This window comes from Procambarus clarkii, chromosome 63 (genome assembly GCF_040958095.1).
Source record: "Procambarus clarkii isolate CNS0578487 chromosome 63, FALCON_Pclarkii_2.0, whole genome shotgun sequence".
In the NCBI taxonomy this organism is placed as follows: domain Eukaryota; kingdom Metazoa; phylum Arthropoda; class Malacostraca; order Decapoda; family Cambaridae; genus Procambarus; species Procambarus clarkii.
Genome location: NC_091212.1, coordinates 28,914,874 through 28,986,962, shown reverse-complemented (window position 1 = coordinate 28,986,962; position 72,089 = coordinate 28,914,874). Strand labels below are relative to the sequence as shown.

General features: G+C 44.5%; 1 protein-coding gene across 1 annotated transcript; it reads right to left on the bottom strand.

Moving 5' to 3' along the window:
- Window positions 1-22,148: 22,148 nt before the first annotated feature.
- Window positions 22,149-42,222, bottom strand: LOC138354586 (alkylglycerol monooxygenase-like). Its single transcript, XM_069308960.1, has 7 exons — window positions 42,022-42,222; window positions 26,485-26,609; window positions 26,195-26,343; window positions 25,090-25,359; window positions 24,796-24,947; window positions 24,292-24,543; window positions 22,149-23,070 (listed from the first exon to the last, which is right to left on the bottom strand). Exons 1-7 carry the CDS (start codon window positions 42,220-42,222, stop codon window positions 22,780-22,782), a joined length of 1,440 nt encoding a protein of 479 aa, XP_069165061.1. The 3' UTR covers window positions 22,149-22,779.
- Between the last annotated feature and the right edge of the window lie 29,867 nt (window positions 42,223-72,089).

The window sequence follows — 72,089 nt, the reverse complement described above, 5'->3', positions numbered from 1 at the left end:
TTGAGTAGTGCGGTGCTCAGTGATTCAGTGCAATATTGTAGAGCGAAGGGTTCGCTGTGATTAAGTGCGATATTGCGTAGTGCGGTGCCCGAAGTGATTACGTGCAATATTGGCAAGTGCAGTGTTTGGTGCGATAAAGTGCCATATTGACGTAGAACAGTGCTCGGTGCGTTAAGTGCTAACGTGTAAGCGGTGTGTTAAGTGCTAGTTAAGTGTTCCATCTGTGACAATGGCAGAAAAAGCTACCATCGATGATCTGGACGATGTTCAGGCTTTTCTGAACAGAGAGGACTGTCTTGCCAGATTAAAGTATCTGAGCAAACCGGAACTTGTACTAGTGAGCGCCTACCTGGAGATCAAGATCCGTGCCAGTGATTCCCGTGTGGAGATCTTGTCCAAGGTTCACCGGCACTTGAAGGCAGAAGAGAAACAGGAAGGCGAGGCTCCTAGTACAAAGGAAGGTAAGGAAATAGCTTCCACGGAAAAGGAAGATAAGGGCAGCGACATTGACAGTGATGCAGGTGAGCTTAATATCAGCTTCCTAACGGTCAAAATGCGTGCCCTAGAGATCAATCGCGAGATAGAGTGGAAGAAATTAGAATTAGAACGAGAATTAAAAGATAAAGAATTGGCGATGAGGCGTTTAGAATTAGAAAGAGAAGAGAAACGAGAGAGAGAAGAGAAAGAGAAGAAAGAAGAGAAGAACGAGAAAGAGAAGAGAGACGAGAAAGAGAAGAGCGAGAAAGGGATGAAAAAGAAAGACAGAGACAACATGAACTAGAAGTATTGCGATTAGGCGGTGGTCGGAGGCCAACAACGGACACCAGCGGTTTCGATCCGGTAAGGAATATCAAAATGGTCCCCAAATTCAATGAGAGGGAAGTTTCGAAGTTCTTTGCAGCCTTCGAGAAAGTCGCTGCCTCTTTGGTGTGGCCAAGGGAGAATTGGGCCATCATGATACAGTCAGTCTTGACTGGGAAGGCCCAAATCGCCTACTCTACGTTATCCCTTGACGACTCCGGCGATTATGATAAAGTGAAGAAGGTTGTGCTCATGGCGTACCAATTGGTACCGGAGGCATACAGGCAGAAGTTCCGAAACCTGAAGAAGACCTCAGAGCACACTTTCACCGAATTCGCCACCATCAAGAAGCGACTTTTTCAGGAATGGTGTACCTCTCGGAAGGTGGAGACCAAGGAAGACCTCGAGCAGCTGATTCTGCTCGAGGACTTCAAGGATTGTTTGTCTGGAGACCTGAAGACGTACCTAGAGGAACAGCAGGTAGAGACCTTGAGTGCGGCAGCCACCATGGCTGAAGAGTACATCCTGACTCATAGGCCGTCTGCTAAGTACGTCCCAAGGAATTACCAACGCCGTTTTGACAGACCTCATGACGAAGAAGAAGAGACTCCCGTCCCACGAAGTGCTAAGAAGACGCCCCCAAGTAGCCCCCGAAGAACAAGTCCTAGCAGTCCGAAACACCGGAGTCCGAGGAGGAATATGGTGTGCTGGACTTGTGGGCAGAAAGGGCATGTAGCTGCAAGGTGCCGAGGCAGAAGAGGTGGCGGCGCACGTAGGGAGGTGATGTTGATGAGCTGTGGAACATCACCAGCAGGAAGCCAGTCGACGACGACACAGGAAGGATCAAGTTTGTTCGCCCTTCACACTTCAAGCGGGTATGTAACGAGTGTTCATACTGGTAGATCTGTAGTAGTGCTCAGAGATAGTGGAGCAGCCCAGTCCCTGATCGTGAAGAGCTCGTTACCCGAGGGAGTAAGTGTGGACGGGAGACAACAGGTTGTCCTGGTTGGGTTTCCTAGGACGCAGTATATCGCCCCCTTAGTGCCGGTACATCTCGACTCGCCTTACTTCAGCGGCACATGTGCGTTGGCAGTAGTCGATACCCTCCCTGTGGCTGGGATTGACGTGGTACTAGCCAACGACTTGGTATCGGATTGGAGCACCAATCATCCCAAGGTCGTGGACGAGTCAGCCAGAACAGCAAGGTCTGAGGTAACAGGCAGTGGTAATGTCCAGGTAAAGACAGATCCGGATGTAAGTATGTTTAATCCTTCCTCTCACCCGCAGATCGACAGTATTCTAACAGTGTCTCTTGATTCTTCTCCCGGCAAGGAACATGAGGTTACGGTGGCAGAAGTACCTGAGCTAGAAGAGAGGCCTTGTGTGCAGGCACCCACGGATACCAACGGGTCTGGAGCGAAGGCGGAGGTGTACTTGCAGTATGGCAAGGTACAGCGTTCATGGAACTGGCCAGAGATTCCCCAGACGTCGGAGGTATGTGCAAAGGTTCTAGAGCCCTCTTCGGTCCAAACCAGGCTAATGGATGTAGCCGGCTATGGACATTACAGGCTCAGGAAGCTTATCCCTCAGGTGACCAAATGTTTCCTAGCCGTATTTTGTTTTATTCTCGTGTGTGGTCTCGGTAAGGATCAGTGGACGACCCGAAGGATGATGGCTCCCTTGAACATCGTGAAGAGATCCCAGGGATTAGAGACGTGTACTGCGAATGTTGCAGTCGACGAAGGAGCCTGGAAGGTGATAGTAGATACAGGAGGTACGAGAAATGATAATATGAGTGACTGTTTCCGACAGGTTGACACCCCCCGCGTGATTGCTGAGCCTCAATACAGCGTTATACGGAACGTTGGCCGACCTGACGTGGGCAGAGCGAATGCCATCTGCGACGTTCGAACAGCTCTGTTGGGACTAGGTGTGGACCTAGTAGAGGAGTCCGCTGTAAGTATTGACTTACCCACTGTCGCTATCACTCTGAATTATCAGACCCCTATATTCCAGGTTCCTGTCTCCTTGAAGGACCATCGGACCGGTACTAGAAATGCCGTCTGTGATCAGCCATCATCGGTGCCACGACACAGGGAAGTGTCGAGTCGCCCCAGATCGTGTCCACACCGATCCTTACTTGAGAGATGTGAGATGATGCCCCTGCTTGACATCGCAGTGGAGACGTGGAAAATTACGCCAGGCAGGACATTGCCTTACATCTGCAAGTTTCCTTTGTGCGAGAGTTCCCCAGTGGTACGGTTCTGTGGACAAGACAGCCTCGCCATTCCAGTTTTCAGTATAAGTGAGTCCATTTGGAGTTGTGTTGCCGTACTAATTTGGTTTGTGTTTCTTTTTATAGAACCCCAAACCAAATTCCTTTTGGTGGGGAGGTGTTACGAACCCAGATCCAGCGTCCGAGCCCGGAGCAGTGACGACCGCGCCATCTGTGGGTCAGCTCCCGAAACCCCCTCCAAACGGACGACGACACCTGGTGAGGACGACGTGTACTGGCCTCGAGGGCCAGTTTCCAGTCCTGTTCAGCGCTCAACACAGCCGCTGCTGACCTCTGGTGAGGTGGTGCTCAGACACCAGCGCCATCTATGGAGTGGATAGGTGGGCGTTTGTGTCTGAGCCTGTAAGTGAGGTGCCTTAGTGTGTCCCAGTTATTGATGACGTGTCTGCTTACAGAGTCGACCTGGGACTGCTGTGATGGAAGTTGAGTCAGTCTACCCAAGGCAGCCGTCTCCATACCTTGTGCTTTGCTGCAGCAGCTGTGAAGTCGTCCCCCGGAAGAACACTGTGGTGTTACCCTGCCAGTGGAGTGGCAGTAGAAGGATTACCCGGGACCGACTGCTGGAGACGTTCATCCACTGGGGTATTGAGGACAGGAGAGTGATTTGTGGTGTCACACGAGGCTCCTGTCTAGGGTGTTCCCCTTATATCGTTCGTGGAGTGGCCTGACCAGCCTTGCTGAACCGGAACCTGCCAGCAGACCAGCTGGACGTGTGGTTGATGGCCTCCACGGCGGTGCCCCCAGTGGACCTGTGTTTTGGCTGACCTGTGGCCAGGGTAGGCTCAACTTCTCAGAGGATTCGTTGTGTGGCCACGAAAGCACCGAGGACTCAGCACCGAGAGAGTTGAACCAGAGTCTTCAGGAGAAGACGATTGTGCGATTCTTCAGTACGAAGACAATTCCCTTGTACAGTGTTAATACCCCTCCCCCTGTGCATTATTTTATATATTATTTATTTGGTGATGGTGAAAATTATAGTCTCAAGTTCTTAACTTTCTTTCCCTTCCCCTGTTAAGTTTATTGCATCATGGATCTCATTCCTTGAAAGCCACTACTGGCTTGGGGTCGGATATAACTCTAACAACATCAGAGTAAGAACCCCGTTGCGTCCCGAGAGGGCCGTAACAACTGGGCAAAGTATTAGCTGCGGACAGCGGGACACTTGGGGCCCGGCGCTGCACCCCCCTTCCCACATGCAGTGGGAAGAAAAGGGGACAACTGTGCAAAGCATGACGGGGGTACAAAGACAGCCGCTTGCAAAGGGGAGGTGGGTGGGCTTTGCGAGGGCAGCGGCGGGGGCAGGCGGAGTGAGGGCAGAGCCCCTCTGTGCACCCGTATTTATACGGCCCCAGACTGCCTGTGCAACGCCGCGGGACGCGCTGCGCAAATGTTTCTCTCTCCCCCATCAGAAATATCCCCGCTTGCGATCAAGCAGTGACCATTTTCTGATCAGGGGGAGAAAGATACTGGCAGTATGGGGCTTTAAATTTATTGAAGATTAAATTCTGCAGAACATGTAAATATATAAAGTTTCAAATATATAAAGTAAGTAAATATATAAAGTTTATATTAAACACGGTTTATATTATAGACTTATAACAAGCCCGAAACGCTTTGCGTAATAGTGGCTTTAGGCATTGTATGTACTAGCTCTACCTATAAGTCTACCAATCCTTGTAAAAATTTATTGTATGTATGTACCTTACCTAAATAAAATTGTATTGTATTGTAAGTTTATATTATATTAAACTTAATATTGAACATGTAAATATATAAAGTTTCAAATATATAAAGTAAGTAAATATATAACGTTTATATTAAAATATATAAAGTAAATATATAAAGTAAGAATTAACAGTAACAATTCCAAGTCCGAGGACTAGATTTAACTTAAAAGGTACACCCGTAGTAAGTATGAGACCTTCTCCTATATATAGTGACATGGAAACTAATTCTGCAGAAACCTAAAGGTTAACTGGTACTAGAATTAAGGCCGAGTGCAAATGTGTAGTAATTATATAACACTAGGATATAACAGGCAGGACACAAAGAATAACTAATAAGTGAGAGACCACATAACACGTAATGTACCCGGCCAAGAGGCCGTAAAAGACCTAATGAATAAGGAGAAGGGGGTGTGACTACAAGTAGGGCTTACTAGCACCTAGACTGGGCAAAGTATTAGCTGCGGACAGCGGGACACTTGGGGACCGGCGCTGCACCCCCACCGCAGGCCAGCGGCCGGACCCCCCCCCCCCCCCCCCCGAAGGGCGAGTGCCAGCTGGCCGCGTGAGGCACTCAAAGTGGCAGAGCAACAACGTCCCGTCTAACGTAGGATGTGAGAGCACTACTCTTCCGCCTGCCGTCTGCCATTATTTCTGATTGTGGCGAGCCCGTCCCGAGACAGCTGGGTGCGGGGCGTAGTCATCTGGAGGCAAGCCTAGCGCCGAGAGGGCAGCGCGTAGGATCCTGGAGAAATCTCGCCTGGTGACAGGAGCGCTTGTAGGATCTGTGCTTGTAGGATCCGAAGAGTGTTGATTCCTGACCATGTAAGCGATACCTGGTCCAGTCGGAGCGTGTGTCGATTTTTTGTCGCGTAGCTCACCTCCCCTGGGCTGAAAGATATAAGGCAGTAAGGGTGGGCAGAAGCGGCATGCAGTGTTATAGTGACAGGCAAGAGCACAGACGAGAGGGAAACCCTAGCTGAATCAATACGGAGACGAAAAACGGGGGGAGGGAGCCCGGCGGCAGTAATTAAGAGAATCCTTAATTAACAATCCTGGATGAATAAAGAGTTTTCCGAATAATTATACTGTAGCAATGAAGGGGGCTAACAATTCTAAGAATCTTCCAGCAAACGGAAGGGGGAAGTACCTTTGCTAAGAGCAAAGGTGGGAGAAAGCCAGTAGGAAAACAGCAAGGAAGCACAAAGCAACTATAACAGGGGTAATACGAAACACTATAAATCTTGAATATAAACAATACATATACCAAGAACGGGTATATACAACTAAGCAACATATACATAAACAATAAAATGGAATAAGAACCAATTCTTAAAGCCAAATCTATAACATGCTTGTGTCCTAAGCGGATGTAGAATGTGAGCGGGGAACATTACCCTTGGTCTCTATCCCATCTCTGCCTCCAGACGGGTGATTGGGCTGGATAGAAGCCAAGGAGTCTGCCTTAAGTGGCCGCTGAGTGTAGTCTTGTGTTGTCAATGAGCGTCTGCGAGCCGCAGCTAGTGCGCCGTGAACTTCGGCTACATCTTTAGAACAGGAGCAAAGTGAAATCGACGGCAGGGAACTGCCATTCAGTAACTGTAATAAGGATAATAATAAGAATACAATGTCGTAAATAATTGTACAATGAAGAATACAATGTAATATCGTAAATAACCGATGACGGCAAGTGCCGCAGAATGGAAGAAATGGTCACTGCTTGATCGCAAGCGGGGATGTTTCTGGCGGGGGAGAAAGAAACAATTGCGCAGCGCGTCCCGCAGCGTTGCGCGGGCAGTTTGGGGCCGTATAAATACGGGCGCACAATGGGGCTCTGCCCTCACTCCGCCGGCCCTCGCCGCTGCCCTCGCAACCACTCCCCGGCCGCCCGACTTCGCACGAGATGGACAACACACCAGCTGCCTCGGTACCTGACCTCTCTCTCACGGACATCCTGGGGCCCTCGACACCCCAGACTGTTCCGGCAGGGCCCTCCTGCCCTACACTTTTAAACCCAAGGTGAGGTTTTCTGTTCAATTCTAGTCAGGTCCTCCCCAGTGCGGCGTGTGCCATGCGCCATCCCCTCGCGGTACGTGTGTGCCGCCTTAGTTAGTCCTTTGGGCTCTCTGCTGTTAGTTCCCGGAGAGCTGGGGCGCCCTCCTTGGGCCTGTGCCGGGCGCCCCCGTGCCGTGCTGGTCGCGTGGCTGGCTTAGGGTCGGCGTGCCCCGGGCCGCGTCCCTAGTGGCCTGCGTTCGGTCTCCTCTCTTGTGGGGCCCCGTCCAGCCGTGCCCGTCCGTGTCCAAGGGGCCCCGCAGCGCGGCGTGCCCAGGCGCGCGCCCTGCCCGGGGCCCCGTCGGCGGCCAGGCGTGCCCTTGCCGGCGTCGCCATGTGGCCAGGCGTGGTGGGCCCTACGCACTTTGTGCTCTGCCTTGGGGCCCTTCCCTCGCCGCCATCGACCACGTGTCTGGTCGTCTGGGCGTCCTTCCCGCCTTTCCTTCGGGGCTCCCTGTTGCCGGCCCGCCGGGTTTCCCTGGGTGTCTCAGGGGGCCAGGTTTCGCCTTGTCCGAGGACATGTGTCGCCGTCGGTGACGGATTGTGGCCAGGTTCGGTCCCACGCCCGGGGCGCATGTTCTCGGCGGCGGCGACACGTGGCCAGGCGTGGGCGGCCCTATGGCGGGCCCCGCCTTGGGGCCCATGCATGCCTTGCCGGGTCGTCACGTGTCTGGCCGGCAGGGCGTGCTTCTGCGTCTTTCCTGTTTTTCCCTCGGGTGTTCCCTGTTGCCGGTCTGCCGGCTTCCCTGGGATGTCCCCAGGGGTCGGGTCTCCCTGAGCGGACAAGCGTCGCCCCTGGCGACGACTCGTGGCCAGGTCCAGCCCTCCGCCCGGGCCTGCTACGGGGCACACGCCTGGTCGTGCTGCCACGTGGCACGGTGTTCCGTGGCGCGCACGGTTGGGCTGTGTCCCGCCCTTCCTGTTCCCTTTTGGGTGCTAATCCACGTGGCTTTGCGCCACGGCTTCCCTCGTCGGGGCTCGGGCTGCCTTGCGCCCCTACGGCCGCGCCTGTGTGCGGCCCCCCCCTCCCCTTTTCGTCTAGGCCCTGAGCATGCCGTGTGGCAGCGCGTGGTTGGTAGGCCACGGGGTCCTTGCCGTGTGTGGTGTGTTCTCTGCTAGGCACGTCGCCCTCGGACGTCTCGCCCGGCCGTGTTGCCCGGGGTGTTAGCCCCAGGCCCTACAGTGTCCCGGAGTCCCCAGGTACGTCTTCCCCAGAGTGGCGCCGATCAAGATGTCCCCAGACGTCCGTCGGCTGGTGTAAGTCCAGCATGTAGTCCCCAGACGTACGTCTGGCCGGTGTTGCCCGGTGTGTTATTTCAAGCTTTCCGCCGTCCAGGCCCTCAGGCACGTGCCCTGCTTGCCTGGGGGGTAGCCAGGACCGTTACTCCATGTCCTCCGTCTGGCCGGTGTTGCCGGCAGGTTGGTTCCCAGGCGCTCCCGCCTGGCCAGTGTAGCCTGGTGTGTTTGTCTTAAGCGCCCTGCACGTCCGTTGTAGCAGGGATTCCTCCTACGTCGTAAGTTCAGCGTTCGTCCGCCTGTGTCGTCTGTTGTTCTTCTTCGTCGGAGGGAGACGCCGGCGTTGGAGCAAGGACCCGAGATCAGCTCGACGACGACGGCAGGTTTACGTCTAACGGTAGGCACCACAGGCCCTGGGTTCGGCGTTGCCGCCGGCAATCCAGGATGACTTCGTTATGTCCGTTAAGTCCTCGGCGTCCAGTTCCAGGGGCCGTGCCTGTCATGTTCACAGAAAATGGTACCATCCGTTTTCTATGTGCGGCGGCTGGGACGCCAGAGAGAAACAGAAGGTAAGAGAGCGTACAGGACGCCCGCCAAGCTTGGTAGCTACTAGTCATGTAATCATATTAAGTATTAAAGTCAGTAACCAAGTCATGACTTTACATCAACCCTACAACCAAGACTTCCTCAGTAACACACAAACACCACATTGGCGACGAGGATGAACTGTGAACGCAGGTATTTGTTCAGTTTCAAACACAAGGGAGAAGCATGCTGCCTGGAGGAGGAAGAGAAGCTGTGAGCGCCATACCCGATGCTGTATGCTAACCGATGCTGTGTGCTAACCAATGCTGTGTGCTAAACGATGCTGTGTGCTAACCAATGCTGTGTGCTAACCAATGCTGTGTGCTACCCAAGCTGTGTGCTACCCAAGCTGTGCTGAAGAAACTGTACTGAGGAATCTGCCGACGTTGTGTACGAAACGACGCTTTGATGTGTACAAAACCTGATGTTTTGGTTACGAAACAACGCTTCGTGCTACAAAATTCATCACACTGAACTGACTGCTGTACCAACTGCTGCTGTACCAACTGCTGCTGTACCAACTACTGCTGTACCAACTGCTGTGCCAACTGCTGTACTGCTGCTGTGAGTAGGAACAACACATGTACACAAGGGCTAGGTAAGAAGTCAGTTGCTGCTATATTGTGCACTGTTGTGAACTTTTGCATTAAAATGCTTGTGTGCTTTGCAAAATTAAAGTAATTACAGTGAATTCTTGACTAACATATACAGTGCAGTAAGTGTTTAATATTCTGAGGAACATTTAAGTGATAAGTTACATTTATTCAGTAAAAATGGCAAATATACCTCAGTTTCCTGCATTTGATCCTGACTGTGACCAGACAAACCTGTCACAGAGGTGGGTCAAATGGCTTAAAAGGTTTGAAAATTTGTTGATAGTTTCTGACATCAAAAGTGCTGAAAGAAAGCGTGCCTTTCTACTTCATTATGCAGGTGATAGAGTTTGTGACATCTTTGACACACTGAAAGACACTGGTGGTGCCAAAGATTATGACACTGCCAAAGCCAAACTAACAGAGCATTTCAAACCAAGGCAAAATACTGCTATGGAAATTATGCATTTCAGGAGAGCAAAACAACTCTCTAATGAAACTGTGGATCAATACCACACACGTCTGCAGGGTTTAGCAGCCCATTGTGAGTTTGCTGATGTTGACAAAGAAATCAAACAGCAAATAATTGAATCATGCACATCTACACGTCTTCGTCGAAGAGCTCTAGAACTTGTTGATGATGACAGTTCTCTTACCAAGATACTGGATATGGCTCGTCGAATGGAAGATGCTGCACGTGATGCTCGTGTCATGGAGTGCAGTGCTAATAACGGTTCTGCCACTGTTACTAACAGTGATGAGGTACGTAAGGTTCAGGGAGGACACCGTGATCAAAGAAGATATCATGGTAAACCTAACAGTAAATTTAGCCGAGAACCACGTCACAACTGGGGTCAAGGAACAAGGCTCAAGCAGTCACAGCGACCCACATCAGAGGGTGTCAACAATAAATGTTACAATTGTGGAGGAGACTACCCACACCAAGATAATGTTTGTCCTGCTCAAGGTAAGAAGTGCTATGAGTGTGGAAAACTAGGTCATTTTGGTGCTATGTGTCGTTCCGCACTAAAGAAACCACAGTCAATGAATAAAAGCACTGTACGAGGATCAGGTCATAGGGGTCGAGGTGGTAAACACAATATTGCACCTCATATCCAGAATGTTAATAATGTACAAGACAACATTTCATTACAACCAGTCTCAGATGACAGTGAATGTGATTATACTTATGGAGTACAAGCAATCACAGAATGGAATGATCTTCCAAACAACCCAGAGACACGTGTATATATTGCTGGTATTTGTCTCAAAGTTCTTATTGACACTGGATCAAACATTGACACCATGGCTGAGTGCCACTATGAAAAATTTAGAAAACAGTTCCCAAAACTAGAAAAATACAATGGTAAAGCCACTGCCTATGCTTCGAAGTTAGCCTTGCCAGTGATTGGAACTTTCACTGCAGAGATTAAGTCAAAGAATGCAATGCTCATTACTACATTCCATGTTGTTAGGAATGCAAAGGAGTCTTTACTCAGTTACAAGACTTCAACCAAATTGGGGCTACTTCAGCTTTCTAATGCTGTAGCAGTGGAATCTGCAAACAATGTTGATGGTATTGTTGCTGAATTTTCGGATCGATTTAAATCCATAGGTTGTTATACTGATAGCAAAGTACATCTGCATATCAACCCAGATGTAATTCCAGTTGCCCAACCACATCGCCGACAACCATTCCATACTCGCAAGAAAGTCGATGCCGAACTGGATAGGCTGATGGAACTAGATATCATTGAACCAGTAACAGGCCCAACACCATGGGTAAGCCCAATTGTCACTCCACCAAAGCCGAAGAATCCAGATGAGATACGCATTTGTGTGGACATGCGTGTTCCCAACAAGGCAATAATACGTGAACGCCATCCTACACCGACTGTAGATGATATGATCTACCGCTTGAATGGTGCAACTGTATTCAGCAAGTTAGATTTAAACAAGGGCTATCATCAGCTTGAACTTGATGATGAGAGTCGCTTCATCACAACGTTTACGACACATCGAGGTCTGTATAGGTACAAGCGCCTGAGTTTTGGTATTAACAGTGCTGCCGAGGTATTCCAGCACATCATCAGCCAGGTATTGCATGATATACCTAATGCTGACAACATGTCTGATGACATCATTGTTTATGGCCGTACCCAAGCTGAACACGACAAAGCTCTTCGTGCAACATTGCAACGCTTACGAGAAAAGAATTTGACGCTAAGCCGAGCAAAGTGTGAGTTCAATCAACATAAAATTGAATTCTTTGGACATGTACTTAGTGACAAAGGTCTGTCTCCAGATCCTAAGAAAGTTGCAGATATCAAGAATGCTGCACCTCCTTCAGCGTCCACTGAAGTACATAGTTTTCTGGGAATGGCAAACTACTGTTCTCGCTTCATTCCAGATTTTGCTACCATTACGAAGCCTCTACGTGAGCTCCTGAAGAAAAATGCATCATGGTACTGGAGCGATATCGAGCAAAATGCATTTGATGCTGTGAAAGATGCACTAGTAGAGAATGCGACTGCTGCATACTTTGATCCATCAATGGACACTGAGTTAACGGTGGATGCTAGTCCTGTTGGTTTAGGTGCTGTTTTAGCCCAACACAAACCTGGTCAACCAGATTCCCGAGTAGTAATTGCCTACGCCAGCCGTTCTCTCACAGATGTTGAGCAACGATACAGTCAGACAGAGAAGGAAGCTCTTGCTCTTGTATGGGGCTGTGAACACTTCAATGTGTATCTGCTTGGTGCGCCCTTCACCACGATGGTCACTGACCACAAACCGTTGGAGACCATCTTCAATAATCCAAAGTCCAAACCACCAGCTCGCATTGAGAGATGGGCTCTTCGTCTGCAACCATACAACTTTACGGTGAAATACAAGCCGGGTGCAGGCAATCCCGCTGATTACATCAGTCGACATCCTGCCAACAGTTTCACCATCACCAAGCATCAGCAAGTTGCCGAGGAATATGTACACTCTGTAACCTGTGATGCAGTCCCTAAGCTAGGCTCTTACTCTTGATGAAATCCGTACTGCAACCCTAGAGGACCCAACTCTGCAAGCAACAGTGGATGCATTGACTAAGAAAAAGTTTCCACGCATCCCACCCTCAGGAGTTGACCAAGATGCATTCAAAGCACTTGAACGCATCCAGACAGAATTAAGTGTTACGCAACAACGCGACACTGTGCTGCGAGGTACTCGTATCGTGATTCCAGCTGTTCTCCAGCAACGTGCTCTGAAGCTTGCACATCAAGGACACCAAGGTCTTGTTAGGACGAAACAGCTGCTACGAGAAAAGGTGTGGTTTCCTGGCATTGATCGTCAAGCAAAGGATATGCATGATGCCTGTGTCCCTTGCCAAGCTGCAGTGGATACTTCAAGACCAACACCTCTACAACCTTCACCACTACCTGCTGCACCATGGACGGAAGTATCAATGGACTTCTGCGGACCACTACCAACTGGAGAGTACTTGATGGTAGTCAGTGATGATCACTCACGTTATCCAGAAGTAGAAATCATCAATTCCACATCTGCAAAGGCCGTCATCCCGAAACTTGACAAGATCTTTTCAAACTTTGGCATTCCTGAAGTTGTCAAGACGGACAATGGACCGCCATTCAATGGACAAGACTTTGTCAACTTTGCTGAGCATATTGGATTCAAACACCGCCGTGTGATGCCACTACATCCTCAAGCAAATGGAGAAGTTGAGAGATTCATGCAACCTCTCATGAAAGCGGTACGCTGTGCTCATGCCGAAGGACGATCCTGGAAACAAGCTATGTATGCTTTTCTCAGGAACTACCGTGCAACACAACATGGAACACTGGGCAAGTCGCCTGGCGAACTTTTATTTGGACGTCCTATGAGAATCGCACTACCCGTCATGCCAGCCGAGGTAACGGATAAACGTCTCGCTCAGAAGGATGCACTAGCCAAGGGCAAAATGAAAATTGCTCATGATCAACGTGCAAAGGAACAGTTCATAAAGGTTGGTGACACTGTTCTCTTTAAAAAGAAAAAAGAGGGAAAGTTAGATATGCCGTATGATACAAAACCATATAAAGTGATTAGTGTAAAAGGAACTATGGTAACAGCTAGTAATAGAGATCATAGCATAACACGTAATATGGCTTATTTCAAAGTGATTCCAACTAGTGTAGAAAATGATGAAGTGCAAAGTCGTGCAAAAGAAAAAGAAAAAAATAGTTATAACCCGACAAACAATTCATCAAGGGATGTTATTGCATTTAAGGACTCTCGTCCTAAACGTCATGTTAAACGCCCTACACGATTTGATGATTAATTGCGTTCCTATGTAATGAAAAGTATTTACTTATTGTGCTAAACTAAATTTAATATTGTTTGAATAATGCAGATATCTCATTCAATATTTTGTAACTTTGTATTACAGTTTCTTTCATGTTTAACATTGCATATGTATTTTTAACATTGAAATCCTTTGTGGAAAAGATTAAGTTGTTTAAATTCTTTGTGTGCTTAATTAATGTTAAATGTATGCAGTATCTCTTGATATGGTAATAACTTACTTTGTGTCAATAACTTTGCTTTGTGCTACAAGCATGGTAGACATCCTGTATTCATTCTTTTTAAAGAAAAGGAGGGATGTCATGTTCACAGAAAATGGTACCATCCGTTTTCTATGTGCGGCGGCTGGGACGCCAGAGAGAGACAGAAGGTAAGAGAGCGTACAGGACGCCCGCCAAGCTTGGTAGCTACTAGTCATGTAATCATATTAAGTATTAAAGTCAGTAACCAAGTCATGACTTTACATCAACCCTACAACCAAGACTTCCTCAGTAACACACAAACACCACAGTGCCCTGGACAGGGGGGGTGGCCCCCATGTTGCCTGGGGCACGGTATCCTCCAGCAGATGGCGGCGTCGAAGCGTCGTCGGGAACGTCGTATATTTAATGATTCCCATTCTTTGCCTTCCTAAGACACTGTAAATTAAGACTTTCTCACACTTGGTGGGAGAAAATATGGAAGGTCTCTTATTTTGTACTAGCAGACATCTCGCGACATGCCTTGCCCTTATTCATATTTATGTTCTACATTTCAGCACTGACATGCCTCTGCTTTCAGATCACCTCGGATTCACTTTGCCACCAGCCTAACTTTTTACTCAGGCATTCGTAGCCTTGTGCATGTCGCACGTTCAAATCTTCGCGTTCGCTGTGTTACAGTATGCTTGTTCACTTTTCCTTGTCTTACGTCATTAAGTAAAGTCAGCCAGGATGTCCTATTTGCAGAGTTATAAGTAATTTATTAAGTAAAGTCAGCCAGGAGGTGCTATTTGCAGTATTTGCGGGCCCTTAATTTGCTTTACGTTCCCTGGCCCTGCATTTTGCCTAGTTTCCTCAGTAGTTACAGTACTTTCGCTTGGCTCTTGCAGCTTATTCACGTCGCTTATTTGGTTATATTTATGTTATGCATCTCCTCCGTTCTCTTAATGTAAAATGGCTATATATCCACGCCGATTGTATACCCTTATTTTGTACTTGCAGATACCACGTGCCATGCCTTGCCCTATTCATAATTATGTTCTACATCTCAGCGCTAACATGCCTCCTGTTTCAGGTTACCTCGGACTCTCTTTCCCAAACAGCCTCCTTAATTTACTCCGACAGTTGATGCGTTGCTCATGTCGCATGTTTAATTTTGCGTTGCTGTGTTCAGTATGCTTGCCCACTTTTACCCTGCCTTACGTCATTAAGTAAAGACAGCCAGGATGTGCTATTTGCAGAGTTACCAAGTAATTTATTAAGTAAAGTCAGACAGGCAGTGCTAGTTGCAGAGTTACTAAGTAAATTATTAAGTAAAGTCAGCCAGGATGTGCTATTTGCAGAGTTCCTAAGAATTATTAAGTAAAGTCAGACAGGATGTGCTATTTGCAGTATTCGCGGGCCCTTATTTTAGCTTCACGTCTCCTGGCCCTGCATTTTTGCCTAGTTTCATCGGTAGTTACAGTAGTTTATGCTTAGCTTTGCAGTTTAGTTTCCTCAGTGGTTACAGTATTTACGCTTGGCTCTTGCAGTTTATTCACGTTACTTATTTGGTTATATTTATGTTATGCTTCACCTCCGTTCTCTTAATGTAAAAATGGTTATATATGCACGCCGATTGTATACCCTTATTTTGTACCTGCAGATATCACGTGCCATGCCTTGCCCCTATTCAGGTGACCTGGACAGGGGGGTGGCCCCCACGTTGCCTGGGGCACGGTACACTCCAGCAGATGGCGGCGTCGAAGCGTCGTCGGGAACGTCGTATATTTAATGATATCCCGTTCTTTGCCTTCCTAAGACAATGTAAATTAAGATTTTCACACACTTTATATGGAAGGTTTCTTATTTTGTACTTGTAGAAGAATGGGTGGTCAAATATAATGCATAATATTCAGAATATATAATGAGGGAAACGAGTGTAATAGGACGAAATAACCGGAGGAAAAAAAAAATGTGGGGGGGGGGCCCCACCCGAATGCACTGCAACTAGCGTACCCTAGCTGAAAATAACTTAAAGGCACAGAGGCAAAGCAATAGATTAATACAAATCCTAATTGATAGTCCCTTAATATAACAAATTGAACGTGAAACTTAAACAAAGAGTAAATTGCGGGAGAAAAATTTGCCGTAATAAATACAAATCAAATTGCGAGTCCAACAATAACAAATTTAACAGATACGCAGACGTAGGAGGAACCAAGGGGACGTTTCCCACAGGCGAGCCCGCACTCCTGGGGGGGAGGGGGGGCGGAAATGACAGAGAGCCGAAGAGAAGATAACGTCGCCGAGGCGCGCTGGACGGCACACAACCCGGTCTGAGAAAGGACATAGGCCCAAAAGCGAGAGGCGATAACGTAGAATGGGATGGAAGAATGCGGAAGTAAGCGGGCGAGACCGAGTATACAGGGAACCAGGGGGGGGGGGCAACCGATAAGCCGCGGCTCGCGCACCGCTAGCCATACCTAAACATACCTAGACAGGAAGGGGAGAAGCATAAAGGTAACCCAGCAAAAGACTAGTAATTAGTAATTAGTAACTCTGCAAATAGCACATCTTGGCTGACTTTACTTAATAATTTACTTAGTAACTCTGCAAATAGCACATCCTGGCTGACTTTACTTAATAATTTACTTAGTAACTCTGCAAATAGCACATCCTGGCTGACTTTACTTAATAATTTACTTAGTAACTCTGCAAATAGCACATCCTGGCTGACTTTACTTAATAATTTACTTAGTAACTCTGCAAATAGCACATCCTGGCTGACTTTACTTAATTTACTTAGGAACTCTGCAAATAGCACATCCTGGCTGACTCTACTTAATAATTACTTAGTAACTCTGCAAATAGCACATCCTGGCTGACTTTACTTAATAATTTAATTAGTAACTCTGCAAATAGCACATCCTGGCTGACTTTACTTAATGACGTATGGCAAGGAAAAATGAACAAACATACTGAACACAGCAACGCAAAATTAAACATGCGACATGAGCAAAGCATCAACTGTCGGAGTAAATTAAGGTAGGCTGTTTGGGAAAAGGAATCCGTGGTAATCTGAAAGCAGGAGGCATGTTAGTGCTGAAATGTAGAACGTAATTAAGAGGAAGGGCAAGGCATGTCGCGAGATGTCTGCAAGTACAAAATAAGAAACCTTCCATATAAAGTGTGTGAAAATCTTAATTTACATTGTCTTAGGAAGGCAAAGAACGGGATATCATTAAATATACGACGTTCCCGACGACGCTTCGACGCCGCCATCTGCTGGAGTGTACCGTGCCCCAGGCAACGTGGGGGCCACCCCCCTGTCCAGGTCACCTGAATAGGGGCAAGGCATGGCACGTGATATCTGCAGGTACAAAATAAGGGTATACAATCGGCGTGCATATATAACCATTTTTACATTAAGAGAACGGAGGTGAAGCATAACATAAATATAACCAAATAAGTAACGTGAATAAACTGCAAGAGCCAAGCGTAAATACTGTAACCACTGAGGAAACTAAACTGCAATAGCTAAGCATAAACTACTGTAACTACCGATGAAACTAGGCAAAAATGCAGGGCCAGGAGACGTGAAGCTAAAATAAGGGCCCGCGAATACTGCAAATAGCACATCCTGTCTGACTTTACTTAATAATTCTTAGGAACTCTGCAAATAGCACATCCTGGCTGACTTTACTTAATAATTTACTTAGTAACTCTGCAACTAGCACTGCCTGGCTGACTTTACTTAATAATTTACTTGGTAACTCTGCAAATAGCACATCCTGGCTGTCTTTACTTAATGACGTAAGGCAGGGTAAAAGTGGGCAAGCATACTGAACACAGCAACGCAAAATTAAACATGCGACATGAGCAACGCATCAACTGTCGGAGTAAATTAAGGAGGCTGTTTGGGAAAGAGAGTCCGAGGTAACCTGAAACAGGAGGCATGTTAGCGCTGAGATGTAGAACATAATTATGAATAGGGCAAGGCATGGCACGTGGTATCTGCAAGTACAAAATAAGGGTATACAATCGGCGTGGATATATAGCCATTTTACATTAAGAGAACGGAGGAGATGCATAACATAAATATAACCAAATAAGCGACGTGAATAAGCTGCAAGAGCCAAGCGAAAGTACTGTAACTACTGAGGAAACTAGGCAAAATGCAGGGCCAGGGAACGTAAAGCAAATTAAGGGCCCGCAAATACTGCAAATAGCACCTCCTGGCTGACTTTACTTAATAAATTACTTATAACTCTGCAAATAGGACATCCTGGCTGACTTTACTTAATGACGTAAGACAAGGAAAAGTGAACAAGCATACTGTAACACAGCGAACGCGAGGATTTGAACGTGCGACATGCACAAGGCTACGAATGCCTGAGTAAAATAAGTTAGGCTGGTGACAAAATGAATCCGAGGTGATCTGAAAGCAGAGGCATGTCAGTGCTGAAATGTAGAACATAAATATGAATAAGGGCAAGGCATGTCGCGAGATGTCTGCTAGTACAAAATAAGAAACCTTCCATATAAAGTGTGAGAAAGTCTTAATTTACAGTGTCTTAGGAAGGCAAAGAATGGGAATCATTAAATATACGACGGTCCCGACGACGCTTCGACGCCGCCATCTGCTGGAGGATACCGTGCCCCAGGCAACATGGGGGCCACCCCCCTGTCCAGGGCACGGCCCCTGGAACTGGACGCCGAGGACTTAACGGACATAACGAAGTCATCCTGGATTGCCAGCGGCAACGCCGAACCCAGGGCCTGTGGTGCATACCGTTAGACGTAAACCTGCCGGCGTCGTCGAGCTGATCTCGGGTCCGTGCTCCAACGCCGGCGTCTCCCTCCGACGAAGAAGAACAATAGACGACCCAGGCGGACGAACGCTGAACTTACGACGTAGGAGGAATCCCTGCTACAACGGACGTGCAGGGCGCTTAAGACAAACACACCAGGCTACACCGGCCAGGCGGGAGCACCTGGGAACCAACCTGCCGGCAACACCGGCCAGACGGAGGACATGGAGTAACGGTCCTGGCTACCCCCCAGGCAAGCAGGGCACATGCCTGAGGGCCTGGACGGCGGAAAGCTTGAAACAACACACCGGGCAACACCGGCCAGACGTACGTCTGGGGACTACATGCCGGACTTACACCGGCCGACGGACGTCTGGGGACATCTTGATCGGCGCCACTCTGGGGAAGACGTACCTGGGGACTCCGGGACACCGAAGGGCCTGGGGCTAACACCCCGGGCAACACGGCCGGGCGAGACGTCCGAGGGCGACGTGCCTAGCAGAGAGCACACCACACACGGCAAGGACCCCGTGGCCTACCAACCACGCGCTGCCACACGGCATGCTCAGGGCCTAGACGAAAAGGGGAGGGGGGGGGGCCGCACACAGGCGCGGCCGTACGGGCGCAAGGCAGCCCGAGCCCCGACGTGGGAAGCCGTGGCGCAAAGCCACGTGGATTAGCACCCAAAAGGGAACAGGAAGGGCGGGACACAGCCCAACCGTGCGCGCCACGGAACGCCGTGCCACGTGGCAGCACGACCAGGCGTGTGCCCCGTAGCAGGCCCGGGCGGAGGGCCGGACCTGGCCACGAGTCGTCGCCAGGGGCGACGCTTGTCCGCTCAGGGAGACCCGACCCCTGGGGACATCCCAGGGAAGCCGGCAGACCGGCAACAGGGAACACCCGAGGGAAAAACAGGAAAGACGCAGAAGCACGCCCTGCCGGCCAGGCACGTGACGACCCGGCAAGGCATGCATGGGCCCCAAGGCGGGGCCCGCCATAGGGCCGCCCACGCCTGGCCACGTGTCGCCGCCGCCGAGAACATGCGCCCCGGGCGTAGGACCGAACCTGGCCTCAATCCGTCGCCGACGGCGACACATGTCCTCGGACAAGGCGAAACCTGGCCCTGGGACACCCAGGGAACCCGGCGGGCCGGTGACAGGGAGCCCCGAAGGAAAGGCGGGAAGGACGCCGAGGCACGCCCAGACGACCAGACACGTGGTCGATGGCGGCGAGGGAAGGGCCCCAAGGCAGAGCACAAAGGGCGTAGGGCCCACCACGCCTGGCCACATGGCGACGCCGGCAAGGGCACGCCTGGCCGCCGACGGGGGCCCCGGGCAGGGCGCGCGCCTGGGCACGCCGAGCCGTTTGGAGAGCCGGTCGGCCGAGCGGACAGCACACTGGACTTGTGATCCTGTGGTCCCGGGTTCGATCCCGGGCGCCGGCGAGAAACAATGGGCAGAGTTTCTTTCACCCTATGCCCCTGTTACCTAGCAGTAAAATAGGTACCTGGGTGTTAGTCAGCTGTCACGGGCTGCTTCCTGGGGGTGGAGGCCTGGTCGAGGACCGGGCCGCGGGGACACTAAAGCCCCGAAATCATCTCAAGATAACCTCAAGATAACGCCGCGCTGCGGGGCCCCTTGGACACGGACGGGCACGGCAGGACGGGGACCCACATGAGACGCGGCCCGGGGCACGCCGACCCTAAGCCAGCCACGCGACCAGCACGGCACGGGGGCGCCCGGCACAGGCCCAAGGAGGGCGCCCCAGCTCTCCGGGAACTAACAGCAGAGAGCCCAAAGGACTAACTAAGGCGGCACACACGTACCGCGAGGGGATGGCGCTTGGCACACGCCGCACTGGGGAGGACCTGACTAGAATTGAACAGAAAACCTCACCTTGGGTTTAAAAGTGTAGGGCAGGAGGGCCCTGCCGGAACAGTCTGGGGTGTCGAGGGCCCCAGGATGTCCGTGAGAGAGAGGTCAGGTACCGAGGCAGCTGGCGTGTTGTCCATCTCGTGCGAAGTCGGGCGGCCGGGGAGTGGTTGCGAGGGCAGCGGCGGGGGCAGGCGGAGTGATGGCAGAGCCCCTCTGTGCGCACGTATTTATACGGCCCTAGACTGCCCGCGCAACGCCGCGGGACGCGCTGCGTAAATGTTTCTTTCTCCCCCATCAGAAATATCCCCGCTTGCGATCAAGCAGTGACCATTTTCATTTTCCATGAATCTGTTTCCCATTTTCAACCTCTGAATATTATCCTTTACCTGCAATTTGTTGTTTATGAATTTTTAGAATAGGCCTGGTTCTCTTTTACATTTGTCCGCTATCCTTTTTTCAAAATTTCTTTCTACCACTTTCCTCACTGCAGTGTAGTAGTTTCTCACATCTTTGTATTGCTGGTATGTTTGGGGGTTTGGCCTCTTCCAATACAGTATTTGTTCCATTTTTGCGTCTTTTGTGTCTCTGGCCCTCTCGCAATTTCTATTGAACCAATCCTATTTCCTAGTTCTGCAACTCTGTTTTGGTATAAATTTTGTTGTGCCTTTATTATATAGTTCACAAAACTTGACATACATCTCATTTACTTCATGTCCTAACAACAAGTCTTTTCAATCAGATTCCTCTCTTGAAATCAAGTTTTTCAACTACTTCAACCTCCTTATTTCCTTCCAGATTATAATGCATTGCATACAGTACTTTATTCCCAAACAGACATGGTGTTTTTTACCAATGGGAGAAAGGTACTGAATGTCAAATTTCTCTTCCTCTTTCCTGGTAAATATCAAATCCAGCATGGAGGGAACATCCCCTTCCCTCATCCTTGTAGCATGTTTAACATGTTGAATGAGATTTACGAATCTACAAATCCAAAAATTCTGTTCTAGATTTATATACCTCCCAGTCTATGGATTTCAAGTTGAATAGTAACTGGAAACTTTATTTGAACGAAAAGTCAGTACCAATTTGTTTAGATGTTTTTCAACAGATCAACAGTAAGGAATCTTATTCATTATGGACAAATTAAAAAAAAACTATAATTTTCATTGAGGACCATACATTAGAGCATACTTTGTCACTTATATATTAAAAGTATTGGGTTTTTTGAACCATTGGGGTTGTAAACAAACAGAACGGCCTACCCGAAAGGTGTAACATAAATAGTTGTATATGTTTGCTAATTTATTATTTGATAAATGATTATTATTAATTTACGACGACTATAGAGGTTTCCCATTAGTTAAATTACTGTGAGCGCTGGTTATTACTGGATGATTGAGCGTGGTGAGGTTGAGTGTATGTTGGGGTTATGCGAGCTTGTTGAGGTTGAGTGTGTTCTGGCTGAATGTTGACATTGTGTGTCATTTATTTATACATAACTTTAATAACTGTTAGGCTGCAGGACAAAATCGAAATTCAAGTAAGACTGGGCTCAAGACAATTTGCTTCCTGAGAAATAATGAACGTAAGTTGTAGTTGTAAGTTTGATATTGTTATAATTGGGTGGGAAGAGAAACAAACTGGTGATCCACATGGCTTTTATTTACCGAATTATACCACACCGGGTTATCGGTGACATTTACACTGTATTCACCTAATCTAAGTAGTAATTTACAATGAACCATTTACTAAGTACCATTTACGAAAGAGCATCCGCTCGAAATATTATTCACCTAACCTAAGTAATAATTAATCCAACAAAATAACTTAATCCTAACAGATATTAAAGTCATCAGCTGGAGAATTAAAATCAAACTGTCATACATGAGGCCATCAGGTAGGCTTCTAGTTAACCGGCAGATGACCATTCAAACTTAGGGTGTTTATGAAATTTCCTAGACAATTAAGTACTAATTCAGACAGTAAATGTTTCAGTTTACCTCAGTTTGTATTATATAATTTGAATTCACAATTACAACTTCTGTTCTGAATTATTACTCCCGAATGTGGAATTGTGTGAAAGAATTAAATTGCCTGTATTCCATTCAGGTACAAAACTATACTGTTATCAGCAAATGTGAGATAATGAAGGCAAAATTTAAATGGTACCAGTTTGATATTGTAGATTCATTAAAGAGAATACAAGAACAATTTAGCATTTCGATTTGTATGGAAATCATTTCGATCTGCATGGAAAGGCTCCTAATTCGAGATTTTATAATTTCGGTATGTTCTGCATGGTCTTATTGGTTAGGTTAGTGCCTAGGACTATGGCTAGTGCTTTTGAGATCCAGAGGGTAAAGGAAGCAGTAAAGTAGAGCAAGAGGGCAGTGTCCACATCTGGGATGGCAGTAATGGATGTGGTGGAGGAGTAGGCTATCACAGCAGCACAGCGCACAGCCTCTACCACTGGCGCCCAAAACCACCAATCATACATGGCTGACATCACACCCACTGTCACGAATATGAAGATCTGGCACGTCACAACCGCCTCCAAGGATAATATCTGGGGGACACAAATAATATATATTACTACATTACCCGACACTAATTACATAAATAACTTTGATTTACGATAAATCTAAACTAATTCTGCAAATATTCTTGTAGGGCCTCATAATGTACTTACATTATGCATCCAGCATTTCTTCGACCCATAATTTCGTTGATTATTTAAAAATATCAGAAAGCTAAAAATGGGTTGAACTTGTGGGATTAATATAATTTGCTGTAAATTCTGAATTAATTTGCTCGCCTCCCTAAGTGAAGATTGGACGGTAGTCGTATCAGACTTAGGTGCCAGGCGGATGTGTCGTGGAGTGCTCTTGAGAATGTGTGACCACATGCTAAGCAAACTGAGTAAGATCAAATAATATCACATTGCCTGTCAGAATATGGAGAAGGCGGTTTGCCTCAGCAACAGGAGAACCTCTGGGAACTCTTCTCTTACAAAGAACATCGTATGCATAATAAAAACCAAGAAAATGGAAGAAAGCTCGTGGGGAAGCACTGTCCCGTTTTCTGATTTGGTTCCTTTGGTTAGGAGAGGACACGTTAAATTAACAGTTTTCTTGGGAAACCTTAGGAGAGGCTGCTGGGAGAACCAATGGGAGACTGCTATGCGTGCAGGCCTTTTCAGGTGAGCGAGGACCAATAAAAAGAAATTATCATACAGGTAAAAAGTGAAACCGAGAGTGGGATGAGAAACGAATTGTAATGATCAATGACGGGACCGGGTCATTTGAGGTCTCAAAAGGAAAACGTCACCAGACAGATGTAGGGTGTTCCTCGGTCATACATACATAACAGATGGAACCGACGTGGCAGTGGGAAGTATTAAATTATCAGTGGGCAGTGGGAAGTAATAAATTTACTTGAACTTTATGAGCATAGTGGAACCATAGTTGAAGTAAATACACACAGAAATCACAATAACGTAATACATCAAACGAACAAATCTTCAAGGACGTGATGAGGATTAGACCCAGCGCATGGGATGTTTCCAAATTCGCCTTAGTCAACTGAACATGGTCAAAAGAATTGCAACCGGGAGTGCTACTGCTACACTAGGATCCCAAATTGGGGTTTCACACAATTCCCCATGCCTCTATCACGGACTTTGTTCGTTTAAATGTCAATAATTAGCAAACAAGGTGCGTAATGAAGACAAAAACTCTGAATGGAGTTCAGAGTCTCAAATGGAGACAAGAAACTGTAAAGGCCTTACCTGGAAGTTGAAGCACATCAGCTGTTGAGCGATGAACGACAGCGCCATGTGAGTGGAGACATACATAAATTGCCACAGTGGCAGTTGGGGGTCGTACTTGGGCCTGGGAGCCTGGACGTCGGTGAAGGTGAGAGGGTCCCCTAGACGAGGTGTCCCCGGGGCCCAGCCGGGGCCGTAGAACACAGACCTCAGTGAGTCTCCCCAACTGCTCATGCTTCTTGCCTTCCGGTAAACTTCAGCGAAGTAGAAGAACTGTGCAGATAAATTTCTAATATGTAAAACAGATTTACAAAGGCCGCTTACCACAACTCCAAGCACGGTATACATAAGAGCTATATTTATATCAGATGGATAAATTGTTATGAATTTCTGATCACCTAAAACAAAAGTGTACAGAAAAAATATTTAGAGTACTTATTTAAGTCCACTAGTGAAAAGATATTCCTCTATTGTACATAATTATGCATGTGTTCGGCAAAATGAGTAAAATAGTTGATAACATACTTGATGCCAGAGAACGTTATGGGTCTGGGGCTGCTGTGTCAAGCCGTAGACTATCTCCTCCTGGTCTCTCTCTCCCTCAAAGGTGCCAAAGATGCGGTCCCAGATGATTAACACACTGGCGTAGTTTTTATCCAGGCACCACTTGTTAGCTCCTGGATATAAACAATTAGTCTGTTAAAGTATTATGCTAAACATAAATCTTTCAGATAAAATGATTCTACTAATATCTCATTAGTTACAAACGAACAAAAGGTTTGGAGGCATAAAAAAGTAGACGCATTGCACCAGACCTACCATGATGGACGCGGTGATGGGAAGGTGTCATGAAAATCCAGCCTATTGGTCCGAGGCTGCCAATGTACTCTGTATGCACCCAAATCTGGAACACATAATTTAAAGCAATGTGGACAACGACAGAGGGTAGCGGAAATCCTAGTAGAGCCAGAGGTTGGTAGCAACACATATTGGCGGGTCGCTGGAACATTGATATGCGTGTCGCCGTGGCAAAGTCGAAGTCTTCAGAAGAGTGGTGGACCTGATGTATTGCCCAAAGGACATTCAGTTCTGAAAGTGGAGAAACAAATTCATACTATCTTTACATAGATATAGCATAGAAAGAGCACACTATCTTTACATAGATAATTGACCAAGATAAGAACACTGTTTCCCAAAAACGGTGGGTTTTCTGAGTGGAAGAAAACGTATGTCTGGAAGCTGACTTTAACCGCCCCAAGCTGCGCGCGCATTGACCCGAGGTTATATAAACCGGGACGGAGAAGGCGTGGGCCCCTTTCCCAAGCCAGCAGCTGCTCTTACATACTTACCTACTCTTACGCTGCCCACCCTCCTCCCGGGATCATCTGCATCCCCTGTTTTAATTTTGAAAGGGACGGCCCACAGACGTGCTCAAGGGGCACTTGCTCTAGCATGCTAAGCATTTGCTGTATCTTTAGGGGTGCTCCGCCGGAACCCCCAAAGTGATAAGCCTGCAGATAGCTAAGAAATATTCCCATGAATTGTAATTAGTCTAATTAATGCAACTTTCATTTACTACCTATGGATGTAGTTATTAATTGTAATTGTTCTCTACTTTATCATTAAGGATTATTCATTATAATTATTCCTTAATACTTTATTGTTATGCACTAGTCAATAATTATTTATCATTCATCCTAATTAGCTATTTGATTAATTAAAAATAATTGCTTATCATTATACTATTTATTATTATTATTTATTATATAATAATAATTTTATTTATTGATTTATTATTTACTAATTTATATAAGAAATTAATTTATTATATATTAATTTATTATTTACCATTATAAAATAAACAAGTCTCCAATCTGAGCACGTTTTCTTCCAACCTCAGAAAAACAGTTAACATTTTACATACCATGGTTAGCTCTGTGGATCCAATAGTAGCAGAAGTCAACGAATATGAAGGCGCCAAACCAGGTATAAGGCGAGTCCCAGGGTAGTTCCCACAGGCGGTACTGGTAGAGCATCTGGTAGCTTGCCACACCAAACGATGCAGTCACTAATCTGAAAGCACAGACGTGAAATTAATTTTCTTCGAAGTTAAGTACTCATGTACTTAACAGTACATGTTAAACATACATATTATTACTATTTAGAACCTTTAAGCCTCCCTCCGAACGCAACACAGTGCGTTCCCTCCCTTACCCTGCAGACTCGTGAAGGATGCCAATTCCAAAAGACGAGAAAACTTGGTTGACTCTGGCAGGGCGGCCTATCAGGTAGCGCGCTATCACCTCCGCAAAGACAATCGTTACGACCAGTGGAACTGCCTGAAATACACAGATTTATTATAGCTGTCTTATGTTAATATACTAAACTCACATCTTAGCTGACATTTAGATGCGAACTTACATGAAGAAATATTTCCTAATTATTTAATATAATAGAGGACACGATTATGTAGTTGATTTAGTCAATATGATGCAAATGTTAACAATAAAGGTACCTCTTGAACGTATTCGGGGACTTCTTCAATATGCCTGAAGGTTGACCTGCTCGGGTGGACCAAGTACAGCATCCTAGCCATTCGCTCAATCAGGAACCACCCCATCGCTGTTGCACACAAAAGCGAAACGTTAACTCGGAAATTGTGAAACGTTATTAAATATATAATATATACATAAATAATACTAATTCTGTTAATACACATTTTTTTAAATATATTTTTCAAAAGATAAAATGTGTTAAGCCTATACAAAGGAAAAAGTTGGATATGTTCAAGATGAAAATTGAGATAATATTAACATATAACAGTGTGTAAAAAGTGTGCATTTAAAATAAACAAATAAAAGGTCGAATAATTAATTGTGGTGCTTACTGGTGAAGTTGTGTGCCGCCATGGGCCACTGTGGAGGACACTGGTGCTTCTACACTCAGCAGTTGGTCATTAACTGAGACAACGACGTTGTGTGCTGCTTTAGATTTAGCTACTCAGAACGAAGTGTCCATGTAGCACGGGCTATGGTGAGCCTTTGTGAGAGAGACGCCAGTTTCTCCTTACTTTAAACACACTAGGTCAGGTGGGTGGTGGTTTGACACCGATTTCATTGTCTGGACTAGGAAGCCTATTAAGCTTAACACAAGAATCAAGGAAAGTGCAGAGGGCCTATTAGCCCATACGTGGCAGCTCCTATATATATCTACACAAACTCATTAGAGTACTAATTTAACAATGAAAGAATGATTGAAATTTTAGGCCTATTGGTTCATTCGATGAATTGAAAGAATTTCATCAGGCAATGGGATGTAGTCATTGCGCAAATTCGCCTTGGCTATAGACACATCTGGCAGGTTAGTGAGGCTGAGCCACTACCAGAATACTCAAATTATAAACTCTGTGATAAACCTTTAATGCATTCACTAGAACACTATGTTGCTGAAAGCGAAACCGTAAAAGACTTTAGACCTCATGGCCTATTGTACCACCAACTGTGTAAATGTTTCATTGACTCAGGTGTTTTGGACGACATGCTAACATTTTATACAAAACTTGCTTATCCATTTTATAGAATGAAGAACAATTTTATATATATTACTTCTAAGCTGCATCACGTATGAACCCATCCCTGTCCTTGTGTGGCAGTGCATAATAGAAAGCTGTTTTCACATATTCATACATTAATTAAAACATTGATTGTAACCATGATATGTGCTTCAGAATACAGTTTAGATTTATTGTCTTGCGTATGACCCTCTGTCCTGCGTGACAGTGAATACCAGCATTATCCTCACTTTAATAAGAATTAATTGAAGTCCTCAGTTTAGGCAAAATTGTAATTCATTTTGTAAAAAAAAAATGTTAATAATAATCAATCCAAAATGTATGTATGTATGTATGTATGTATAAGAACTTAAGAACAAAGGTAACTGCAGAAGGCCTATTGGCCCATACGAGGCAGCTCCTATTTATAACAATCCAATCCCACTGACATACAAGTCCAACTCACGTTTAAAACAACCGAGGGACCCCACCTCCTCCATGTTACGCGATAATTGATTCCACAAATCAACAACCCTGTTACTAAATCAGTATTTACCCAAGTCTTTCCTAAATCGTTGTTGTTGTTGTTGTTAAAGATTTTGCTATTCAGGACGGAGTGTCCATGTAGCACGGGCTATGGTGAGCCCGTAATTGAGTTTGGTTATACATGATAACCTTTTTCCTGTGATATTTAGGTCTAAGTTTAAAATGGAGGAGAGGACTTCTCCATTCTCCCTGCTTATTTATCGCTTCTGTTTTAGTGCACTGGTTTTAATCTTGTTTTATTAACATTATCTTGGTGGCGGATGTAGATGCAGAATGCTCACTAATGAGTCCCAAACCTCAACAGCTTTTCTAATCATTGTAGTCGCGGTGGAATGTGCATCTAATGCAGCTGCTGTCGTTGGATTAATGTTGAGTTTGATGCGCAGGGGTTCAGTACCTTCACATTCCAGTAAGTAGTGCAATAGTGGCGTCTCTGCCTAAGTTTCACAGGTGTTAACTATTGGGTTCATTACCTCCCAGCAGCACTTGTACCCAAGTCTGAGTCTGTGTATGGCTACTGCAATGTCTCTGGATATTTTTTTGCCAAGCTTGAAAGAGGAGTAACCAGTGGCTTGTTCATATCATATCGCAGTGGATCTTCCTTCCGCTACTTTGGCTCTGTGGCGACTTTTGATATTTTTTTTATATTTTGATAATTCCTAAATCTAAACTTATCCAATTTATACCCATTGTTTCGTGTTCTGTCTTGTGTTCATACTTTTAATACCATAAGAACAAGGCAACTGCAGAAGGCCTTTTGGCCCTTACGAGGCAGGTACTATTTATAACCAGCCAATCCCACTCATATACATGTCCAACCCAAGTTTGACACAATCGTTTTGGTCCCAATCGAGGGACCAAAACTCCACCACGTTACGTGGTAATTGGTTCCACAAATCAACAACCCTGTTACCGAACCAGTATTTACTCAAGTCTTTCCTAAATCTAAATTTATCCAATTTACACCCATTGTTTTGTGTTCTGTCTTGTGTTAATTCTTTTAATACCCTATTAATATTCCCTTTGTTATGTCCATTCATCCACTGGTAAATCTCTATAATGTCACCCCTAACTCTTCGCCTTCCAAGCGAATACAATTTAAGCTTTGTTAATCTTTCTTCATATAAAAGATTTCTAAATTGGAGAATTAACTTTGTCATCGTATGTTGGACACTTTCATAAAAGCATAAGAACATAAGAACAAAGGTAACTGCAGAAGGCCTATTGGCCCATACGAGGCAGCTCCTATTTATAACCACCCAATCCCATTCATATACTTGTCCAACCCGCGCTTGAGACAATCGAGGGACCCCACCTTCACCACGTTACGCGGCAATTGGTTCCACAAATCAACAACCCTGTTACTGAACCAGTATTTACCCAAGTCTTTCCTAAATCTAAACTTATCCAATTTATACCCATTGTTTCGTGTTCTGTCTTGTGTTGATACTTTTAATACCCTATTAATATCCCCTTTGTTATGTCCATTCATCCACTTGTAAACCTCTATCATGTCACCCCTAACTCTTCAACTTTCCAGTGAATGCAACTTAAGCTTTGTTAATCTTTCTTCATATGAAAGATTTCTAATTTGGGGAATTAACTTAGTCATCCTACGTTGGACACGTTCAAGTGAATTTATATCCATTCTATAATACGGCGACCAAAACTGAACTGCATAATCTAAATGGGGCCTAACCAGAGCAAGATATAGCTTAAGAACCACACCGGGAGTCTTGTTACTAACGCTTCGATTAATAAATCCCAGTGTCATATTCGCTTTATTACGAACATTCATGCATTGATCCTTTGGTTTTAAATTCTTACTAATCATAACTCCCAGATCCCTTTCGCAATCCGACTTCGCAATCTCAACACCATCTAGCTCGTATCTTGTAACTCTATCATCATTACCTATCCTCAGAACTTTATATTTATCAGCATTAAACTGCATTTGCCAATCCTTTGACCATTTCAAAACCCTATCTAGATCAACTTGAAGTGATAGTGAGTCCTCCTCCAAATTAATTTCCCTACCGATTTTCAAGTCAGTCAAGTGCTGTCACCGTGAGAGGTTGTGTTAGCTGGAGCTCTGGAGTAACATTATTATTGCAATAATGGAAAGATTAGTGAAGGATTTGGTGAGTCTGGTTGGAGCTCTGAGAGCAGAGATGGATTCCCTGCGGGAGGAGGTACGACGGCTGAGACTTCGGGAGGAAACGAAGGAGGAGACCAGTGTTGACGAGACCTCATCGTGGAGAGTCGTGAAGGACAGGGGTCTTAAGAAGACCTTGACAAGGCCGCCTACAGACGCCCTAAGGACAGCAAATTCATTTGCCGTGTTGGAGGACGAGTGCTGTGGTGAGCCTGCAGGGAGGAAATCAGCGAGGAGCGGCGGAGCGCAGGCCCCTCAGGCTGCTCAGAAAGTTAAGGAGGTACCGAAGCGAATCTTGGTTGTGGGAGATTCCCAGGTGAGGTATTTAGACAGAACGTTTTGTGCCAGAGATAGGGGGAACAGATTAAGGGTTTGCTATCCGGGAGCTGGAATTGGTGATATTGTTGGAAACATGAATGATATTATGACGGGAAATGGGAACAAACCCATTATTTGTATTAGAGCACGGGGTAATGATGTTGGGCGAGTTAGGAGTGAGGAAGTAATACTGAGATTCAGGACAGCCATTGAATTAGTTAGGAGCAAGGGAGGAATCCCGAGCATATGTGGCATTCTTCCAAGAAAGGGAGTGGGAAATGAATGGATGTCGAAGGCACTTGGTGTCAATTGCCGGCTGGAAAGGTATTGCAAATCAAATGCAATATCTTTCATAGACAACTGGGAACACTTCTATGGAAGAAATGAAATGTATGCTCGGGATGGGGTGCATCTATCGAGGGCTGGGGTTGTTGCTGTTGCGAACTCGTTGGAACCAGTGGTTAGAGGCGTTTGTTTGGGTTTAAACAGTTAGTAGATAGTGGTATGGGAATTGATTTGGAGGAAGGAGATAATAAAAGTATGTGTTCGTGGGAGAAAAGAATTGGTAAAATGATCAGGGAAAGAAAAGGGCCTCAAAATAACAATTCACTTAGAATATATTACACTAACAGTAGAAGTCTAAGAAATAAAATTAATGAATTAAATGCTCTTGTCTGCACAGAAAAAAATAGATATTATTGCACTTACCGAAACGTGGATGAATGTAGAAAATAGAGAACTATTAGCTAAATATCAGATAAATGGATTTAAACTATTTCACACAGATAGATATATTAGACGAGAAGGGGGAGTAGCCATATATGTTTGGGACAATTTGAAATGTAGTCTCAAAGAGGGAATCAAAACTGAGCCACACACAGAAACTATTTGGATAGAATTAAACGAAAAAGCAAATAATATTATAATAGGAGTTATATATAGGCCACCAAATTTAGACAGAATGGAAGCAAAGCATCTATGGGATGAAATATCTAGAGCATCTAGATCTAACAGTGTTTATGTCATGGGTGACTTTAATTTTAGTGGAATAAACTGGGTGAATAAAACAGGGAATAGTGAAGCAGAAGATTTTCTAGAATTAATTGACGATTGATTTCTTACGTAACACATTAAGGAACCAACGCGGGAAAATAATATTTTAGATTTAGTGTTAACTAACAGGGAAACACAAATTAATGACATCGAAATAGGGAGTGAGCTAGGGAACAGTGATCACAAAGTAATCAGATTTAGCATAGAATGGAATAGACCTGTAGGAGAAAATTCTGTTAAAGTGCTAGATTTTCGAAAAGCTGATTTTAATAGCCAAAGAAATTTTTTGGGTCAAATTGATTGGAAAGTCTTGGGTATGGGGTGTGGGCCGGTCTTAGAGCGAGACATGAACCCAGCGATAGTTGACGTAAAAGGGGATTTCGATGTGGATTTAATATATAACTTATTTAAGAATATTCTAAACAAAGCACAGGAACGTAGTATACCATACAAATTGAATAGATCGAATACTAATGACCCAAAGTGGATAACAGATAATTTAAAGAACCTTATAGGTAATATGGCTTCAAACCCCCCCAAAAAAGCACTAACGATGCACTTATTAGTATGCTTAACTCGATTCACACAGCTCTTGATAAAAATGAGTTCCCTGTTGGGTTATTTGTGGACCTGCGTAAGGCTTTTGACACTGTCAACCACCAAAACCTTCTTCTTAAATTACATCATTATGGAGTCAGAGGACACTCCCTGCAATACCTCAAATCCTACCTTACTGACAGGCTCCAGTATGTTTCTGTGAATAATTCAATTTCTCCCACCCTACCCATCAACATTGATGTTCCTCAGGGCAGCATACTTGGCCCTCTCCTCTTTCTCATCTACATTAATGACCTTCCAAATGCCTCCCAACACCTCAAACCAATTCTATTTGCTGACGACACAACCTTCATTTACTCCAGTCCTGACCCTCTTGCTCTAAATGCCACAGTAAACACTGAGCTAAATAAAGTCCATCTTTGGCTAACTGCCAACAAACTCACCCTTAACATTGACAAAACTTTCTATATTCTGTTTGGCAATAAATCCTCTAATCAAATAAATCTCAAAATAAACAATACCCAAATTTGTAACAAATTAGATGGCAAATTCCTTGGCATTCTCATTGACCACAAGCTGAATTTCCAGGGACACATTCTAAATATATCAAAAAAAGTTTCAAAAACTGTTTGCAAACTAAGATCAGATATTATGTACCCCGCCCTGCCCTGGTGACTCTCTATTACTCCCTCATCTATCCATATCTCAACTATGGTATTTGTGCTTGGGGTTCTACTACCCCAAGGTGCTATATTAAGCTGGATTAGGGCATGGCTATACCAAAAGAAACAGAGAGTTAGTATAAATGGAGTCAAGTCAGAGTGGGAAAATGTTGTAAGTGGAGTGCCTCAAGGCTCTGTCCTGGGACCTCTGTTGTTTATAATATATATAATTGATTTAGATTCAGGTTTGAGTAGCAACATTTGCAAATTTGCCGATGATACGAAAATCGGTAGGGAAATTAATTCGGAGGAGGACTCACTATCACTTCAAGTTGATCAAGATAGGGTTTTGAAATGGTCAAAGGATTGGCAGATGCAGTTTAATGCTGATAAATGTAAAGTTCTGAGGTTAGGTAATGATGATAGAGTTACAAGATACGAGCTAGATGGTGTTGAGATTGCGAAGTCGGATTGCGAAAGGGATCTGGGAGTTATAAGAACATAAGAACAAAGGTAACTGCAGAAGGCCTATTGGCCCATACGAGGCAGCTCCTATTCTATTACCACCCAATCCCACTCATATACTTGTCCAACCCGCGCTTGAAACAATCGAGGGACACCACCTCCGCCACGTTACGCGGCAATTGGTTCCACAAATCAACAACCCTGTTACTGAACCAGTATTTACCCAAATCTTTCCTAAATCTAAACTTATCCAATTTATACCCATTGTTTCGTGTTCTGTCTTGTGTTGATATTTTTAATACCCTATTAATATCCCCCTGTTATGTCCATTCATCCACTTGTAAACATCTCATGTCACCCCTAACTCTTCGCCTTTCCAGTGAATGCAACTTAAACTTTGTTAATCTTTCTTCATATGAAAGATTTCTAATTTGGGGAATTAGCTTAGTCATCCTACGTTGGACACGTTCAAGTGAATTTATATCCATTCTATGGACAGGGGTCAAAAGACAGGGGTCTTTTTAAGACCCCTGTCTTTCACTACTCTCCACGGTGAGGTCTCGTCAACACTGGTCTCCTCCTTCGTTTCCTCTCGAAGTCTCAGCCGTCGTACCTCCTCTCGCAGGGAATCCATCTCTGCTCTCAGAGCTCCAACCAAACTCACCAAATCATTAACTAATCCTTCCATTATTAAATAGGAGCTGCCTCGTATGGGCCAATAGGCCTTCTGCAGTTGCCTTTGTTCTTATGTTCTTATGTACCCAAAATCATTTACGTCCTCTAATTACTCAGCACAAAGCTGCTATTAGGACAATATCCAACTCTGGCCCCAGACATCACTCGGTACCCCTACTCAAATCTCTGAATATGTTAGATATTAAGAACATAAGAACATAAGAACAAAGGTAACTGCAGAAGGCCTATTGGCCCATACGAGGCAGCTCCTATTCTATAACCACCCAATCCCACTCATATACTTGTCCAACCCGTGCTTGAAACAATCGAGGGACCCCACCTCCACAATGTTACGCGGCAATTGGTTCCACAAATCAACAACCCTGTTACTGAACCAGTATTTACCCAAGTCTTTCCTAAATCTAAACTTATCCAATTTATATCCATTGTTTCGTGTTCTGTCCTGTGTTGATACTTTTAATACCCTATTAATATCCCCCCGGTTATGTCCATTCATCCACTTGTAAACCTCTATCATGTCACCCCTAACTCTTCGCCTTTCCAGTGAATGCAACTTAAGCTTTGTTAATCTTTCTTCATATGAAAGATTTCTAATTTGGGGAATTAACTTAGTCATCCTACGCTGGACACGTTCAAGTGAATTTATATCCATTCTATAATATGGCGACCAAAACTGAACTGCATAATCTAAATGGGGCCTAACTAGAGCAAGATATAGCTTGAGAACCACACCAGGTGTCTTGTTACTAACGCTGCGATTAATAAATCCAAGTGTCCGATTTGCCTTATTACGAACATTTATGCATTGATCCTTTTGTTTTAAATTCTTACTAATCATAACTCCCAGATCCCTTTCGCAATCCGACTTCGCAATCACAACACCATCTAGCTCGTATCTTGTAACTCTATCATCATTACCTAACCTCAGAACTTTACATTTATCAGCATTAAACTGCATCTGCCAATCCTTTGACCATTTCAAAACCCTATCTAGATCAACTTGAAGTGATAGTGAGTCCTCCTCCGAATTAATTTCCCTACCGATTTTCGTATCATCGGCAAATTTGCAAATGTTGCTACTCAAACCTGAATCTAAATCATTTATATATATTATAAACAACAGAGGTCCCAGGACAGAGCCTTGAGGCACTCCACTTACAACATTTTCCCACTCTGACTTGATTCCATTTATACTAACTCTCTGTTTCCTTTGGTATAGCCATGCCCTAATCCAGCTTAATATAGCACCCCCAATACCATGAGACTCTATTTTTTTAATCAGTCTTTCATGTGGCACTGTATCAAAAGCTTTGCTAAAGTCAAGGTATACAACATCGCAATCCTTACCACTATCAACTGCCTCAACAATGCTAGAATAAAAAGATAACAAATTTGTTAAACATGAACGGCCATTTATAAAACCATGTTGCGACTCAATTATTAATTTATGTTTTTCAAGATGAAGACGAATTTTATTTGCTATTATAGATTCGAGTAACTTTCCCACAATAGACGTTAGGCTAATTGGTCGATAGTTAGACGCAAGTGATCTATCTCCTTTCTTAAAAACTGGTATCACATTAGCAACTTTCCAAAACTCTGGCACTCTGCCTGACTCTATTGATTTATTAAATATGGTTGACAGTGGGTCACAAAGCTCCTCTTTGCATTCTTTAAGCACCCTAGCAAACACTTCATCCGGCCCTGGGGATTTGTTTGGTTTGAGTTTTACTATTTGTTTAAGAACATCCTCCCTGGTAACTGCTAAACTCGTCAACCTGTCCTCGTCCCCACCCACATAGACTTGTTCGGCTGAAGGCATATTGTTAAGTTCCTCTTTAGTAAATACAGATACAAAATATTTATTAAAAATACTACTCATCTCTTCATCACTATCTGTTATTTGACCTGTCTCAGTTTTTAATGGACCTATCCTTTCCCTAGTCTTAGTACGATATAACTGAAAAAACCCTTTAGGATTTGTCTTTGCTTGCCCTGCTATGCGAACTTCATAGTTTCTTTTTGCTTTCCTTATCTCTTTTTTAACGTTTCTAACCAGTTGTACGAATTCCTGTTCTAAAGTGACCTCCCCATTTTTAATCCTTTTGTACCAAGCTCTCTTTTTACCTATAAGGTTCTTCAAATTCTTTGTTATCCACTTTGGGTCATTAGTATACGATCTTTTCAATTTGTATGGTATACTACGTTCCTGTGCTTTGTTTAGAATATTCTTAAATAAGTTATATATTGAATCCACATCGAAATCCCCATTTAAGTCACCTATCGCTGGGTTCATGTCTCGCTCCAAGACCGGCCCACACCCCATACCCAAGCCTTTCCAATCAATTAGACCCAAAAAATTTCTTAGGCTATTAAAATCAGCTTTTCGAAAATCTGGCACTTTAACAGAATTTTCTCCTACTGGTCTATTCCATTCTATGCTAAATCTGATTTCTTTGTGATCACTGCTCCCTAGCTCACTCCCTATTTCGATGTCATTAATTTGCGTTTCCCTGTTAGTTAACACTAAATCTAAAATATTATTTTCCCGTGTTGGTTCCTTAATGTGTTGCGTAAGAAAGCAATCGTCAATTAATTCTAGAAAATCTTCTGCTTCACTATTCCCTGTTTTGTTCAACCAGTTTATTCCGCTAAAATTAAAGTCACCCATGACATAAATACTGTTAGATCTAGATGCTCTAGATATTTCATCCCATAGATGCTTTGCTTCCATTCTGTCTAAATTTGGTGGCCTATATATTACTCCTATTATAATATTATTAGCTTTTTCGTTTAATTCAATCCAAATAGTTTCTGTGTGTGGCTCTGTTTTGATTCCCTCTTTGAGACTACATTTCAAATTGTCCCTAACATATATGGCTACTCCACCTCCTCGTCTAATATATCTATCTGTGTGAAATAGTTTAAATCCATATATTTGATATTCAGCTAATAGTTCTCTATTTTCTACATTCATCCACGTTTCGGTAAGTGCAATAATATCTATTTTTTCTGTGCAGACAAGAGCATTTAATTCGTTAATTTTATTTCTTAGACTTCTACTGTTAGTGTAATATACCCTAAGTGAATTGTTATTTTGCGGACCTTCTCTTTCCCTGATCGTTTTGCCAATTCCTTTCTCCCACAAACACATACTTTTATTACCTCCTTCCTCCAAATCAATTCCCATACCTCTATCTACTAACAGTTTAAACCCAAACAAACACCTCTAACCACTTCTTCTAGCGAGTTCGCAACAGCAACAACCCCAGCTCTCGATAGATGCACCCCATCACGAGCATACATTTCATTTCTTCCATAGAAGTGTTCCCAGTTGTCTATGAAAGATATTGCATTTGATTTGCAATATCTTTCCAGCCGGCAATTGACACCAAGTGCCCTCGATATCCATTCATTTCCCACTCCCTTTCTTGGAAGAATGCCACATATGATCGGGATTCCTCCCTTGCTCCTAACTAACTCTATGGCTGTTTTATACCTCTGAATCAGTTCCTCACTCCTGACTCGACCAACATCATTTCCTCCCACGCTAATGCAAATAATGGGATTGTTCCCATTACCAGCCATAATATCATTCATGTTGTTTATAATATCACCAATGCCAGCTCCGGGATAGCAAACCCTTAACCTGTTCCCCCTATCTCTAGCACAAAACGTTCTATCCAAATACCTTATCTGGGAATCTCCCACAACTAATGTTTGCTTAGGTACTTCCTTTACTTTCTGAGGGGCCTGCGCTTCCTTTCTCTTCGTTGCTTTCCCTTACCTTAAGTCACTGCACATTCTCTCATGTGTATTATACATATATAAAACGCTAAACTGTAATGCCAATCCTGACCTCAAAAGCTTCATAGAAGGTTGTAACAGAACCCATGAGCACCACACCAGAAATAAATACAGTTTTGATATTCCTAGAGTACGACTTAATCAAACTAGAAATGCTCTACAAATCAAGGGACCCAGATTGTGGAATGACCTTCCCAACCATGTTAAAGACTGTACCTCTCTCAACCAGTTTAAGATAAAAACGAAGCTATACCTAATAAATTCCTTGTAACCTACCTTACCCCTCTAGTGTCAACCAATGTCTGTTTTTTTTAAAGAGCGCTGTTTGTCGACAGAATTGTATTTGTGCTGCTTTTTCAGCTATGTTTTCATTCCATGTTTTCATTTTACTCTTTATGCTCAATTAGTATTAAGCTTTAGTCATTTAATTTTTTCATGCCCGAAACGCTTTGCGTAATAGTGGCTTTAGGCATAATATGTACTAGCCCTAACTATGAATCCATCACTCTTTGTAAAATCTCTTGTATGTATGTACCTTACCTAAATAAACACTTGATTTGATTTGTTCTCAAGCTATATCTTGCTCTAGTTAGGCACCATTTAGATTATGCAGTTCAGTTTTGGTCGCCATATTATAGAATGGATATAAATTCACTTGAACGTGTCCAGCGTAGGATGACTAAGTTAGAAATTTTTAAATTAGAAAATTTAAAATTAAAATTCACTTCCCCAAATTAGAAATCCTTCATATGAAGAAAGATTAAAAAAGCTTAAGCAATTAAATTAAAATTTTAAAATTAATTAAATTTTAAGCAATTAAAAAAGCAATTTAAGCTTTGTTAATCTTTATTCATATGAAAGATTTCTAATTTGGGGAATTAACTTAGTCATCCTACCCTGGACACGTTTAAGTGAATTTATATCCATTCTATAATACGGCGACCAAAACTGAACTGCATAATCTAAATGGGGCCTAACCAGAGCAAGATATAGCTGAAGAACCACACCAGGTGTCTTGTTACTAACGCTTCGATTAATAAATCCCAGTGTCCTATTTGCCTTATTACGAACATTAATGCATTGATCCTTTTGTTTTAAATTCTTAAGAACATTAGAACAAAGGTAACTGCAGAAGGCCTATTGGCCCATACGAGGCAGCTCCTATTTATAATCACCCAATCCCACTCATATACGTGTCCAACCCGCGCTTGAAACAATCGAGGGACCCTACCTCCACCACGCCACGCGGCAACCGGCTCCACAAATGAACAACCCTGCCATCGAACCAGTACCCACCCAAGTCCCTCCCAAATCGAAACCAATCCAATTAATACCCATTGTTTCATAAGAACATAAGAATATAAGAACAAAGGTAACTGCAGAAGGCCCACCGGCCCACACGAGGCAGCTCCCATCCACAACCACCCAATCCCACTCATACACATGTCCAACCCGCGCCCGAAACAATCGAGGGGCCCCACCTCCACCACGCCACGCGGCAACCGGCTCCACAAATGAACAACCCTGCCACCGAACCAACACCCACCCAAGTCTCTCCCAAATCCAAACCCCATCCAATCCACACCCACTGTTTCGTGCTCCGTCCTGAGTTGACACTTCCAACACCCTATCAACATCCTCCTTGTTACGTCCACTCATCCACCCGCAAACCTCCACCATGAAACCCCCAACCCCTCGCCCCCCCAGCGAACGCAACCCGAGCTCTATCAATCCCTCCTCACACGAAAGACCTCCAATTTGGGGGAACTAACTTTGTCATCCCACGCTGGACACGTTCAAGTGAACCCACATCCATTCTGAACCAAAACGGAACCAAAAACTGAACTGCACAATCTAAATGGGGCCCAACCAGAGCAAGACACAGCTGAAGAACCACACCAGGCGCCCCGTCACCAACGCCTCGACTAACAAATCCTAGTGTCCGACTCGCCCCACCACGAACATTCACACATTGATCCCCCTGTTTCAAATTCCCAATAATCACAACTCCCAGATCCCCCTCGCAATCCGACCTCGCAACCTCAACACCATCCAGCTCGCATCCTGCAACTCCACAATCATCAGCATTAAAGTGCACCCGCCAATCCCTCGACCACTCTAAAACCCTACCCAGATCAACCTGAAATGACAGCGAGCCCCCCCCCCCCGTGTTCACTTCTCCACCAATCCCCGCATCATCCGCAAACCTGCAGATGTCGCCACTCAAACCCGAATCCAAATCACTTATACATACCACAAACAACAGAGGTCCCAGGACAGAGCCCTGAGGCACTCCACCAACAACACCATCCCACTCTGACCCAACCCCACCCACACCAACTCTCTGTCTCCAACATAGCACCCCCAATACCATGAGCTTCCATTTTCCCAACCAGCCCCCCATGCGGCACCGCATCAAAAGCCTTGCCAAAGTCAAGGCACACAACACCACAATCCCCACCACCATCAACTGCCTCAACCACGCTGGAACAAAAAGTTAGCAAACCTGCCAAACATGAACGGCCACCCGCAAAACCACGCTGCGACTCACCTACCAATTCACGTTTTTCAAGATGGAGACGAACCGCACCTGCAACTATTGATTCAAGCAACCCTCCCACAACAGACGCCAGGCCAATTGGCCGACAGCCCGACGCAAGCGATCTATCTCCTTCCTCAAAAACCGGTACCACACCAGCCACCCTCCACGACTCCGGCACTCTGCCTAACTCCACTGACCTACCAAACATGGCAGACAGCGGCTCGGAAAGCTCCCCCCCCGCATTCCCCAAGCACCCCGGCAAACACCCCATCCGGCCCCAGGGACCTGCCTGGCTCCAGTCCCACTAACAGTTCAATTACATCCTCCCCGGCAACTACCAAACCAGTCAACCCGTCGCCGTCCCCACCCACACAGACCTGCTCGGCCGAAGGCACACTGTCAAGTTCCTCCCCAGTAAACAGATACAAAATATTTGCCAAAAACACCACTCACCTCCCTGTCACCATCCGCTACCTGACCTGTCTCAGACTTCAATGGACCCATCCCCTCCCCAGTCCCAGTTCGATACAACTGAAAAAAAACCAGGACCCGACTTTGCCCGCTCTGCTACGCGAACCCCACAGCCTTCCCCCGCTTTCCCAATCTCCCCCTTAACATTTCCAACCAGCTGCACGAACTCCCACTCCAAACCGACCTCCCCACTCTTAATCCCCCTGCACCAAGCTCCCCCCCCCCACCTATAAGGTTCTTCAAATTACCCGCCACCCACCCCGGGCCACCAGCATTCGATCCATTCAATTTGCACGGTACACCACGTTCCTGTGCTTTGTTTAGAACATTCCTAAATAAGTTATACATCAAATCCACATCGAAATCCCCCCTTACGTCACCAGCGACGAAAAGACAGCGACGTCACACAGGGGGCTCCAGGAAGGCCCACGGGAGCAGATGGAACAGCGACAGGATCAGGCAGACCAACTGACGGTACCTCAAAAACCGGAGGAGGGACGGCAACAACCGGAGGAACGGCAGGCGCCGCCGGGGAAGCTGCAGCAGCAAACGGGACGCGCACCACCTCATCAACATCACCGGAGATTGCCTCCAGAGGGAGCGGCGGGAAATCCTCGTCGCGGAACAAGTTGCCAGGAGCAGCAGGGGCCTCAGAGCACCCGGCAGCCTGATGCCCCAACAAGCCACACCGGAAACAGGTAAGAGGCTGCCGGGCATAATACACCCGGACGTAGTACCCCATAAGCCGGACAGAAGAAGGTATATCCGACCGCAGGCACATCCCCAACGTGCGAATGTTTGTACGCCTCCCAGCATACCGCCCCAAGGAGAGCGTGTTCACCCACACGCTGACAACAGTACTAAAACCCCCGAAGTAACGCCGGAGGAGGTCATCAGGGAATTCCAGGGGCGCACCATGGATACTGACATAAGTCAGGGCACCACTGCGGTCCGAAATCGCCACAGAGCCGGCATCATCTGGCAATGGCAACGTACGCCCCCCGTACCGACGGAGGAAGTCCCGGTACTCGTCCTCCCCCACGAACTTAGTAACAACCCGATGGGTCGTAACTAGCTCCACACCGTAAACAGCGTCCACCGGGACACGAAGCATGTCACACATCACCATCTCGATGGTCGGATAACCAGCCTTACAAGTGAACTCCAGGCCCACGGAGTTCACACGCTGAACAGGAGGAAGATGGCCCCCCCATGTCAGAACTGCCACGTCAACGCAGCCAGGCAGGCAACAAAACTAGTAGGGTAGGGACGCCCACACCACCCGGCGACCAAAACAGCAAACAACTCCAACAGCCACGGAGGGTCGGTAAACGTCCTCACTCCACGGCTGCTAGCAGTCGACTCCGTCACACAATGTACACACACAGTACCATCACTTTCAGATTCCTGGCTGCGCCACCAGAGGGTGCAGACGTCGAGCTCTGGCTGTCAGTTGTCGTCTGCCGTTGCTGAGTGGCGGTTGTTGTGGGGGGTGTGGAGCACCCGCTGGTCGGGGCCCCACCTGCCAGTATGGACGGGGCTGGTACTAGCTGTATTCGAAGGATAGACACAGTGCAACTGAACTTTTCTGCTGATGTGGACTGGCCCATTGTTGAAGTTGCCCTCCAAGACGTCCTCCGTGTTGACGTCCCTGAGCTCCTGGGCCTTGAGAAGTTGTCGCCCACCTGTGTTGCGGTGTCGTTCGCCACGTCACATGCTTACCGGGAGTTTGTGGTTCGCTGGAATGGCCGCACGCTTCCTCTTCCGGCTTCGGCTGTGTCTGTAGAGATCTCGGATCCCTGGGGGCCCTTGACGTTTGTAAGTATTCACGGCGTGCCGTTGACCTTCCCTGAGACGGCCCTCATGTCCTTGTTTACGCGGTTTGGGTCGGTGGTGAAGAACCGGTTCAACACTTTGAGTGTGGGCCGGCTGAAGGGGGTCCGGCTGGGTTCACGCACGCTTGTCATGCGGCTCACAAGCCCTATACCTTCCAGGGTCTCGTATCGTGGGCTGTCTCTGAGGACTTTCTATCAGGGTCAAACCCGAACGTGTTTCCGGTGTGGTGCTGAGGGCCACGTAGTGGCCGGTTGCGACGCTCCTCATACAGAAGCCCCTTCAGTTTTCCTAGAGGATGATTTTCCTCGCTTAGTGGCCACTTCCTGGTTCTGGGTTAATGTCACCTACTGTGAGACCACCATCCACAGCTGGACCCTACAGTCAACTGGAAGTGGGGGATAAGGAACTGGATCAAAATGAGACAGATCGCAACCTCAGCCTCCCTACCACCTCGCCCTTGGGTTGCTCCACTGTTCAAGCAGTGGTTGCCCTTCGTGACCGGTTGCAGGAACACCAGCAAACGGAGCGGCTGCAAGAGCAACTCCAACATGAGAAAAAATCCACCAGAGATATTTTGATGATGCTCACGCGTATGAGGGGACTTGTAAGCAATGACTGCCAAACTCCCCCTTCCAAACATGTGTTCGCTTGCCCATCAGGGGAAACTTCTAGTGATCTTGAAACCTTGTGTAGTGGAGTCCTTCCACGCAGGTTAACAGCCAACGCTGTGTTAAGGTATGTTCAAAACGACTCTATAGCTGGAAATGACCGACAAATTGTACTAGACCATTGGAGGCAAATGTGTGACATTGGTAATAAACTAAGAAATGTTCCTGGACTTATATCGTAGTGCAATAGATAATATGTATATAGATAATAAATATTAAGTGAACTAATAATATCAATATATAATGCTGACTTTAAATGCACAATTAACTAAGTTATCCGTCCTTAGCTGGAACATTGCATCCCTCAAAAAAAGGTTCTCAGATTTACATCACAAAGTAACAACTGAACACATCGATATTGTATGTCTCCAGGAGTGCAGAGTTCCCGCAAGATCCTCACCCCCGAAATTGCCCTCATTTGTTTCTTACAACCTCAGATCCAGTAACTCTTGCATTCTATACATCAAACAATCCCTACCCCATCAACTTCTGCCAGAAAAACAAACTGCCGGTCAACAGTATCATGGAGTGAGGATCTATGTGGGCAACTCTGTTCTCAATGTATTTAATCTATATGCTCCAGCAGGAAAGTTAAATTATATTGATCTTCCGGCCTGCGCTCAAGCAGAGCCAACCATCATTTTTGGTGGCTAGAATGCTAGACACAAGGACATTGGTGGCTCTCGCTTCAGTAACGGTAATGGGAATCAACTGCTGTCGCTACTAAATAGTCACCAAGATGTGCAGATTGTGGGTGACCTTGAACCCATGCATATTTGTGGAGGCATTCTAGACCTCTGTGTTGGTTTCAACGTCTCTCACGTCTGGTGCACATCATCTATTGTAACAGATTTGTTGTCAGGTCATCACCCTAGATATACTACTCTATGTATATGAAATACCATCCTGCCCGGTGGGACTTTCAAACGCAAACGGCTCAGTGTTCCTCCTGCTCGACGTGAAGACTTTGTTGCTCATGTGTCAGAGTGGTACAGCACTTATGATCCCTCCACAGTCCAGACATTTAACGACGGTCTAGTACAGAGCATTCAGATGTTTGCTGACCCTTTAGGTCGGCCCCCTGCACCATCCAATAGTCGGAACGATATGAAAGGTAATAAACGCCATGCCTATTACAATGACCCCAAACTGCGTACTTTGAAACGCACTGCCAGACGAGTTGGGCTTGCATATAGGGAAACACGTACGCCAGCAATGCTCAAGCTCTTTCAGAAAGCCCTAGCCAAGGCGAGGGAGCGCATGACAGCTCAGGCAAGATAACTGGGAAACTTTTGTTAACAGTCTCAACTCTCACATCCCCCTCAGCCAGGCATGGAAGTATATTAAAAGAATTAAAGGCGATAAGATCGGCCAAGTAGCACACCCTCACCCTCTACACAGAGCAAACGAGTTAGTCGATGCTTGGGCAACCACCTCTAGCTTCAATAATCTTCCCCCAGACATACAGTTCAGATTAAATGCTGGTTACGGAGATCGAGAAAGGCTCATTGACTTCATGCTCCACAAGGAAGATGAATGCAACGTGCCATTTACTGAGTTTGAATTACTCGCGGCCCTAAACAAAGGCAAAGCCACATCGCCCGGTGAAGATGGTATCACTTATGACATATTGCGTCTGCTCCCTTTAGTACCAGGGAATCCCCTGCTTGAGCTGTATAATATGAGCTATGTTACTGGGAAGCTTCCTAACTCTTGGACCAACAGTATAATCATTCCAATTCCCAAGCCAAATCAAGAGAATGCTTTCTGCCCAATTTCCCTTACTAGCTGCATTTGCAAAACATTCGAGAGAATGGTCCTAAACCGTCTCCTCCATAGAATAAGAACCATGCTATCCCCCCAGATATATGGCTTCATGCATGGAAGGAGTGTGCATCATTGCATCACCACCTTTCTTACCCTGCACACTGAAAAGTCATATACCACCTTCCTAGATCTCAAGTCTGCCTTTGATATTGCAAGTAGACATGTTATCTTGAGTGAGCTTGCAAGAATGAATATTGGTGGTCGGCTTCTTTGTTAGATCAGGGGTTACTTATCCAACAGGAAGTCATCTTTATTTTTCCAGGGGCATAGGAGTGTAACAAGAGACTTTGAACTAGGTACCCCGCAGGGTGGTGTCCTCAGTCCTACCTTATTTATTATCTTAATAAACACGCTGTTAAACTCTACTCCGAGCAAACCCAACGTCCACATCATTAGCTATGCTGATGATATAATGATACACACCACTGGGTATGCTAACACGCAGAACACTCTTAACTCTGTATTAGACTCATGTCAGGACCTAGGTTTAATTATCTCAGCAGAGAAAACAAAGATACTAAATCGGCGCCCACCCAGGCAGGGAGGACCTGTTCGCAAGATGCAACTGTCTGATGGTGTTATGGACCCGAATCCAGCGTCCGAGCACGGAGCAGTGATGACCGCGCCATCTGTGGGTCAGCTCCCGAAACCCCCTCCAAATGGACGACGACACCTAGTGAGGACGAGATATACTGGCCACAAGGGCTAGTTTCCCGTCCTGATCAGCTCATAACACAGCCGCTGCTGACCTCTGGTGAGGTGGCGCTCAGACAGCAACGCCATCTATGGAGTGGATAGGTGGGCATTTGGGTCTGAGCCGGTAAGTGACGTGCCCTAGAGTGTCCCTAGTACTGATGACGTGTCTGATTACAGAGTCGACCTGGGACTGCTGTAATGGAAGTTGGATCAGTCTACCCAAGGCAGCCGTCTCGTCTCCAACTATTTGCTGCAGCAGCTGTGAGCCGCCCCCCCGGATGAACACTGTGGTGTTAGCCTGCCTGTGACGTGGCAGTTGAGGGATTGTCGTACCCGGGACTGACTGGTGGAGACGCTTAATCACTGGGGTGTTGTGGCAAGGAGAGTGATCTGTGGGATCACACGAGGCTCCTGACTAGGGCTCGCTACCCTAGTATCGGTCGTGGAGTGGCCTAACCAGCGCTGCTGATTGGAACCTGCCAGCTACCGGCTGGACTTGTGGTTGATGGCCTCCACGACGGTGCCCCCAGTGGAACTGTGATTTGGCTGGCCTGTGGCCAGGGTAGACTCAAGAGAATCGAAGGATTCGTTGTGAGGCCACAAGAGGACCAAGAGCTTAGCACCGTTGAGCACCGTGAACGTCCAGAGTCTTCAGAGGAAGACTACGTTGTATATAATAGTGTTTAACCCCCCCCCCTGTGTAACCTTTTATATATTATTTATGGTGATGGTAATAATTATATTATTAAGTTTTTGCCTTTATTTCCCTTCCCCTTTAATTTACTTGCGTTATGGATCACATCCCTTGAAAGCCACTACTAGCTTGGGGCCAGATACCCTACCTCTACTTACATCAGAGAAAGAACCCGGTTGCGACCCGAGAGGGCCGTAACATAATTGGCATCCCCAGCGGGATCCGACCCCTTGTCAAGTATGTTTGACAGGGGTGGTGAAGTGGCGTAATCCCTGTAAATAATTCCCCCTGTGTGTGACTATTAGGCGTTATACGTCCTGTGCGGTGCTCGGAGTGACTAAGTGCAATATTGTGCAGTGCGGTGCTCGCTGTGATTAAGTGCAATATTGTGTAGTGCGGTGCTCAGAGTGATTCAGTGCAATATTGTAGAGCGAAGTGCTCGCTGTGATTAAGTGTAATATTGTGTAGAGCGGTGCCCGGAGTAATTACGTGCAATATTGGCAAGTGCCTTGTTTGGTGTGGTAAAGTGCAATATTGACGTAGAACAGTGCTCGGTGCGTTAAGTGCTAAAGTGAAGCGGTGTGTTAAGTGCTAGTGTTCCATCTCAGTGACAATGGCAGAAAAATCGACCATCGACGATCTGGACGATGTTCAGGCTTTTCTGAACAGGGAGGACTGTCTTGCCAGATTGAAATATCTGGGCAAACAGGAACTTGTACTGGTGAGTGCCTACCTGGAGATTAAGATACGTGCCAGTGATTCCCGTGTGGAGATCTTGTCCAAGGTTCACCGGCATTTGAAGGCCGAGGAAAAACAGGAAGGTGAGGCACAAGGTACAAAAGAAAGTGAAGAAGTAGCTTCCACTGAAAAGGAAGATAAGGGCAGTGACATTGACAGTGATGCAGGTGAGCTAAATATTAGCTTTCTTACAGTCAAAATGCGTGCCTTGGAGATAAATCGCGAGATAGAATGGAAGAAGTTAGAATTAGAACGATAATTAAAAGATAAAGAAATGGAGATGAAAGATAAAGAATTGGCGATGAGGCGTTTAGAATTAGAAGAAAGGAAAGAAGAAAGAGAAAGAGAAGAACGAGAAAAAGAACGAGAAAGAGCAGAGAAACGAGAAAGAGAAGAGCGAGAGAGAGAAGAAAAAGAAAGAGAGAGACAACATGAGCTAGAAGTATTGCAGTTAGGCGGTGGTCGGAGGCAAACGACGGACACAAGTCTTTTCGATCCGGTGAGGAACATCAAAATGGTCCCGAAGTTCAACGAGAAGGAAGTTTCGAAGTTCTTCGCGGCCTTCGAGAAAGTCGCAGCCTCTTTGGAGTGGCCAAGGGAGAATTGGGCCATCATGATACAGTCAGTCTTGACTGGGAAGGCCCAAGTCGCCTACTCCACGTTGTCCCTTGATGACTCTGGCGACTATGACAAGGTGAAGAAGGTCGTGCTCATGGCATACCAATTGGTACCTGAGGCGTACAGGCAAAAGTTTAGAAACCTGAAGAAGACCTCAGAGCACACTTTCACCGAATTCGCGACCATCAAGGAGCGACTTTTCCAAGAATGGTGTGCCTCTCGGAAGGTGGAGACCAAAGAAGACCTCGAGCAGCTCATACTGTTAGAGGACTTCAAAGACTGTCTGTCTGGAGATCTAAAGACTACTTAGAGGAGCAGCAGGTGGAGACCTTGAGTGCGGCAGCCACCATGGCTGAGGAATACATCCTAACGCATAGGCCTTCTGCTAAGTACGTCCCGAGGAATTACTCCCGCCGGTTTGACAAACCTCATCAGGAAGAGGAGAGACCCGTCCCACGAAGCGCTGAGAAGACGCCCCCAAGTAGCCCTTGAAGGACTAGTCCTAACAGTCCGAAACACCGGAGTCCGAGGAGGAATATGGTGTGCTGGACTTGTGGGCAGAAAGGGCATGTAGCTGCTATGTGCCGAGGCAGAAGAGGTAGCGGCCCACGTAGGGAGGTGATGTTAATGAGCTGTGTAACACCACCAGCAGGAAGCCAGTCTACGACTACTCGGGATGAACCAAGTTTGTTCGCCCCTCACACTTCAGGCGGGTATGTATCGAGTGATCATACTGGTAGGTCAGTTGTAGTGCTCAGAGATAGTGGAGCAGCCCAGTCCCTGATCGTGAGAAGCTCGTTACCCGAGGGAGTAAGTGTGGATGGGAGACCAAAGGTTGTCCTGGTTGGGTTTCCTAGGACGCAGTTCGTCGCCCCCTTAGTGCCGGTACATCTCGACTCGCCTTACTTCAGCGGCACATGTGCGTTGGCAGTAGTCGATACCCTCCCTATAGCTGGGATTGACGTGATACTAGCCAACGACTTGGTGACAGATTGGAGCACCAATCATCCCAAGATTGTGGACGAGTCAGCCGGAACAGCAAGGTCTGAGGTAACAGCGGGCAGTGGTAATATCCAGGTACAGACAGACCCAGAATTAGATAACATGTTTAATCCTTCCTCTCGCCTACAGATTAACGACAGAGTCTACAACATCCTAGCAGAGTCTCCTGATTCTTCTCCCGACGAGGAACATGCGGTTACGGAAGGGATTATACATCAACGAGTGCTTGACCAGGAACAGACAGCAAATCCTCTACCGCCTGCGTCAAATCCGGCAACAAAACCCAGATGCTATTCATCAGTGCTTCGTTAGAGATGGTCTGATAAAGGTGAGAAAAACCGCAGAGGGCAAAATGTTTACTATTACTAGAGAAGAAAACCTCAACACTTTCCTCTCCCAATGTGGTTTGTCTCACCTTATCACTCCCAATGAATTAACTTAATTAACCCCCTGTCAACTAGTGGGGCTAGGTATCCTAAGTCTCCTTGGTTCATTTTCTGACTTAATTTTTAACTTACTCTTACCTAGTCATTTACCGAAATTATTTAATTGAGTTATTAAGTAGTTCTTCAGGTCTTTTTAATTATACAGTCATTACTGAACTATCTATAGTTATTAATCATTAGCTTAAATTTGCCTATGTTTATTATTCAACATTTCTTTGATTTCATTTATTACCTAGGTTGCCTAGCCTTGCCATGCTCCCTTACTCCATTGTACCCCTGGCTTTGCCTGCATCTCAAATTGCAAATTGTTACTTACAGTGTACCTGTGAGTACTCGTAAGCAATCTACCTCATTTTTGCTCAATTTGTTTTTTTTTTTGTATTGCTTAGTCTTGCTTATATTTTTTGTTTTGTATTTCCATATCTTGTGTTTTGTATAGTCCATGTTTACATGTTTTTTCTTTAATCTCATTAATTGCCTAGGTTGCCTAGCCTAGCCATACTCCCTTACTCCTTTGTACCCCTGTAAGCCCCTTTTGTGTTTGTTTTGTACAGTATTGTGTATATATTTTTCCCTATTTTATAGCTTTTTTCTACTTATTTCTGATTCTACAATCAGCTTTTTTTATGCAGTCAAGTATAGACCCTGAACTTAACCTCTTATCCACTATCTATGACAATAATCACTTTAATGATCTAAATTGCAGATATTTTGCAGCACATGATGTAAACAATGTATTAACTCATAATCACAATATCTCTGTAATCAATTTGAACGTTAGATCCCTAGGTAAACACTTCGATGATGTTAGTGCCTTGATTGAAACTATTGGCAACAAATTCTCTTTTATTATACTTACTGAAACATGGTTGAAAGAGGATACTACTCAACTCTTTAACATGCCTAACTACTCAGCAATTCACAACTGTCGTCAACTTCAGAGAGGTGGTGGCACTGCTCTTTACTACCACCAAGAACTAACATGCTTAAAAGAAATTAGAACTAGAGACTGCTATGGGGAGTATATCTTCGCCAGCTTCAGAGTCAAGGGTGCCGAGTCTGTCCTGTCTGTGGGTGCAGTCTATAGAATTCCCAACACTGATGTGTCTGGATTCAACTCAAACCTTAGAAATCTAATACTTGATAACAGACTGAACAAAAACCACCTAATTATCGCAGGGGACTTTAATATTGACCTCTGCGAGCCAGAACACCCTACTGCTGTTAGCTTCCTCAACTGTATGAATTCCTGCCTCCTCATACCATTAATCACTAGACCTACTAGAATCACTGATAGCACTGCCACGACTCTAGATCACATCTGGACCAACATAACCTCTCCGCTTACTTCAGGTATAATCACCGATAGCACAACAGACCACTACCCCACATTTCTCTTAACTAACATTAGCAAACCACCTCTAGAAACAAGGGAGTTAAGCTTTAGGCTGCACAATGAAACTGCTATAAACAATTTTATAACTGCTGCTGATAATGTCAACTGGGAGTCCGAGTTAGGTAACATAGGGGACATCAACCTAGCAGTGCAATCTTTTCTACAAACAACTCTTAGCCTTTATAACACCCACTGTCCTAGGCTTACAAAACAAGTCACAAGCAAAAGGCTTAACAATCCTTGGCTTACAAAGGGAATACTGAAATCCATTAACAAAAAACACGACCTTGAGAAGAAGTATAGGTTAGGAATTGTCTCCAAAGAATTCTCAAAGAATTACTCATTATTGCTATCTAAGATAATTAGACGAGCCAAAACTAATTACTACGAAGATAAATTTACTCAAATAAAGAGCAACATTAAACAAACTTGGAGCACAATTTCACAAATATTGGGATCAAAGAAATCTTTAAATAACAAACCGACTCTCCTGTCTAATAACGATGGTCAGCTTTCAGCCTCTGATTCTGCTATTGAGTTTAATAGGTTCTTCTCTTCCATTGGTTTATCCCTTGCAAATGATATTCCATCTTCCAGTACTGACATTAAGGACTATCTTACAGGTAACTATCCACAGTCTCTGTACCTAAAGCCTATTAACTCCACTGACGTCAATGAGATAATCCTTTCCCTTAAAACCAAGTCTGGTGCCCTTGAGGAGATACCAACTTTAATTTACAAAAAAGCCTCCAGATCTTTAGCCCCTGCTATTGCTTTGCTCTTCAACAAGTCACTTGAACTCCAAACCTTTCCAGATATTCTAAAAAAAGCGAGAGTAACGCCTGTCCACAAATGTGGTGACCCCACAGATGTTAACAACTACAGACCTATATCAATCCTGCCAAACTTGTCAAAAATTTTTGAAAAACTTATATACAAGCAGCTTTACTCATATCTAGCCAAACTCAATATACTTAGCCCTTGCCAATATGGCTTCAGACCCAAAAAAAGCACTAACGATGCACTTATTAGTATGCTTAACTCGATTCATACAGCTCTTGATAAAAAGGAGTTCCCTGTTGGGTTATTTGTGGACCTGCGTAAAGCTTTTGATACTGTCAACCACCATAACCTTCTTCTTAAATTACATCATTATGGAGTCAGAGGACACTCCCTACAATACCTCGAGTCCTACCTTACTGACAGGCTCCAATATGTTTCTGTGAATAATACAATTTCTCCCACCCTACCCATCAACATTGGTGTTCCTCAGGGCAGCATACTTGGCCCTCTCCTCTTTCTCATCTACATTAATGACCTTCCAAATGCCTCCCAACACCTCAAACCAATTCTATTTGCTGACGACACAACCTTCATTTACTCCAGTCCTGACCCTCTTGCTCTAAATGCCACAGTAAATACTGAGCTAAATAAAGTCCATCTTTGGCTAACTGCCAACAAACTCACCCTTAACATTGACAAAACCTTCTATATTCTGTTTGGCAATAAATCCTCTAGTCTTATAAATCTCAAAATAAACAATACCCAAATTTGTAACAAATTAGATGGCAAATTCCTTGGCATTCTCATTGACCACAAGCTGAATTTCCAGGGACACATTCTAAATATATCTAAAAAAGTTTCAAAAACTGTGGGCATTCTTTCTAAGATCAGATATTATGTACCACGCCCTGCCCTGGTGACTCTCTATTACTCCCTTATCTATCCTTATCTCAACTATGGTATTTGTGCTTGGGGTTCTACTACCCAAAATCACTTACGTCCTCTAATTACCCAACACAAAGCCGCTATTAGAACAATATCCAACTCTGGCCCCAGACATCACTCGGTACCCCTACTCAAATCTCTTAATATGTTAGATATTAAGTCACTGCACATTCTCTCATGTGTATTATACATATATAAAACGCTAAACTATAATGCCAATCCTGATCTTAAAAGCTTCATAGTAGGTTGTAACAGAACCCATGAGCACCACACCAGAAATAAATACAGTTTTGATATTCCTAGAGTACGTCTTAATCAAACTAGAAATGCTCTGCAAATCAAGGGGCCCAGAATGTGGAATGACCTTCCCAACCATGTTAAAGACTGTACCTCTCTCAACCAGTTTAAGATAAAAACTAAACACTACCTAATAAATTCCCTGTAATCTACCTCACTCCTCTATTGTCAACCCATGTCTGTTATTTTCTTTTTTTTTTTTTTTTAATCAACACTGTTTGTCAACCTATTGTATTTGTGCTGCTTTTTCAGTCATGTTTCCCCCTTTTTTTTATCTTTATTTGTATTTGTTCTCAACATCTTTTATTCTTTATGCTCAATTAGTATTAAGTTCTAGATATTAATGTTTTCTTGCCCGAAACGCATTGCGTAATAGTGGCTTTAGGCATTGTATGTACTAGCTCTATCTATATATCAATCCATTACTGTAACATCACTTGTATGTATATACCTTACCTGAATAAACATCTGAATCTGAATCTAAACATCTTAAGGTAGCAGAAGCAACTGAGTAAGAAGAGAGGTCTCGTGTGCAAGCACCCACGGATACCCCAGAGTCTGGAGCGAAGGCGGATGAGTACTTGCAGTATGGCAAGGTACAGCGTTCATTGAACCGGCCAGAGAATCCCCAGACGTCGGAGGTATGTGAGGTATGTACGAAGGTTTTAGTGCCCTCTTCGGTCCAAACCAGGCTAATGGATATAGCTGGCTATGGACATTTCAAGCTCAGGAAACTTGTCCCTAAGTTAACCAAATGTTTCTTAGCGGTATTTTGTTTTGTTCTCGTGTGTGTTCTCAGTAAGGACCAGTGTATGACCCGACAGATGATGGCTCCCTTGAACATCGTGAAGAGATCCCAGGGATTAGAGATTTGCACTGCGAGAGTTGCAGTCAAAGGAGGGACCTGGAAGGTGATGGTAGATACAGGAGGTACGAGATATGCTGTTATGAGTGACTGTTTCCGACAGGTTGACACCCCCCGGGTGATAGCTGAGCCTAAATGCAGCGTTATACGGAACGTTGGTCGACCTGACGGTGGCAGAGCGAATGCCATCCTCGATGTACGAGCAGCCCTGTTGGGACTAGGTGTGGGCCTAGTAGAAGAGTATGCTGTGAGTACTGATTTAACTATCGCTGTCACTCTAAATTATCAGACCCCTGTATTCCAGGTTCCCGTCTCCCTGAAGGACTACCGGACCGGCACCAGAAATGCCGTCTGTGACCAGCCATCATCGGTGCCACGACACAGGGAAGTGTCGAGTCGCCCCAGGTCGTGTTTACACCAATCCTTACTCGGGGCACGTAAGATTATGCCCCGGATTAACATCTCGGTGGAGGTGTGGGACGTTGCAACAGGCAGGTCATTGCCTACCATCTTCAAGTTTCATCTGTGCCAGAGTTTCCCGTTCGGACAGTTCTGTGGACAAGACATCCTCGCCATTCCAGTTCTTAGAGTACGTGAGTTCGTGTGGAGTTGTATCCACGTACTAATTTGGTTTGTGTTTTTCTTTATAGAAACCCAAACCAAATTCTTTTTGGTGGGGAGGTGTTACGGACCCGAATCCAGCGTCCGAGCACGGAGCAGTGACGACCGCGCCATCTGTGGGTCAGCTCCCGAAACCCCCTCCAAATGGACGACGACACCTAGTGAGGACGAGATATACTGGCTACAAGGGCTAGTTTCCCATCCTGATCAGCTCATAACACAGCCGCTGCTGACCTCTGGTGAGGTGGCGCTCAGACAGCAACGCCATCTATGGAGTGGATAGGTGGGCGTTTGGGTCTGAGACGGTAAGTGACGTGCCCTAGAGTGTCCCTAGTACTGATGACGTGTCTGATTACAGAGTCGACCTGGGACTGCTGTAATGGATTTGGATCAGTCTACCCAAGGCAGCCGTCTTGTCTCCAAGTATTTGCTGCAGCAGCTGTGAGCCGCCCCCCCGGATGAACACTGTGGTGTTAGCCTGCCTGTGACGTGGCAGTTGAGGGATTGTCGTACCCGGGACTGACTGGTGGAGACGCTTAACCACTGGGGTGTTGTGGCAAGGAGAGTGGTCTGTGGGATCACACGAGGCTCCTGACTAGGGCTCGCTACCCTAGTATCGGTCGTGGAGTGGCCTAACCAGCGCTGCTGATTGGAACCTGCCAGCTACCGGCTGGACTTGTGGTTGATGGCCTCCACGACGGTGCCCCCAGTGGAACTGTGATTTGGCTGGCCTGTGGCCAGGGTAGGCTCATGAGAATCGAAGGATTCGTCGTAAGGCCACAAGAGGACCAAGAGCTTAGCACCGTTGAGCACCGTGAACGTCCAGAGTCTTCAGAGGAAGACTACGTTGTATATAATAGTGTTTAACCCCCCCCCCCCCTGTGTAACCTTTTATATATTATTTATGGTGACGGTAATAATTATATTATTAAGTTTTTGCCTTTATTTCCCTTCCCCTTTAATTTACTTGCGTTACGGATCACATCCCTTGAAAGCCACTACTAGCTTGGGGCCGGATACCCTACCTCTACTTACATCAGAGAAAGAACCCGGTTGCGACCCGAGAGGGCTGTAACAGATGGCTCCCAGCTTGACTATGTAAACAGATTCAAATACCTTGGCCTTGAGGTGCCACTGTATGGTCCTGTTGTATTCAGACTCTGTCGTCAGTTTAAAGAGAGGCTCCGAGCTCTCAAGGCTGTTGCAGGTTATCACTCAGGCTATGGTGCCAATGTCAGGATTGTCAAAATGATGTACTTTGCGTACATCAGATCTTTAGTGGATTATGCTGCACCTCTGCTTGTCTTGATGCCTGAAAGGAAGCTTGGAGGGCTTGAAAAATTGCAGAACGAAGCCTTGAGGATAATCCTTGGGTGCCCTCGTACCACAAAGATACTTAATATGAGAAAGGAACTTAATATTCTGAGCGTTGTTGATTGTGTTACTGAAATTAACTGTCAAATTGGTATAAAAATGCTTAGGCTAACTCATCCTAATCCTTGCACAGAAGCCCTCCAGAATTTCTTTATTGAAGATCAGCATTGTTCCAAATGGATAACAAAAACTGGAACTCAACTCAGAATGTATGGGGTTCATGATTTGTACCAAGAGAAACAACAACGGCACTTTCCTGCACCGTGGGTTACACCCTTTCCAGTTTTAATCCCTCCCTTTCCACCCAAGAAGCAAATTAGAGATCAGCCCAAGCTTCGTCTTGAGGCAAAGCTCAACGCCTTAAGCCATATTGATGCTCTGTCCACAGAGCATTCTCTCTCTCAAATTATATACACTGATGGTTCCCTACACCGCACCACGGGTGCAGCTGGAAGTGCAGTTGTCCTGACAATGGGCGATGGCCTATACTTTGAGTGGGGAGTCCGTATAAACAACTGGGCCTCTACCCTTCAGACTGAACTATTTGCCTTGATCCTTGCACTGAAATGTGTACAAGTCTCAAAACTTGATACATTAATTGTAAGTGACTCCTTATCATCCTTAAATGCTCTCAACTCTTTAAGACATAACTGTAAAATGCTCGTGTCCGAGGCTAGACACAAATACAACAAAATTATTAAGGATGGTAACAGAGTCCATTTCATGTGGTCTCCATCTCATGTTGGCCTCCGAATGCATGATAGAGCTGATAAGTTAGGCAAAGAATCTGCCTTTAAAGGAGCCGTTGAGTGTAACCTTGGATTGTCAATGAGCAATCTGAGAGCAGCAGTACACCGAGAACTTCAACAAGATCTTGTAGATCTGAGGCAAAGTGAAATTGACACCAGTAATTCCATCTATCATCATACTATCATGCAAGAGGAGCCACACATCTATGGATCATCCAATAAAATCAGCAGACTTCTAGATGTTACTACTGCTCGGCTTAGACTCGGTTACAAGTATCTCTGGGAATTCTCATTATCTGCTGATGTAGACCTGACCAAATGTAAACTGTGTCAACACAATTATTCGCACACCCTCCGTCACTATGTGATGGAGTGCGAAAAGATACGGGAATTTAGAGACAATTCTATAACCAATGTTCCAGCGATGTGTCAATATTTCATTCAAAATTATCTGCTACCAGAAATTTTAGCCAAATATCCCCAGTTTGCTAACTGTAGGTAGTAACTAAGTGATTGTAACCTATCCACCGCTGCTCACTGGATGGGGGGCGGTGTGCAGGACATACATATAAATTTTGACACTAGCTCTCCACATATGTCAGTTGCTTAATTTAGAACCTGTACTTGAGGTCGATCTCGAACCCATTGTTGATGTGATGACTTATATTGAATTTTGTAACTAGCTCATCAAGATTGTAACTTGCTTAGCTAAATGAATTGTGGGGTTCAGTCCCTGAGCCCATTATGTGCCTCTGTAACCCTTTCCACTACCGCCCACAAGATGGGTATGGGGTGCATATTAAATGAACTAAACTAACTTATCTGTGCGTGTAGACTCCCCGGCGGATTCTCGCTCTGTGCAGGTGCCTGGTGTGGATCCCGCGGCGGTTCCGGATGTCGCTACGTCTGGACCGGATATGTCTGCCCCGCCGGTGAGCTCGGGGGACCTGGGGGCGCCTGTTTCGGACCTTCATCGTTCGATGACTGCGGAGGTGCATCCGCATCCGATGGCCTTGGGGGATGCTGTAGGGGTGGTGCCTGCGTCTCCTGCTGGAGGCCATGTGCTTCCCAGGGCTGACGGAGCAGTGGTATACGTGTCTCCACCCACGTCCTCTGCCTTGGAGGGAGGCAGACTTGATTATGTAATGGGTAGAAACCTTGTGCAAGACAGGATGGAATGTTCGTTGGTAAATCACTTAGTGATCACTATGCAGTTTCTGCTTCCTATGAGGTACAGTGTGATATACCTAATAGATATCAGAGACGGAAAATGAATATTCCATATGGCTTGCATGACCACTTTATTAATTGTATATCAAAATGGTATTAAGATTACACAATAACGAATGTACAAGCCTTCTCCAGAGATCTCGTTGATACGATTACTACCTAGTACGACACATGGGTGTGTTGGGAACAGGTCGTAAGCCTAGCAGAAGTGGGCAACACCTACAACCACCCAAGTGGGTCCTTGACCCCGTATTTGGTAAAGAACATGAACGAGTAAAGCAACTTGGAGATACGTACAAACGAGCTGGGGATGTGTGGTCTCAAGTCCTGTTCGACGAGGAGTGTTTATTAAACCGCCGAGAGGCATTATTGTGGGCCTTGGAGGCGCCCTGACCAGCCTTCGTCAGAGGGAGGAGCGCCCTCGACGAGACAATCTGTGGCAAGCACGATTTAAGCCAGTTTGTGATTGCTGGTAGTTGGTCGTGTGCCCTGCGACAGTAGCAATGTTTATTGATAAGTTAGACATGTTTTGGTAAGGCAGGAAGCCTAAAATAAGAGAGTGGAGAGGAAGGAACACGGAGCGACGTCCATCCCCTCTGAACACTGGCAGGTGACTGAGAGCTCCCGACGGCAGAGGCCCTCCCGGAGTGAGTGAGGCCCGCCGGGCGAGGTGGAGCATGGACCCGCCCAATAGGGGAGTCCACTCTCACAGTATGTAGAGGACAGATAGAGGTTGGAGGCAAACATATTGTGTGATTATTTTTGTTTATGTGTTATTTATTATTTATTTATTTATTTATATATATATACAAGAAGGTACATTGGGTTTGTGAGAATACATTGGATAGTACAGTATTTACATTCTTGTAAAGCCACTAGTACGCACAGCGTTTCGGGCAGGTCCTTAATCTAGCAGATAATTTTAAGTAGGTAATTTCAATCAGAATTGATAAATGATAAAGATACATTACAAGAGAAAAATGAGATGAGAGAGATAAGTAGGTATATTAAAGCATATTGTTATATTAAAGCTCTGATTGATTACATTGACAGCTTGATTAGTAATTTAAACAAGGTTAATAGACACCATACAGCAGATTGACAGCACATATAAGACAGCAATGATCACAATGGTAAAGATGTTCAGATTGGGTACATAAAGATTGGGAGACTGGGTAGCAAAAGATACAGATAAACAAGATTTATAAACACCATACAACAGATTGGCAGCACATATAAGAAAACAGCAATGATCACAATGGTAAAGATGTTCAAATTGGGAACATAAAGGTTGGGAGATTGGGTAGCAATTGATACAGTGCAATTTTAAGGCAAAAAGTGAAAAACTATGAAGATGAAATTAGGTACTTTTTAGTATTGATTTTGAATGATGTAAAAGTTGGACAGCTTTTCAATTCAGTAGGGAGTGAGTTCCATAAACTGGGTCCCTTTATTTGCATAGAGTGTTTACACAGATTAAGTTTACCTCTGGGGATATCAAAGAGATATTTATTTCTGGTGTGGTGATAATGGGTCCTATTACATCTGTCCAAGAAGAGTTTCAGACAAGGATTTGCATTTAAGAACAGGGTTTTGTAAATGTAGTTAACACAAGAGAATTTGTGGAGTGAGATTATGTTTAGCATGTTTAGGGAGTTAAACAAGGGGCTGTGTGTTGTCTGAAAGCAGAATTTGATATTATCCTGATAGCAGATTTTTGCTGGGTGATGATGGACTTGAGGTGGTTTGCAGTGGTTGAACCCCATGCACAGATACCATAGTTGAGATAGGGATAGATTAGTGCATAATATAGAGAGATGAGAGCAGAGTTAGGAACATAATATCTGATTTTGGAGAGTATACCAACTGTTTTAGAGACTTTCTTAGTTATGTGTTGTATGTGGGTACTGAAGTTGAGTCTCTTGTCTAGGAATATACCAAGAAACTTTCCATCATTTTTATTGCTAATGTTTACATTGTCAATCTGAAGTTGAATTGCATTTGAAGATTTGCTTCCGAATAGGATGTAGTAGGTCTTTTCTATGTTAAGTGTTAGTTTGTTGGTTGACATCCATAAGTGGACTTTTTTTTAGTTCATTATTAACAACACCATTTAGTGTATGTGGGTTGGGGTTGGAGTAGATGAGGGTAGTATCATCAGCAAACAAAATAGGTTTCAGAATGTTAGAGACATTAGGCAGATCATTAATGTATATAAGAAAAAGAAGAGGTCCCAAGATGCTGCCCTGTGGCACTCCAACAGTTATTGGTAGAATGGGAGAGATTATATTATTGATGGCTACACATTGGTGTCTATCACTAAGATAGGATTGGATATAGTCCAGTGTATGGCCTCGGATTCCATAATGATGGAGTTTACTTAAGAGGTAATCGTGATTAACAGTATCAAAGGCCTTTCTCAGGTCAATGAAGAGTCCAATTGGAAACTCATTTTTGTCAAGAGCTGAGTAAATTATATCAAGGAGACTAATAATTGCATCGTTGGTACTCTTTTGAGAGCGGAAGCCAAACTGACAGGGGCTAAGAATGTCGAATTTTACGAGATAGGAGTAGAGCTGTTTGTAGATAATTTTTTCAAATATTTTTGATAGTATGGGTAGGTTCGATATTGGTCTATAGTTGTTTATGTCTGACGGATTACCTCCTTTATGAACTGGCGTTACTCTTGTTTTTTTAAGGATATCAGGGAAGGTATGACACTCAAGGGATTTGTTGAACAGCAGAGCTATAGGTGGCGCAAGGGCATGGGAGGCGCTCTTGTATACAATGGATGGGATTTCACTGATGTTCCCAGCTTTGGTTTTTAGTGAGTGTATGATGGACACAACATCTGACGGGCTGACTGGGGAGAGGAGAAGAGAGTTTGGATAGCTGCCTGAGAGATATGTGTTAATATGTGTCTGAGTCTGTGGGATTTTACTTGCAAGGTTAGCACCAATCGATGAAAAGAAGCTATTAAATTCATTCGCCATTTCTAAGTCAGATGACAGTGTAAGGCCATCCTTAGAGAGTGTTATCTGGTTGTGGGAGTGTTGTTTAGTTCCCAGGACGTTAGAGATGGTATTCCATGTGCTTTTCATGTTGCCTTTTGCTTCTTTGAATCTAGTCTCATAATATGAAAGTTTTGCTTTTCTTATGATACTGGTAAGCACTGACGAGTACCTTTTAACTACTTCCATTGAAACTAGGCCACTCCTAAATTTCTTTTCGTATTCATGTTTTTTGTTGATTGATTTAATTATGCCACTTGTGAGCCATGGGTTATTTTTTCTTTTATCAGTTACTTGTTTGGTAAGGAGGGGACAGTGAGTGTTGTAGAGGCTTAGAGTTTTGGAGAGAAAGAGGTTAGTTGATGAGTTTATATCCTGTGAATTATTAAATTCAGATTCCCAGTTAATATTGTGGAGTGCATTAGAGAGATTGCCTAAAGCTGATTCACTATGTAGCCTGAATGAAAGTTTTTTGGTTTCTGGTGGTGATGTGTCAATGTTTGCTATGAGGAAAGTAGGATAGTGGTCAGTTGTTCTGTCATAAATTACCCCAGATGTAAGGGGAGCTGTTAGTCCATAGGTGATCTATGTTAGTTAGTTAGTTATATTAGTCCATAGGTGATCCAGGGTAGTGGCAGTGCCACAACCCATACTCCCAGGAGCCACGCAACTGGTATGTACAAGACGCCTTAATCCACTTGATTAAGGCGTCTTGATCGATCCACTGAGGCTATCACCTCATTATGTCCGGTCGTGATGGTCAAGTGGATTAAGGCGTCTTGTACATACCAGTTGCGTGGCTCCTGGGAGTATGGGTTCGAGTCACTTCTGGGGTGTGAGTTTTCAGTTGCATATTGTCCTGGGGACCATTCAGGCTTGTTCGCATTTGTGTTCCTCACGTGTGCCCCAAAGAATGAGGTGATTTGGTAAAATGCTATGCCCAAGATTACTATCCGAGTGCCGGCGGTGGGGTGGTACAAATAGCCTCGGCTATCACCTCATTATGTCCGGTCGTGATGGTCAAGTGGATTAAGGCGTCTTGTACATACCAGTTGCGTGGCTCCTGGGAGTATGGGTTCGAGTCACTTCTGGGGTGTGAGTTTTCAGTTGCATATTGTCCTGGGGACCATTCAGGCTTGTTCGCATTTGTGTTCCTCACGTGTGCCCCAAAGAATGAGGTGATTTGGTAAAATGTTATGCCCAAGATTACTATCCGAGTGCCGGCGGTGGGGTGGTTCAAATAGCCTCGGCTATCACCTCATTATGTCCGGTCGTGATGGTCAAGTGGATTAAGGCGTCTTGTACATACCAGTTGCGTGGCTCCTGGGAGTATGGGTTCGAGTCACTTCTGGGGTGTGAGTTTTCAGTTATATAAATATATATATATATATATATGCGAACAAGCCTGAATGGTCCCCAGGACATATGCAACTGAAGGACGCCCTAAGGACAGCAAATTCATTTGCCGTGTTGGGGGACGAGTGCTGTGGTGAGCCTGCAGTTCACTCGGAACGGAAATCAGCGAGGAGCGGCGGAGTGCAGGCCCCTCAGGCTGCTCAGAAAGTTAAGGAGGTACCGAAGCGAATTATGGTTGTTGGAGATTCCCAGGTATATATATATATATATATATATATATTTTTATATATATATATATATATATATATATATATATGTCCAACCTACTCTTAAAACAGTTAAGGGATCCAAGAATAAGAATAAAGGTTACTGCAGAAGGCCTATTGGCCCATTCGAGGCAGCTCCCAGAATACGAGCTAGATGATGTTGAGATTGCAAAGTCAGATTGCGAAAGGGATCTGGGTGTTATGTTTAGTAAGAATTTAAAACCAAAGGATAAATGTATGATTGTTCGAAATAAGGCAAATATGACTCTGGGATTTATTAATCGAAGCGTTAGTAACAAGACACCTGGTGTTGTTCTTCAGCTATATCTTGCTCTGGTTAGGCCCCATTTAGATTAAGCAGTTCAGTTTTGGTCGCCGTACTAGAGAATGGATATAAATTCATTTGAACGTGTCCAGCGTAGTATGACAAAGTTAATTCTCCAAATCAGAAATCTTTTATATGAAGAAAGATTAACAAAGCTTAAACTACATTCACAGGAAAGGCGAAGAGTTAGGGGTGACATGATAGAGGTTTACAAGTGGATGAATGGACATAACAAAGAGGATATTAATAAGATATTAAAAGTATCAACACAAGACAGAACACGAAACAATGGGTTTAAATTAGATAAGTTTAGATTTAGGAAAGACTTGTGTAAATACTAGTTCGGTAACAAAGTTGTTACCGATACTGTTAATTCCCCAAATTAGAAATCTTTCATATGAAGAAAGATTAACAAAGCTTAAGTTGCATTCACTGGAAAGGCGAAGAGTTAGGGGTGACATGATAGAGGTTTACAAGTGGATGAATGGACATAAAAGGGGGGATATTAATAGGGTATTAAAAATATCAACACAAGACAGAACACGAAACAATGGGTATAAATTGGATAAGTTTAGATTTAGGAAAGACTTGTGTAAATATTGGTTCAGTAACAGGGTTGTTGATTTGTGGAACCAATTGCCGCGTAACGCGGCAATTGGTTCCACAGGTGGAGGTGGGGTCCCTCGATTGTTTCAAGCGCGGGTTGGACAAGTATATGAGTGGTTGTGTTGTTGTTGTTGTTTCAGATTTAGCTACTCAGGACGAAGTGTCCATGTAGCACGGGCTATGGTGAGCCCGTAATTGAGTTTGGTTATACATGATAACTTTTTTCCTGTGATATTTGGGTTAAAGTTTAAAATGGAGGAGGGGATTTCCCCTTTTTCCCTGCTTATTTATCGCTTCTATTTTAGTGCACTGGTTTCAATCTCGTTTTATTACCATTATCTTGGTGGCGGATGTAGATGCAGAATGCTCACTAATGAGTCCCAATCCTCAACAGCCTTTCTAATCATTGTAGTCGCGGTGGAATGTGCATCTAATGCAGCTGCTGTCGTTCGATTAATGTTGAGTTTGATGCGCAGGGGTTCAGTACCTTCACATTCCAGTAAGTAGTGCAATAGTGGCGTCTCTGCTTCAGTTTCACAGATGTGACACTCTTTAACTATTGGGTTCATTACTTCCCAGCAGCACTTGTAACCAAGTCTGAGCCTGTGTATGGCTACTGCAATGTCTCTGGACATCTTTTTGCCAGGCTTGAAAGAGGAATAACCAGTGGCTTGTTCGTACCATATCGCAGTGGATCTTCCTTCCGCTACATTGGCTCTGTGGCGACTTTTGATAGTTGAGAATATTTTCTTCTTGATTTGCTCCTTTATCTGTGAGGAACTTGGAGGTATTTGAACCTGTACAACAGGTAGAGCAGTGGCAGTTTTTGCTAGTGAGTCTGCCTTTTCATTACCATCTATGCCAATGTGACTTGGTATCCAATTTAGGATGATTGACAGCCCTCGATTATGGGCTTCTTTTCCTATATGTTGAATTTCTGTGAGGAGTTGTATATTATCTCTGTGCTGACTGGATAACATAAGAACAGAAGAACAAAGGTAACTGCAAAAGGCCTATTGGCCCACACGAAGCAGCTCCTATCTATAACCACCCAATCCCACTCATATATTTGTCCAACCCGCGCTTGAAACAATCGAGGGACCCCACCTCCACCACGTTACGCGGTAATTGGTTCCACAAATCAACAACCCTGTTACCGAACCAGTATTTACCCAAGTCTTTCCTAAATCTAAACTTATCCAATTTATACCCATTGCTTCGTGTTCTGTCTCCAGATCCAGTGGAGACCAGTGTTGACGGGACCTCGTCGTGGAGAGTCGTTAAGGACAGGGGTCTTAAGAAGACCTTGACAAGGCCGCCTACAGACGCCCTAAGGACAGCAAATTCATTTGCCGTGTTGGGGGACGAGTGCTGTGGTGAGCCTGCAGTTCACTCGGAACGGAAATCAGCGAGGAGCGGCGGAGTGCAGGCCCCTCAGGCTGCTCAGAAAGTTAAGGAGGTACCGAAGCGAATTATGGTTGTTGGAGATTCCCAGGTGAGGTATTTAGACAGAACGTTTTATGCCAGAGATAGGGGGAGCAGATTAAGGGTTTGCTATCCGGGAGCTGGAATTGGTGATATTGTTGGAAACATGAATGATATTATGAGGGGAAATGGGAACAAACCCATTATTTGTATTAGTGCAGGGGGTAATGATGTTGGACGAGTTAGGAGTGAGGAACTAATACAGAGATTCAGGACAGCCATTGAATTAGTTAGGAGCAAAGGAGGAATCAAAAATCAAGGGAATCAAAACTGAGCCACACACAGAAACTATTTGGTAGAATTAAACGAAAAAGCAAATAATATTATAATAGGAGTTATATATAGGCCACCAAATTTAGACAGAATGGAAGCAAAATATCTATGGGATGAAATATCTAGAGCATCTAGATCTAACAGTATTTATGTCATAGGTGACATTAACTTTAGTGGAATAAACTGGTTGAACAAATCAGGGAATAGTGAAGCAGAAGATTTTCTAGAATTAATTGACGATTGCTTTCTTACGCAACACATTAAGGAACCAACGCGGGAAAATAATATTTTAGATTTAGTGTTAACTAACAGGGAAACACAAATTAATGACATCGAAATAGGGAGTGAGCTAGGGAACAGTGATCACAAAGAAATCAGATTTAGCATAGAATGGAATAGACCTGTAGGAGAAAATTCTGTTAAAGTGCCAGATTTTCGAAAAGCTGATTTTAATAGTCTAAGACATTTTTTTGTCAAATAGATTGGAAAGTCTTGGGTATAAGGTGTGGGCCGGTCTTGGAGCAAGACATAAACCCAGCGACAGGTGACGTAAAAGGGGATTTCGATGTGGATTTAATATATAACTTATTTAAGAATATTCTAAACAAAGCACAGGAACGTAGTATACCATACAAATTGAATAGATCGAATACTAATGACCCAAAGTGGATAACAAAGAATTTTAAGAACCTTATAGGTAAAAAGAGAGCTTGGTACAAAAGGATTAAGAATGGGGAAGTCAGTTTAGAACAGGAATTCATACAACTGGTTAGAAATGTTAAAAAAGAGATTAGAAAAGCAAAAAGAAACTATGAAGTTCGCATAGCAGAGCAAGCACAGTCAAATCCTAAAGATTTTTTTTCAGTTATATCGAACTAAGACTAGGGAAAGGATAGGTCCATTAAAATCTGAGACAGTAACATTATTATTATGGCTACACATTGGTGTCTATCACTAAGATAGGATTGGATATAGTCCAGTGCATGGCCTCGGATTCCATAATGATGGAGTTTACTTAAGAGGTAATCGTGATTAACAGTATCAAAGGCCTTTCTCAGGTCAATGAAGAGTCCAATTGGAAACTCATTTTTGTCAAGAGCTGAGTAAATTATATCAAGGAGACTAATAATTGCATCGTTGGTACTCTTTTGAGAGCGGAAGCCAAACTGACAGGGGCTAAGAATGTCGAATTTTACGAGATAGGAGTAGAGCTGTTTGTAGATAATTTTTTCAAATATTTTTGATAGTATGGGTAGGTTCGATATTGGTCTATAGTTGTTTATGTCTGACGGATTACCTCCTTTATGAACTGGCGTTACTCTTGTTTTTTTAAGGATATCAGGGAAGGTATGACACTCAAGGGATTTGTTGAACAGCAGAGCTATAGGTGGCGCAAGGGCATGGGAGGCGCTCTTGTATACAATGGATGGGATTTCACTGATGTTCCCAGCTTTGGTTTTTAGTGAGTGTATGATGGACACAACATCTGACGGGCTGACTGGGGAGAGGAGAAGAGAGTTTGGATAGCTGCCTGAGAGATATGTGTTGATATGTGTCTGAGTCTGTGGGATTTTACTTGCAAGGTTAGCACCAATCGATGAAAAGAAGCTATTAAATTCATTCGCCATTTCTAAGTCAGATGACAGTGTAAGGCCATCCTTAGAGAGTGTTATCTGGTTGTGGGAGTGTTGTTTAGTTCCCAGGACGTTAGAGATGGTATTCCATGTGCTTTTCATGTTGCCTTTTGCTTCTTTGAATCTAGTCTCATAATATGAAAGTTTTGCTTTTCTTATGATACTGGTAAGCACTGACGAGTACCTTTTAACTACTTCCATTGAAACTAGGCCACTCCTAAATTTCTTTTCGTATTCATGTTTTTTGTTGATTGATTTAATTATGCCACTTGTGAGCCATGGGTTATTTTTTCTTTTATCAGTTACTTGTTTGGTAAGGAGGGGACAGTGAGTGTTGTAGAGGCTTAGAGTTTTGGAGAGAAAGAGGTTAGTTGATGAGTTTATATCCTGTGAATTATTAAATTCAGATTCCCAGTTAATATTGTGGAGTGCATTAGAGAGATTGCCTAAAGCTGATTCACTATGTAGCCTGAATGAAAGTTTTTTGGTTTCTGGTGGTGATGTGTCAATGTTTGCTATGAGGAAAGTAGGATAGTGGTCAGTTGTTCTGTCATAAATTACCCCAGATGTAAGGGGAGCTGTTAGTCCATAGGTGATCTATGTTAGTTAGTTAGTTATATTAGTCCATAGGTGATCCAGGGTAGTGGCAGTGCCACAACCCATACTCCCAGGAGCCACGCAACTGGTATGTACAAGACGCCTTAATCCACTTGATTAAGGCGTCTTGATCGATCCACTGAGGCTATCACCTCATTATGTCCGGTCGTGATGGTCAAGTGGATTAAGGCGTCTTGTACATACCAGTTGCGTGGCTCCTGGGAGTATGGGTTCGAGTCACTTCTGGGGTGTGAGTTTTCAGTTGCATATTGTCCTGGGGACCATTCAGGCTTGTTCGCATTTGTGTTCCTCACGTGTGCCCCAAAGAATGAGGTGATTTGGTAAAATGCTATGCCCAAGATTACTATCCGAGTGCCGGCGGTGGGGTGGTACAAATAGCCTCGGCTATCACCTCATTATGTCCGGTCGTGATGGTCAAGTGGATTAAGGCGTCTTGTACATACCAGTTGCGTGGCTCCTGGGAGTATGGGTTCGAGTCACTTCTGGGGTGTGAGTTTTCAGTTGCATATTGTCCTGGGGACCATTCAGGCTTGTTCGCATTTGTGTTCCTCACGTGTGCCCCAAAGAATGAGGTGATTTGGTAAAATGTTATGCCCAAGATTACTATCCGAGTGCCGGCGGTGGGGTGGTTCAAATAGCCTCGGCTATCACCTCATTATGTCCGGTCGTGATGGTCAAGTGGATTAAGGCGTCTTGTACATACCAGTTGCGTGGCTCCTGGGAGTATGGGTTCGAGTCACTTCTGGGGTGTGAGTTTTCAGTTATATAAATATATATATATATATATATATATATATATATATATATATGTCCAACCTACTCTTAAAACAGTTAAGGGATCCAAGAATAAGAATAAAGGTTACTGCAGAAGGCCTATTGGCCCATTCGAGGCAGCTCCCAGAATACGAGCTAGATGATGTTGAGATTGCAAAGTCAGATTGCGAAAGGGATCTGGGTGTTATGTTTAGTAAGAATTTAAAACCAAAGGATAAATGTATGATTGTTCGAAATAAGGCAAATATGACTCTGGGATTTATTAATCGAAGCGTTAGTAACAAGACACCTGGTGTTGTTCTTCAGCTATATCTTGCTCTGGTTAGGCCCCATTTAGATTAAGCAGTTCAGTTTTGGTCGCCGTACTAGAGAATGGATATAAATTCATTTGAACGTGTCCAGCGTAGTATGACAAAGTTAATTCTCCAAATCAGAAATCTTTTATATGAAGAAAGATTAACAAAGCTTAAACTACATTCACAGGAAAGGCGAAGAGTTAGGGGTGACATGATAGAGGTTTACAAGTGGATGAATGGACATAACAAAGAGGATATTAATAAGATATTAAAAGTATCAACACAAGACAGAACACGAAACAATGGGTTTAAATTAGATAAGTTTAGATTTAGGAAAGACTTGTGTAAATACTAGTTCGGTAACAAAGTTGTTACCGATACTGTTAATTCCCCAAATTAGAAATCTTTCATATGAAGAAAGATTAACAAAGCTTAAGTTGCATTCACTGGAAAGGCGAAGAGTTAGGGGTGACATGATAGAGGTTTACAAGTGGATGAATGGACATAAAAGGGGGGATATTAATAGGGTATTAAAAATATCAACACAAGACAGAACACGAAACAATGGGTATAAATTGGATAAGTTTAGATTTAGGAAAGACTTGTGTAAATATTGGTTCAGTAACAGGGTTGTTGATTTGTGGAACCAATTGCCGCGTAACGCGGCAATTGGTTCCACAGGTGGAGGTGGGGTCCCTCGATTGTTTCAAGCGCGGGTTGGACAAGTATATGAGTGGTTGTGTTGTTGTTGTTGTTTCAGATTTAGCTACTCAGGACGAAGTGTCCATGTAGCACGGGCTATGGTGAGCCCGTAATTGAGTTTGGTTATACATGATAACTTTTTTCCTGTGATATTTGGGTTAAAGTTTAAAATGGAGGAGGGGATTTCCCCTTTTTCCCTGCTTATTTATCGCTTCTATTTTAGTGCACTGGTTTCAATCTCGTTTTATTACCATTATCTTGGTGGCGGATGTAGATACAGAATGCTCACTAATGAGTCCCAATCCTCAACAGCCTTTCTAATCATTGTAGTCGCGGTGGAATGTGCATCTAATGCAGCTGCTGTCGTTCGATTAATGTTGAGTTTGATGCGCAGGGGTTCAGTACCTTCACATTCCAGTAAGTAGTGCAATAGTGGCGTCTCTGCTTCAGTTTCACAGATGTGACACTCTTTAACTATTGGGTTCATTACTTCCCAGCAGCACTTGTAACCAAGTCTGAGCCTGTGTATGGCTACTGCAATGTCTCTGGACATCTTTTTGCCAGGCTTGAAAGAGGAATAACCAGTGGCTTGTTCGTACCATATCGCAGTGGATCTTCCTTCCGCTACATTGGCTCTGTGGCGACTTTTGATAGTTGAGAATATTTTCTTCTTGATTTGCTCCTTTATCTGTGAGGAACTTGGAGGTATTTGAACCTGTACAACAGGTAGAGCAGTGGCAGTTTTTGCTAGTGAGTCTGCCTTTTCATTACCATCTATGCCAATGTGACTTGGTATCCAATTTAGGATGATTGACAGCCCTCGATTATGGGCTTCTTTTCCTATATGTTGAATTTCTGTGAGGAGTTGTATATTATCTCTGTGCTGACTGGATAACATAAGAACAGAAGAACAAAGGTAACTGCAAAAGGCCTATTGGCCCACACGAAGCAGCTCCTATCTATAACCACCCAATCCCACTCATATATTTGTCCAACCCGCGCTTGAAACAATCGAGGGACCCCACCTCCACCACGTTACGCGGTAATTGGTTCCACAAATCAACAACCCTGTTACCGAACCAGTATTTACCCAAGTCTTTCCTAAATCTAAACTTATCCAATTTATACCCATTGCTTCGTGTTCTGTCTCCAGATCCAGTGGAGACCAGTGTTGACGGGACCTCGTCGTGGAGAGTCGTTAAGGACAGGGGTCTTAAGAAGACCTTGACAAGGCCGCCTACAGACGCCCTAAGGACAGCAAATTCATTTGCCGTGTTGGGGAACGAGTGCTGTGGTGAGCCTGCAGTTCACTCGGAACGGAAATCAGCGAGGAGCGGCGGAGTGCAGGCCCCTCAGGCTGCTCAGAAAGTTAAGGAGGTACCGAAGCGAATTATGGTTGTTGGAGATTCCCAGGTGAGGTATTTAGACAGAACGTTTTATGCCAGAGATAGGGGGAGCAGATTAAGGGTTTGCTATCCGGGAGCTGGAATTGGTGATATTGTTGGAAACATGAATGATATTATGAGGGGAAATGGGAACAAACCCATTATTTGTATTAGTGCAGGGGGTAATGATGTTGGACGAGTTAGGAGTGAGGAACTAATACAGAGATTCAGGACAGCCATTGAATTAGTTAGGAGCAAAGGAGGAATCAAAAATCAAGGGAATCAAAACTGAGCCACACACAGAAACTATTTGGATAGAATTAAACGAAAAAGCAAATAATATTATAATAGGAGTTATATATAGGCCACCAAATTTAGACAGAATGGAAGCAAAATATCTATGGGATGAAATATCTAGAGCATCTAGATCTAACAGTATTTATGTCATAGGTGACATTAACTTTAGTGGAATAAACTGGTTGAACAAATCAGGGAATAGTGAAGCAGAAGATTTTCTAGAATTAATTGACGATTGCTTTCTTACGCAACACATTAAGGAACCAACGCGGGAAAATAATATTTTAGATTTAGTGTTAACTAACAGGGAAACACAAATTAATGACATCGAAATAGGGAGTGAGCTAGGGAACAGTGATCACAAAGAAATCAGATTTAGCATAGAATGGAATAGACCTGTAGGAGAAAATTCTGTTAAAGTGCCAGATTTTCGAAAAGCTGATTTTAATAGTCTAAGACATTTTTTTGTCAAATAGATTGGAAAGTCTTGGGTATAAGGTGTGGGCCGGTCTTGGAGCAAGACATAAACCCAGCGACAGGTGACGTAAAAGGGGATTTCGATGTGGATTTAATATATAACTTATTTAAGAATATTCTAAACAAAGCACAGGAACGTAGTATACCATACAAATTGAATAGATCGAATACTAATGACCCAAAGTGGATAACAAAGAATTTTAAGAACCTTATAGGTAAAAAGAGAGCTTGGTACAAAAGGATTAAGAATGGGGAAGTCAGTTTAGAACAGGAATTCATACAACTGGTTAGAAATGTTAAAAAAGAGATTAGAAAAGCAAAAAGAAACTATGAAGTTCGCATAGCAGAGCAAGCACAGTCAAATCCTAAAGATTTTTTTTCAGTTATATCGAACTAAGACTAGGGAAAGGATAGGTCCATTAAAATCTGAGACAGTAACATTATTATTGCAATAATGGAAGGATTAGTGAAGTAACATTATTATTGCAATAATGGAAGGATTAGTGAAGTAACATTATTATTGCAATAATGGAAGGATTAGTGAAGGATTTGGTGAGTCTGGTTGGAGCTCTGAGAGCAGAGATGGATTCCCTGCGGGAGAAGGTACGACGGCTGAGACTTCGGGAGGAAACGAAGGAGGAGGCCAGTGTTGACGGGACCTCATTAAGAAGGACTGACGGAACCAATAATAAGGAGACCTCGTCTT

Coding starts and splice junctions, on each gene's coding strand:
- LOC138354586 (XM_069308960.1), bottom strand. CDS start 42,222: ATGGTGATGTGTGACATGCTTCGTGTCCCGGTGGACGCTGTTTACGGT. Junction 26,344..26,484: donor ATCCTTCACGAGTCTGCAGG/GTAAGGGAGGGA, acceptor CTGTGCTTTCAG/ATTAGTGACTGCATCGTTTG. Junction 25,360..26,194: donor GATCCACAGAGCTAACCATG/GTATGTAAAATG, acceptor CTCCACTTTCAG/AACTGAATGTCCTTTGGGCA.